Source organism: Akebia trifoliata, chromosome 6 (assembly GCF_017979445.1).
Source record: "Akebia trifoliata isolate Shusen 1 chromosome 6, ASM1797944v1, whole genome shotgun sequence".
Lineage (NCBI taxonomy): Eukaryota > Viridiplantae > Streptophyta > Magnoliopsida > Ranunculales > Lardizabalaceae > Akebia > Akebia trifoliata.
In genome coordinates, this window is record NC_141380.1 from 2,888,363 (window position 1) to 2,955,732 (window position 67,370).

Here is a 67,370-nt window from a genome sequence, read left to right on the forward strand (position 1 = left end):
ATCATAACTTGGATCACGTTTAAATAAAAAAAAAAAAAAATTACAATGAATCCTAATCAAACACATATCATCTCGAGATTTGTATTGAGTATGGGTGGAAACAAGGCTCATGCAAAGTGATCAAATAAGATTAAGATAAATTTTGTACATCGGGATGGGATATTCTATTACTCAAGATATACCCAATTCTTATTTGTTTTATATCCAAGTGCCATAGATTGGAATGGTTTGCCACTTGGATGCTTGAGATGAAAAGTGTTTGTTAGGATGGTGTTGTTTGTGGGACAAGATAATGATCCAAAAGCTTTTTTAACGATGGAAATCTCAAAAACAATCTCGAATAAAGGGGTCCTACAAATTTAAGTCTCGATGTGGCATGTGGAGGGCTCACAAATTGGCAATATAATTGATTGATACATCACAAGAAGCTGTTATCTTACGAAAAGTAGGAATGATTTGAAATTTCTACTAAAATCGAAAAGTCTAATTTGCTAAGAAATTGAGAGAGATGAGATAAAAGCTGGATTAGATTTACACTACAATTTCCTTAGATTAAGCTTGATTGCTTTTTACTGAACATTGTCGCACTTCAATACAAATGTATGATTCTTCTTTAGGAAAAGTAAGGTATCCTTCTCAAGGTACTTCATATGTAATTCAGTGTTAATTTTTGTGATTGATTTACTTCATAAATAATTTAAAAATATTAATAAATTAATATTTGTGAAACAGAAACAAACAAAGATAGAGACATGGCTAAGCTACAGAGAACATGGACTAGATTCTGGGTGAACGTGCAAGGCATAATTGGGTGTATATTTAAAAGGTCTTATTAAAATAATCAAATTAGATACGTGTCGACTATTTAGATCATCAGATTCATTTTATAAAATAGATAAGATGGAATCAAAATAGACCAACCAAACATTGGGGCACGACGGTCGCAACCTATTAGGTCACGAGGGTCAACCCAAACCCCCATGGTTTCATTTCAGTTAGTTTGTCGAAAAAGAAAATCTATCTTATATAGAGAGAGATCTGCTTCAAAAGATTCATACAGACAACTCCAAAACCGTGACCCTGATGCAAGGTTTTTAATATAATATATTTATTATACTTTTATATTTAGAACTTCAATTATTAAATGTCTTTTGTTTCCATATAACTTAAATTTTTTCAACATCATGATTATACTTGTATCTAACTAAAATGCTTGAATCATGTATATAAGAGCAAAAATCAATACTTATGCCCGTCCAATCAGTAAAAATGGAAAAATTCCAAGGGTTGTCCTCGAGATGCCATAATAGATCCTAAAGGCCACATCGTTGCACGGGAGTCATTGCAAGCACAAATTCAAATAAGTTTGAATAACAAAAATCTTAGACAAAAATCAAAATTTCCAATCATGATCTAGCTCAATTAAAAAAACAAATTAAAGGAAATATGTCAAAAAGAGAAGAGAAGAGAATCATATCATATAAATAAAGGTAAATTTAATTATTTTTGGATGGACTGATTCTAATAATTTTTTTACTGTGAATCTAACTTAAACATCAAAGATTTTTTGACTGATTTCATACGTATTTAGACAAGGTTTTTTTGCAAGTTTAAATCAAATGCATTATAAACTTAAGATGGCATTGTAAATGTTTACCACATAATAAATAATTTATATATTTGTGCTTCTACCATCCATCTAGAGGGGCAAATCACAAATCCAAAACTTGAATAAAGCCAATCGATGATGAATTAGATAAGATAGGGTCCGTCCAATTGGCAACAAAAATGGGCCAACTGTCATGGGTTACTCAGCCCAAATGAATTTGCCACGTCTCATTAATTAAATACATCATACTTTTGATACAGATGTCTGTATTAAAGGAGAGGTATTTGTTATCCATCAACCAATAGCATATCAGACATCCGACACACATCGCCGACATGTCCAAGTTATATTCGACTGCACGAAAATAAAAGCATAGAAAGAAAAAAAGAAAAGAAAGAAGAATATTAAAGTAGAGTTCTTTATGACTTTAGAGAGAGAGAGAGAGAGAGAGAGAGAGAGAGAGAGAGATGCGTGCAATCACGACGACGACAAAGAGGAGCATGTTAGCATGGGCCAGAGTTGGTTGGTAATGTGCACCAGCTGCGTCGACCATCCTCTTAAAGACTCTTAAACTTTCTTTTATAGAACAAAATTAGAAGATAAAGAGAGAGAGAGAGGTATTGAGGTCTCTCCTACTATCTTCTTTTTCATCATGAGAAAGCTTTGTCCCAACTTAGATCGTGAAGATGGTCTTGAAACAGTTCTCGAAGTCCCAATCCCAGAAGAGATGTTCTCATCTAACACCAAAAGCAATGGTAAAACATGGCAAAACATGAAGTCATGGATGAGATCACACGTGGATAAATCAGCACCATCGATGACAACTCTCTTTGGTGGTCGAAACGCAGAACTCCAGATCTTACTAGGTGTTGCTGGTGCCCCACTAGTCCCTCTACCCGTGCCTTCATGTGATCATCATCACTCCATCAACAAAGATCATCACCAACCCATTGTAAGTTAAAGAAAACACATTAATTTCTGACCTATTTTTAGTATAAATTTTGATCATAATCTCTTCCCATGTGGTTTTCAGGAGTCTTCCATGGCTAAATATATAGTGAAACAGTACGTAGCAGCGACGGGAGGAGAGAAAGCTTTGAATGATATAGATAGTATGTATGCTATGGGGAAAGTGAGGATGGTGGCTTCGGAGTTCTGTGCGGGAGATGGTTTGAATAATGGAAACAATAATAAGGAGTCCAAGGTTAAGAGCATGCGACATGGTGGCGGAGAGGTGGGAGGGTTCGTGTTGTGGCAGAAGAGACCAGAGTTGTGGTGCCTAGAGCTGGTGTTGTCTGGGTGCAAGATAAGTGCTGGGAGTGATGGTAAGGTGGCTTGGAGACAAACCCCATGGCACCATTCACATGCATCTCGAGGTCCACCTAGACCTCTTCGACGATCGTTGCAGGTAATATTTTTTTAGAAAAATTGATTTGGGATTTCATATAATCTTATTGATCAATTAAAGGATGTCATGTGTATTGAAAGCACTTCAATTTAGAAAATCTTTCAACACACACAATGTCTTATGATTGATTAATCTAAATTCTGTAAAATTTTGAATTAAATTTTGTGTGAAAAAAACCTCCTATTATACCATCTCATGATTTAAAATTTTTATGCTTTCTTCTTTTGAAATTTTGTTGAAAATTACTATTGACACCTAATTTTTACTTATTACACCACAATTAAAAATAAAAAAAATAATTGTATGATTAAGAATAAGAAAAAAATTGGAGTTTCAATAAAAAAAAATCTTTTTTTTTTAAAGTTAGATTTCTATTTATTGGGGTTTAAGATTTTATATAAACCTAATCATAATTATAAATAACTTCTAAAATTGTTTGAATAAGTGTTATAATGTCTTGTGATGTATTAAATAAAGTAATTTTCGAACGTCAGATTGTTACGTTGATTGGGCACAAAACTCGATAAAGAAAATGTAGCGTGGATGAAGAGATGTCCGGCTTGACTTTAACTGATTTCCATGGTTCAAAGGTTCTTGGTGGATCCCACGCTAGATTAGTTGTTTTTTACCTTATTGTCTGACTTTGCTTTTGAGTATCTTGTACTCTCCTATGTTAGGTTCATACCCAATTTCTCATCTCTCCTTTGCACTCTTCACCATAAATTATTTCGGACCCACTAATTTGATTTAGTTCACTATTATTAAAATTTTGAAAAAAATACTTAAAAGAATGTAGCGGAGGGACTTCTTTCTTGGTAGTCCATAAATTTTGGGCAATTTTTTATTAGTCCATTTAGTAAATTTTTCTCCTTTTAAGCAGTTCATGGACCTCATCTCCCACATTTCTCGTGATTGAATTTCTTAACGGTTCAAGTTTATCATTTTCATCTAAAAAATTAGATTTTTAGCATCTCAATTGGATTTTAGAGATTTAATTATATTGAAAAAAATTTAAGAAAGAAGAATAAGTCATTTTCAAATATTTTGAAGATGTATGTAAAAAATTAGGAGTTTTTTTTTTTTTTACTTTTTTTTCTTCTTAGTTTTTTGATGAAAATCAATCAAGAATGATTCTTTTGGGTTGAAATCATCTAAACAGGTCATTATCTCAAATTTTTAATCTAAAAAACTTACAAATTAAAAATGGGTGGGTTTTATCATTGTTGAGTCACCACTTTTTATTTAAAAAGCGTCGAATTTGACAGTAAATAAAAAGTGGTGAACTCGACAATAAATAGTGGTGAGTTTGACAATAAAAATTGTATCCTTGACACTAAATAAAAACGTGTCGAGTTCGACACTAAAAATTGTGAATTCGACAGTAACAAGTGATCATTAAGAAAGAAAAAAATTACCAAATGTCCTATCAAGCTACTGTCAAAAACTTAGGGACTATTTAGAATGAAATCCTTCCGCGAGGGTCTTTTAAGTAATTTTCCCTAAAGTTTTTGCAACGAAATTAGCTTGAATGCCAATTTGGAGAGAAGCTCCAATAATGCATATTGAAGAGAGCTACAGAAGGATTAATCAACCATAAATATCTCCTCTTTCCATCGAAATAAAATCTTTCTTTTTCGTGATTTTTCTCTGCTGCATTAATGTTCCAGCTATCCCAAAATCCATCATTTTTCGAAGTGGTAAAAGTAACCCAATTGGATCCAAAAGTTTGTTATTCATACCTCGATTACATTTCATCAAACTAAATTAGTTTCCTAATGTAAAGGTCAATTATCTAACTACATCATGTGTGATCATAAATTTCATCCAACAGGGTCTTGATCCTAGGTCAACTGCCAATTTATTCTCAAGTTCCGTCTGCATCGGGGAGAAAGTCGATCAACAATGAGGACTGCTTTGTACTAAAGCTCGAAGCTGAACCATCCACATTAAGAGATAGGAGTAGCAACAATGTAGAAATCATACGCCATACCGTATGGGGGTACTTCAGCCAAAGAACAGGTCTTCTCACACAGCTAGAAGACTCACATCTCCTTAGAATCAAAGGTCAAGGTAACGACAACATCTTTTGGGAAACTACCATGGAATCTTTGATCCATGACTATCGAACCATAGATGGCATTAACATAGCTCACGCGGGTAGGACAAATGTGTCCTTGTTCAGGTTCGGAGAGAACTCCGAAAGCCACTCAAGGACACGGATGGAAGAAGTTTGGACGATTGAAGAATTAGATTTTAACATAAAGGGATTGTCCTTGGACTGTTTCTTGCCTCCAGGTGACCTTAAGAAAGAGCAGGAAGTGTGTAATGTTGTAGCGAGGAATGTACGTCTCCCTCCATTCAAAGCTCGAGTTGGCTCTGTTAAAATTGGTTCTACCAAGGTGGTAGCAGTTAATGTCGAAGATTCAGATTCAACAAACAGCGACGAAGAAGAATTATAAACCACCCCTTACTTTTGTATTTTGTATATACACCATCACGCTATAAATGTTAAGTATAGTTACCGTAGAATTGTTTAGTTACAACAGAAGACATTACTTTAGACCCAATTCAATGAAGGAACAAGACTTCTCTCTTCTCATTCATGCATACCAGCCTAACACTGAATTACTAAGGAAGATTAGTTCCATGAACTTGAATTTATAGAATCTCAGGGATGGATGAATTGAGATCATTGGAATTTGATAATGAAATTCGATTTCTAAAATAATTTTTGGATCTCAATCTTTTTCCTTACATGTCATGGGGCCTTTTTTTGCCCCACTAAGGCATTCTTGATGAATCCTTGACAATCTTATCATCTTTAGTCATTTATATATTTTTTTTACAGAATTTTTGGTGAGTAGTTGTTTGGTTGATAGTTTGAAGCCTTGAATTCTTTCCTAGATCTGCATGTCATGCCATATACTTGACAAGCTCTTTGCACAATGCCTCGTCTGTGAGTGATCGAAACCCTGCTTACCTATCCCAAAAAAGAAAGTATCTGTGACAAGCTAGGATCAAATTCCTCGAATTTATTTGCTCTTGTTTATTATCTCTGCTAATTTCAGACGAGACAAGAATGACAAACCTCAGATTTAAAATCTATAAGGTATTTTATCCATTGTTCAATCTTACACAAGTCAAAATCGATTCAACTGCAAGAAGAAACTAAAAAATCAATTTTCAATAATGTTCTTCAAACCATTGAATCCTTTACATTTCAATTGGAGATTAACTTTCGCATTGACATTCACTACGTGAAAATCACAATTTTTTCTAAAAAAATTTGTTGGGCCTGGCCCGTCGAATTTTAAACCCGAAACTCCGCGGCCCATGAACCACGTTTTCGGTCGAATTTTAAACCTGAAATTCGCTGCTCCTCTTTCACTCTCTCACAGTCGAATCTATTGTTTCTTTCCCTCTCTCTCTCAGTTGATCGATCGACCTCTCACTCTCTGCCTCTCTCTCTATCTCACTCAATCGATCGACCTCTCCATTGCTTTTTCACTGTCGATCGATTTCTCTCCATTGCTTTCTCACTGTCGATCGATCGACCTCTCACTCTCTGCCGCTCTCTCTATCTCATTCAATCGATCGACCTCTCCATTGCTCTCTCACTGTCGATTGATTACTCTCCATTTCTTTCTCATCTCTGGATCGATGTCATCGCTCAATCGCTCTCTATTTGATCACTCGAAGTGATCTCTCGATCTCTCAAGATTGAAAACGATGGAGTGATCTGTTGTTTTTAAGGTGACTCTCTCTCTCTCAAGTTGATGGATCCATAGCGTTGTTCAGATTGATGACGATGAGATCTAGGGTTTTGGATTTCACAAAGTATATTAATTTTGATTTTTTGTTTCCCAAATGAGTTAATTTTACACAAAAAAAACCTAAAAACAAATAAAAATTTGATTAAGGATCCAAATGATTTCATAGATCTAAGTGTTTTGATATGATTAGATCTGAATTTTTTCACCATTTTTTTTCTTTCTCCTTGGATTCAAGTAGATATTCTACGGTGAGATTTTGAGAAGTTATAGTTTGTTTAATCTGATTATAAAATGGAGGGCTCTTCAAATTTTCTTTGTTTAGCGGCTTTCTTTCTTTTTTATATTGCATGTTAGAGAACAACGTGGGGAAGATCTTTGTTGCACGATCTGAAACGGTACAGATTTTGGATTTTAGCTTTTTTTGGATTTTAATGTTTTTTGTTAATTTAGAATTTAGAATTTAGAATTGATAAATTTCAACTAAAGAATTTTATGTTTTAGTTAGATTTTATGAATTTTCATTATATATATTTCATAATTTTTCATATATTCTTTTTTATTGTTTTCAACAATTTTGGAAGTTTTCCTTTGTCGATTTAAACCTATAATCCAACTTTGTGACGATTTTTGAGACATAGTTGACCTAGAATCAATGTTGGGTTGGAACCTCATTGTATCATATATTTGTCGAAATCCAAATCCTTGATCTAGACCTAAAGTTATTGGATTGGATTTTAAGTTTGATTCGATCTATTAATAATCCTATCACACTCAATGAAAGAAAAAAAAAAAAAACAGTCTAATGTGCACGCCACCCAACAGTGTGAGAATATATGTGAAGATATATGTGATAATTGAATCTTTTTACAGTGCATATTATAGCCTTCCACAGTCAATCTTCTCTCTTTTGATCTTAAATAGTGCATGTGACTTGGTACCAAAATTTTTTGTCTTTGTTTCCCTATTACAGTGCATATTATAGCCTTCCTTAATATTTCACTTCTTAAAGTTTCAAAACACATTTAACTTATCAGATAGCAACCCTTTGCATCACACTGCATGTACTAGCATTTCTAGACTAAGAACTATGTGCTTGCTAGGCCTATTTAATTGTGTAGTTGCAATGTGCCTGCTACCAGGACTGCATTCTTGAGTCGAGCCTTCAAAGAATTGAATCCAACTTGTTTAGGATAGTTTCTCCAATTCAAGCACTTCACACTGTTTTAATCTTTGATGAATGGAACTAAACAATGTTATCTTAAACGAGTTTCAAGAAAGAAGCAAGCACACCGCACCCCATGTGATAATAGATTATCACAATAGGTCCAAGATTGTCTTCACTGGCAAGGTTCAAGTCATCTATCTCACTGTTTCAGTGAATTGATGGAGTGAGACGATCAATTGAGATGAAACAATGCCATGGAGTAATACGTCTTGATAAGATTAAACCAAGTTTAGTGCTTAACCAAGTGAAAAATTGTTGTTCGTCTATAATGAGTCATAAAAGACACATTATAAAAACAAGATCCTAAACATATTAATATTTCTACCATAAGACCATCTGATATGTGATGATAAGTACCCTTATGTATAATCCGGTTACCTTATTGGAATGAGATTTCACGATGATCATTGAGTCATATTGAATTAATCTCAACTCTCTAGTTTCTTAATGAGACTGCAACTTGCCACTTAATTTAAATCTAATGGCTGAAACACAGATTTCCATTAGTTTTCATTCTCATTGAAATCCCATAAACTGCCAATACAGAGATTTCGCATGGGCAATGAGCTTTACTTTTTTCCTTTTCCTGATTAGTCATACTGCATGTAGTATTATTTGGAGATGGACTCTTCCAATTCTGGTTCTCTACTAGAAGATTTTCCTTTCGTTTAAGTTAGTATTGTAATAGATACACGCTTTTAAAATCTTTGAGAACATTTGCTGTAGTATGATAACTTAACTAGACTAATCCTCCTTTCGGATTTCTAATGTTTTCTTTATCAGATAAAAACTGGTGCAAGCATATGCATATTTTAAATCTGGGATCGCATCGATGATGAAGATATCTGAACTGAAACAAGTGACTCCTATCAGTATGCCTTGAACTGAAATGCAGACCTTGCAGGTGTTGATACTCACTATAACATCACACTTTACTGAATTTTTTTTTTCAGCATTTCTTTTTGTTAATAATATTATCTTTAGGCAAAACATCTATGTTTATTTTTCTTTTATTATACATGTAGTTTCCTCTATATACATTTTAGACTCCCTTGCAACTATTTTTGTTTTGGTGTTAATAGATTGTAGCTTTGCTCTTTGATTGTGGATGAGTTAGAGTGAGTAATTGAAAATGGGGAACTTTGTGTTGGAGTGTCTTTGTTAGCTCCAAAAAGCTTAATGCAGGGGATGCATTTATTTTTCTCAAGTTTGTTATCTACTCCACACCCTTCACTTCCTGTGGCACCAAATTCCAATTCATGTCTGATATGGTGTTGTTTGTGGTTTTTAAAGGTGAAAATGGGAAATTGTCATCTCTACCAGAACCATGTTCACCATATCTTTTCTTAAGGACGATGTTGGCAAATGAATAATTGGTGCACGTGTCCGAGACAATTTGTCAAGCATTGTTAAACTCATTTTTATTTAAAATCCTTGATTTGAGTTTCAACTTCTGTCAAAGCGATATCGTTTGCTCGACGTAACGGTCTAATTGTCCCAAAAAGTTCATTTTGGAGTAGAATTAGTCGATACTCGACTTCCTTAATGCTTAAAGGACTAAAAAGAACAGTTGGCATCGGACTTATAACGTTTATGATCTTTGGATCTGTGTCTGGATTCATGTTGTTTTCGTATAAGATTGGAATTGAGGGGAAAGACGTGGTGATTTCATTGAAAATACATTTGCAGGAGAGTAATTATGCAGAGCGAATTGGGATCGATCATTGGATGGATGAGAATAAGGTGCCGGAAATGATCAATACTTATATGATGAAATTCTATGAGACAATGTCGCAACAGATTGATGTTCTTGCTTTGCATTACAATGTGACGGAAATCGTTGAAGGAGTTCAGCATTATTTGATTAGGCCGTTATAGACTTCGTTTACCGAAAAAGTTCCAGGACAAGTGCGGCATAGACCGTTGTCCGAGAAGCTTTATTGCCTTAAATGGAGGATGAGGAATGTAGAGTGGAATGTGATTTATAGAGATTTCCATAAGGTTTTTAGGGAGTTTATGTCTGTTATTGCTTGGGAGGATTTAGTGGAGAAAATTAAGGGTTTTGTTCTTCACAGTTTGGATGTACCGAAGCGTGTGTTCGCAAGTAGTACTATGGTTTTGGTGGGGAGTACGAATTTGTTGTTCTCAGCGGTGGTTTCGATTGTGTCAGGTGCCGCTGGACTGTTGAATTTCATTTCTTAGCTAATGGTGTTCTTTTGGCTTTTGTATTATTTGATTACTTCGGATTCGGGTGGTGTCATGGATCATGTTTTGGAGATGCTTCCTGTCTCAAAGTCAACTAGGGTTCGGTGTGCCGAAGTTCTTGATCACGCGGTTAGTAGTGTGTTGTTGGCCACCGCTAAGGTTACGTTCTTCCAAGGGTGTTTAACTTATCTTTTGTTTCGATTCTACCGTATACATTTCCTCTATATGTCTACATTCCTTGCTTTGATGAGTGCCATGCTGCCCATAACCACGATGCTGCCCATATACACTCTACAAGCCTTGTTCCCGTTCTTTTTTTTCCTAGGATTTTTTGTTCTTTGGATAGAATATATCATACAAATCATGCAGTTTCGTAAACTTCATTGTTTATGATTAAGTATAGTTTTTATAGCCATTGATGAGGTTTTGCAATTTCATGGTAGATAATTTACTTCATTATTTGTACAGGGAGCGATCATGGGGCCTCTACTAATGACAGTGATGATTGCCTTAAAAAATTTATATGTGGAATTCGTACTTGCTTATGCCAAAGAAATTAGCAGGTGATATACTTCTTTAAATGATTGCTTTCTACTTGTATTGCAATTGGTTCAACTGTATTAATTGTTTTTCTCTTTTCTCTTATATGGCTTTTTGTAATGGTGCCATATATTCTTTCATGGAATGAGAGGGTAATGAGGACCTACTTCCTGCTCTGTATATATGTAGAACATGGCTATTTGCTTCGCATCCAATTTAGGAAGAGAAGTCTATCTGAAAATCCATTAACCCTTATATTGCAAAACCTGTTACAAAATTATGGGTTAGTGTTTTGAGTTTGCATAACATGGAAATATGAAAAACTAAAAGAGCTTTTATTGCACCATAAACCAGGAAGCCTCATTCTTTTTGAATATCCGATCTAAACATAATCCTTTCTCTTGCCTAGAGGAATTTCACAAAGAAACATACACAATACTGTTTCATATGAATTGAGAAAGAGGGGTGTGTCTTCAATCCATCAAATATATCAGACGTTTTTTTTTGGATCTTATGAATATACATCTCAAAGAAGAGGTGCCAAGAGCTTAGTTAGGATCCATGTGTAGAAAACGGACAGCAGTGCACCAACTGGAATTGTGACGGCCCAAGATGCCACTATCTCCTTCACAGTCTCTGTTCTCACGTTGTTAAATCCCCTTGCAAACCCCACACCCATGAAAGCCCCTACAAGAGTATGAGTTGCAGAGATGCGCAATCCCAGCTTTGACGCGAAAAGAACCACCGAAGCTACTGCAAACTCTGCTGCAAATCCTCTAGTTGGTGTCAATTCTGTTATTTTCTTCCCAATTGTTGCCATCACCCTATAACCCCAAATCATCAGCCCTGCAACTATCCCAAATCCTCCCCATGCAAGAACATCCATTGGAATGACAATCTCAGTTCCGCCGGCACCTCCATGAAGAATGGATAGTGCAGCGGCCAATGGACCTATAGCATTGGAAACATCATTACCCCCATGAGCAAATGACATGAAACAGGCCGATAGAACCTGCATGTATCCAAAGACACCATATACAATTTTCAGTTGTGTCCCCTTAGGACCTGCAATGTCAGAGAGGAATCCAATATTTTTATGATGGAGGGTAGTATCGCCCTTTGGTTCTTATTCTGCTGATTTGGACTTGAGGAGGAGGTGACCCAACTGTTTCTTGATAACTTTACTTACTAGGATTGCACTTTCTGTCCCACATGTTAAGGCCTGGGCTAGAGCCACAAGGGGGGTCTTGCTAAGAGGGAAAGCTGCAAAAGAGATGCTAGTTACACCCACAAAGACAGAGATTGGTGCTGCTGCAGCAGCGGCATGCCCTGGATTTGGAGCACTGTACACAAACTAGAGAAAATGAAAAGGAATCAGTGAGAGTTAAGAGGTGATTTAGTTCTGTCCATTTATCAAGATGCGCAGAATAGTTTAAGCCCCATATGTGATTTAGTTCTGTCCATTTATCAAGATGTGCAGAATAGTTTAAGCCCCATATAGAGTGAGAACATACAAAGCGGATGTTTATAGCTTTGGAGTCGTAGCATTAGAGATTGTCAGTGGGCAGAGCAACACAAATTAGGTTTATATTATTCGAAGTATAAAAACATTAGGATATCTCAATATGTCAAAATCATCAAATTCAGTGTCATCCTCAGTCTATGATGCTTCATTGGTAAAATAGTCACCTCATCTTCATCAAGGTCATCTCCTCTTACTATTGGTCCTTGTGATTAGCTAATGTATAACATTTTGCAATGTAACCAATATCTCTCACTTGACAGTTTGTGAATAAATTGCGATATGCTAAAGAAGGTGCCAAGGATATAATGGATAGAACATGTGCAGATCTACCATGGAAAATTCGCCTCGAAGTTGATGGAAAAGACATTGAGATCTCAAAAGTGAAGTCACACTTTCTTTATTGGGGTCTTTTACTGTAAAATTTTGTTATTATTGACATAATTAATACAATAGGCCATTGTCGATTTTTTTCTCGTCGCTCCTGATGTTCCTTCGTAATCTTTTTCGGACAGGATGTTGAGGGTGTCATCGTGCTCAACATCGGAAGTTACATGGGAGGAGTAGATCTTTGGCAAAATGATTATGATCATGATGATGATTTCAATCTTCAGTCCATGCATGATAAATTGCTTGAGGTTGTATGTATCGGTGGAGCATGGCACCTTGGTAAACTTCAGGTATGGGTTTTGTTGTTTTTTTGCATTATTTCTGAAGTTTTAAATATAGAGATTCTATTGCCGCACCAACTTTTGATAATGCCACCCCAATTTATTTTCTAAATCACCAAAGAATTAGCACACACTTGCAATGACATTAGCAAAAGTTGGTGTGGCAATAGAAGCTCTCTTTAAATAGCATGCCAATCATTGCTGAAATGAGTTGTTTTCATCGTTATAATTATTGGGGTCTTATTCTACAGGTTGGACTTTCACAGGCGAGGAGATTAGCCCAAGGAGGAGTGATAAGAATACAAATTTCAAGTCCTTTCCCCATTCAGATAGATGGAGAGCCATTTATACAACGACCTGGCTGTTTAGAAATAACACATCATGGACAGGTATAATTTGTTCGGAGTTTCATTCACACTCATATGTCCTGTCACAACATCCTCGGTTGCGTACTTCACACACACACACACACACACACAAGGTTATCCAATTCATTCGAAAGGTACCAACTGCGAACCGGTTCAAACCAACCTGTTCGTTGTGGGTTTGTGAAATGTAGCAAATCTGATGAATTCCATTCTACTTTATTGTTTTTAAATCCCCCTCCACATGATAATAGTTGTGAAAGCCTATCATGCTTCCCGTTCACGTTCTCTTTTTTTTTTTTTTTTTTCTTCTTTTAGTATGTAGTTATAGTTCTTCCCCTTTGAATGGTTTTTACTTATCGATGGATGCAATATAGGGAAAATGATTAATGAAATGCTGCATGCAGGAGAATGTGCTGGAAAGGGCGAAAAAGGACAAGGAAAAAGCGGCACGTGAAGCACAAGAGTTCATTCCCCAATCTACAACGATAACAACACCGACCTCCACCAAAGATGTTGCCGATCCAGTAATTTCAATATCATTTGGTCTTATTTAGTTTAATTATTGTCAATTATTTGTAACTTCAACAGAATTTTCGATTTTAACAAAGAGGTTTACATGTATATTAATTTTGGGTTATTTAATTTAATTTTGAGCTTGTTTTATGATTTTTCTTTTGTTTTTTCTTTTTCTGATTTTTTTTTAAATATTATTTCGTTCATTGTGATTGGTGAATTAGAGGACCGTGCTATTGTTTGTTAAACCTCCAAATTTGACGGTCATACTCTATGGATTTTTTTTTAAAATCCATTCTCCAATAATTTGATAGTCTAGGGCCGTCAAAAAAAAAATTCTACAAGAGAATATTTGACGGGCATATTTGACGGGAGGGTTCGTCAAATTTCTCAAAATTTGACGGGCTAAGACCGTCAAATATGGGCCTTTTTCACATAGTGATTGCAAGAACTAGAAAAACTGATCTTTGCTTCGATTTTTACATTTTTTTTTAATGGAAAATCTATTACCTAACCTTACTGTGCACTACGAATAAGGGACCGATCCAAACATTTACAAGGGCTAATTTCCTCTTTTATCAAGTTTCCTAATCCATCTATTATTAATGGTAGAATCTTTATTGGTGGAAAATCAATGTGCCATAGCAGAGAGTTTAGGTCCAACTTGATAATAACCCCACGGGTTTGCCTAGTGGCAAGCCGAGCCTTGATTTGGGCCTCAAGAAGGGTGGGTCAAGTGCGATGAATTCCTTGGGGGCAACCGTCCAGGTCTTTGAACCAATTGCATGTAGAACTTTCCAAGCGGTGGTGCGTGTGACTGTGGGGCTAGTCTCACCCAAAGGGCGGGGATAGCCCCACCAATCAAAACAAACGCCAAACAAGTTGCAATCACACAAAAGATTTTATGAGGTTCTTACATATGTAAAAACTTGCACTATCTCACCATTAGCCTTCCTGTGCTCCTAGGTGTGTGCCTGCAGTAACACCACTCCGACGCCTAAGTCAGGATTTTTAGTATAAGAAATAGTGTAGGGTATGTTCAGAGAAATCTCCTAAAGAACTTTTCACTGTTTCGCTCCACACTGCCACGTATCATTCTTCTCTGCCTGTTCTATACTCCTCTCTCTCCACTTATCCCTCCCTTCTTCAACCTCCACCTTCACTTCTTCTTTCTTGATCCCTAGAAGATCAGCTTTGAACACGTGCGTTGGCTAATTGGGTAGTCTCGTTTGAGAATGAAGGGCGAAGAGAAGTAGCGAGGGCAGTGGAGAAGGGAAAGTCTTGGAATGGGTCCCAAAGGTCTAGAGACAAAAGATCGAAGATGTTGGTCCTTCTGTTAGTATCGAAAAAGCCTGGAATGATCGACATTTTCTTTCTGGGGTTTAAGAGAAGAAGATTAATCTTAAACTGACGATGTGAAATGTGAATTAGAGAGAGAAATTACAGAACAAAGCTTTCTTTGTGATGGTTTGGATGGGCAATGAGACATATATTTATGAGTAGAAAACTTCTGTAATGGAGGAAAACTCCTGAGCAGTCTAGGAGAAATGGGACCTCTAGAACCTGATATCCCAGAAATAATTTTGACCCCTAAAAAATTTCAGATTTTGTAAGAACGCCGGAACTTTCCCAAATTTTCAGACCTCATGACCATTGGTATGGTAGGGATTCTCAAGAAAAATGCATCTCTACTAAAAATTTATTATTATTATTATTATATATTTTTTATAATATGTGTGCTCAGAGTCCGATTAGGGGGATCGGATGAGGCAGGGCTGGAACCAAGGCATATGATCTGCACCAGGTAAGAGAAGGAACGCCCTTGCAAGCGGCCAGCTCATACTTAATATCAAACACATAACCTAGGGACTCTCATCGCTTAGTGGATTTGAAATTGCCATTGAGCCACACCCTCAGTGTCAAAATTTAGGGTAAAGTACACTTTGACCCCCTTGTAATTTGGCACAATTCCATTTTGACCTTCAGATGTTTTGATGATTGCACTTACATAGGATGTTGAGAACATAAACTTATGATCTTCAAAAATTAAAATTAAAAAGATTATTTTTAGCTATCAAATTTTAATTTTAAATTTTGGAGTTTAGTAGCCGTTGAATTTCAATATCGTGGATATGAGTTTTTCCATGAAATCTAGAGGACTGGTGTTGGATTCCAATTTGGCAATCCATTTGAGCTCAACAACCCTTGTAATCTTACTAAGTTCATAAGTGTTTCTCTTTGGAAATTTTTGGAGTTTGGTTGCCGTCCATTTTCAACAAATTGGATAAACTCAAAAAAATTATTTTATTTTTTAAATATGAGTTTTTTCATGAAATCTGATGCCGTGACAATCCATGTGGGCCCAAGGACTGTAGGAAAGATTGAAATCTTACTTTAGTTTGGTAAGTGTTTCTCTTATGAATAATGCTGAAGTGACCTCAGGCTAGAACCACATATCGCAATTCTTGACATGAAAGTGTATGGGAACCATAGATACTTTTCATCAAGATACGAGTGAAAATGCATCTATGATTCCTATTCACTTTCATGTTAAGAAGTGTGATATGAGGTTCCAACTTGAGGTCACTCCAACACGACTTATTTAAAAGGAAAATGCTAGTTTTGAACTATGGTTGGATTTTAACAGGAATCGATCCTAAAACTTGAAAAATCAACTTGGCCAAGTTGGATCAAAAGCTAGATCAAGTCGAGTCAAAACTTGGCCAAGTCAAAGGCAACAAGTCAAAATTGCATTTCTCCAAAACTCTGTATTGAGCCATCCATGAAGAGTGGTGTGCGTGATTTTGTTGTGCCTAATAGCACCTAGACATTCCTATAAGAAGCAATCATACAAAACTGCCCCTTAAAATGAACTACCGATTTGACCTTAACCTGTTTAATTTGTTAGTTCACAGTCTTATCCCGTTTCCCTCTCCATTATTTTTGTGGTTAAAAGTGAGCATTAGTTTCGGTCTTAATATTACATTTTCTCAACCTTACTGTTCTTATTTTCTCAATCTAACGAATGACAAAGTTGGGTCACAACAATCTATTAAAATTACTGTAATAATTGAGTTTTAACTCAATTTCTAACAGACTAACTCAAAAACTCACTGATGTGTTATGTGCAAGAATCATAGATTTTTTCCTATGCACATCGTTATAAAACAAACATGTGCAGCTGTGTATCTTGAAGGAAAAAATCTACGGCTCTTGCATATGCAATGTCAGCGAGTTTTTGAGTTATTATGTCAGGTTGACTTAGAAAATCAATATTGTGGTGTAATGATTTTTTAACTCAACTCTGACAGAATAACTCAAAGACTTATTGACGTGGCATGTGTAAGAGCGGTTGAATCTTTTCAGTTATACAACTGCACATCCCAATAAACATGTGCAATTGTGTATCCAGAGAGAAAACGCATATGATTCTTGCACATGTCATGTTAGTAAGTTTTTGAGTTATTGTCAGATTGAATTAGGAAATCAGCACTCAATAAAATTATTAAGGATGAGTTCAACTTTTCTTAATAGCCATTTCACACATGCTTTGATGACATAATTAAGGGTCCCCTAACCTTATTTTTGAGTAGTGATGAATGCACGCAGTAAATTACAGTCTCCACATGCTTTGATGGCAGCCTCATTGATTCATGGTTTAACTCATAGTGATAAAGACGGGGTTTGGATATAATTCAGCAAAGAAAAATCAGCTAATGAAAATTGGGAAAAATAAAAAAAGAATTTTTTCTTTTGTTATTCATGGACAATATGATTGTGTATAAATCCCGAGGGGGTGGCTCAATGGCAATTTGGGATCGATAAGCAGTTAATGCTCGTATGTCATGAGTTTAATATCCTATATGAGCATTAATTCCTCAGGGACCACCAGCGAGGCGCACTCTCACTTACTTGCTGCATGTGATATGCGGGCATTGTAGGTTCCCCGAGACTAATCCTTGGATAAGATCAAGGTCTATGGACTGGTTAAAGCTCAGATAAGAGCCTAGTCTACACAGATACCCGTTTATCAAATATATATGAATAATGCTGAAGTGAGGATGTGCAATATGAGGTATAATCTGTTGTAGGATTCATAGTTAATATTATTTATTGAATTTTGTTAGGGGAAAGATTTGAACTTAAGACCTTATTTTCTCTTGAATGTGGTTGGTGTAGGGTTTTTTCATTTTTGGTGAAATCTTAGTTAAGAAAACGTTTTCCTTATTTGTGATAGTTAAAAAGTCAAAGATTTCTTTTTTTTTTTCTCTTGAGAATTGTAGATATATCTTTCTAAATATTTAGTCTAACATTAGGTAAATATAAAATTTATGGTCAACTTATAAAAATTTCCACTTTCCTACTTGCTTGAATGTGAGAAAGAAAGAGATTGGGTCTTGCTCACACATAGGGACCCAATGCACCATGGGACTACAGCTCATTGTGTTTGTGGCCAACCAATTGAAAACCCTTGGTTCATGTGTATGCATGTGATGCCTGTGCAAGGGAGGTGCAAATCTTTGATTTAAACTTTATATGAGTGTGCGTGAAAGGCCCAAACGACCCTCTCTTTAATTCATTGGGCCATTGGACTTCTTTATACCATTTGGCCTTTAATTATTATAAACAAGGAGTACACACGTGATGTTCACGTGTATGCATGTGATGCCTGTGCAGGGGAGGTGCAAATCTCTGATTTAAACTTCATATGAGTGCGCGTGAAAGGCCCAAACGACTCTCCCTTTAATTCATCGGGCCGTTGGACTTCTTTATACCATTTAGACTTGAATTATTATAAAAAAGGAGTATGCATGTGATGCCTGTGTAGGGGTGGTGCAAATCCCTGATTTAAACTTCATATAAGTGCGCGTGAAAGGTTCAAATGACTCTCTCTTTAATTCATTGAGCCCTTGGACTTCTTTATACCATTTGGGCTTTAACTATTATAAAAAAGGAGTATGCACTAAAGTTTTGTACGTAGAAATAGAGGCCATAAACTTTTGATCCTCTCTTTTATTCTTCTACTGTTCATACATCGATCGATTTGATCAAGTTCGTAGAAGATCTATTATTTTTGAGTATGTGATTAATAGATTTGTGAGTGTTGAATCTTGAAAACCAAACCAATTGCTTGAGACCGACTACTCTATGGATATCATCCTAAGGGGGTGAAATTGGTTTTAAGGACATTGATTTCTCTGTGTCTTAGTCACTTAAAACGGTAAGTTCATTCCAACTATTTTTATTGTCTAATTTATATAATTTTTTTCTGATTCAAATTTATACATTTGGTTTTACACAATCTTGAGGTCACTCCAACATAGCTTTCTCTCTCTCTCTCTCTCTCTCTCTCTATATATATATATATATATATATAGGGTCACGTTCCTAAGACTCATATTGAGACTCATATTGCGACACACCGTTTTGTCTTATATGGGAAAAAATGTTTGGAATGAGCTGATTTTTTGTGAGGATGATATCTGTGATGAGGGGATCATCCTGGCAAAAAATCATTACATTCCAAAACCTCTAACCCCATCAAAATTGATTTACAAAATTTGGACGGTCTATAATTTTTCAACAAAAATTGGACGGTCTACAAGTTTCATAATGAGCTGATTTTTGGCAAGGATGATCTCCTCACCATAGAGATCATCCTCACAAAAAATCAGCCCATTCCAAATATTTTTACCCATATAAGACAAAACGGTGTGTCGCAATGTGAGTCCCAATATGAGTCTTAGGAACGCTGTTCTATATATATATATATATATGGGGGCGGTTCGTGGGACGTCCTGTAAACCAGCTGAGAAACAGATGATTGAGAGTCGTTGGATATGATGAAAACAATGGTTCGGATCGCATGGGACATCAAATCATTTTTTTTATAACAAATGTAACGAATTTCAAATACCTCCTTCTATTTTATTTTAATTTTTTTAAAACCCTCTTCTCTCTCTCTCACTTCTCTCTCACTGCTGTCTCACTGTGTAACATGAAACCCTCACATTCTCTCTCTCTCTCTCTCTCTCTCTCTCTCTCTCTCACTCACTCACTCACTCACTCACTCACTGTGTAATACAAATGACAAAGCCCTCCAATTAATTTTTTTTAAATTTTTTTTTTTTAAAACCTTCTTCTCTTTCACTGTCTCACTGTGTAACACGAATGACGAAGCCCTCTCATACCTCATTCTCTTCTCTACTTATCTCTTTCAATCTTTATCCTCTATTCCCTTTATCAAACAATATTCCATTCACGGTTCCTCTCCATCCAAACAAAATACCTCACTTCATGGACGATGTTATCATGTAAAAAGTGAACACAGGGCGTATGTTACTATTTTTTTTTTATAAGTGTAAAAATATATTAAAGAGAAATTTGATGTCCCCGTTACATAAACACTTGACTTCACCACCTGAAATTATCTCTTGGTGGACCTGAACAGAAGAAATACCCAGCTTATACTCAAACACAATGGTTAGAAATCCCCAATAAAGCTGAATTTGTTGTATCCTCAGTGGGGGGCTCAAGCTTGCTTAATCAAAGAACAAAGTTGCCAACATTTCAGATTATGCAAGTGGGGACCCAATAGAGAGAGAGAGAGAGAGAGAGAGAGAGAGAGATTGAGAGAGGAATGAGAGGGCTTCATCGATTTGTGTTACACAGTGAGACAGTGAGAAAGAGAAGTGAGAGAGAGAAGAGGGTTTTAAAAAAATTAAAATAAAATAGAAGGATGTATTTGAAATTCGTTACATTTATTATAAAAGAAATGATTTGATGTCCCATGCGATCCGAACCATTGTTTTCATCATATCCAACGACTCTCAACCATCTGTTTCTCAGCTGGTTTATGGGACGTCCCACGAACCGCCCCCTATATATATATATATATATATATATATATATATATATATATATATATATAGAACAGCGTTCCTAAGACTCATATTGGGACTCACATTGCGACACACCGTTTTGTCTTATATGGGCAAAAATATTTGGAATGGGCTGATTTTTTGTGAGGATGATCTCTATGGTGAGGAGATCATCCTTGCCAAAAATCAGCTCATTATGAAACTTGTAGACCGTCCAATTTTTGTTGAAAAATTATAAACCGTCCAAATTTTGTAAATCAATTTTGATGGGGTTAGAAGTTTTGGAATTGGATGATTTTTTGCCAGGATGATCCCCTCATCACAGAGATCATCCTCACAAAAAATCAGTTCATTCTAAACATTTTTGCCCATATAAGACAAAACGGTGTGTCGCAATGTGAGTCTCAATATGAGTCTTAGGAACGTGACCCATATATATATATAGGGTCACGATCCATGTACACATATATCTACAATGTGTTTTGTCCTATGTGGGCTAACAATTTCATATTGAACTGATTTTTGGTGAGAATGATCTCTATGATGAGGAGATCATCCTCGTCAAAAATCAGCTCAATCTAAAACTTTTAACCTCGTGAAAACTGGTTTACACAATTCTTCAACTCATAAATATAGGGTTAGAAGTTTTAGAATTAGCTGATTTTTGGTGAGGATGATATCTTCATCTTAGAGATCATCCTTACAAAAAATAACTCAATCCAAAACTTTTAGTCCACATAGGACAAAACACATTGTAGATATATGAGTAGATATATATGTACACTGATCGTGACTCATAATTATGTATATAATTATGTATAATTCATAATTCAAATGTAACATTAAACAAAATTATGAATTTTTATATTATAAAATATATTGTTAAACAAGATTTCATTTCAAACATAATATAAAATGTATTTTTGAAAACATAATATAATTACTGTTTTGCTGACACGGGTAAACTGGTTTCAGAGATTCAGAAACAATAAAAAGTAAAAAACTAAAGGATGAATCCAACTTTTCTTAAGAGCCATTTCGCAGATGCTTTGATGACATAATTAAGGGCCACTAACTTTATTTGTTTTTTTTGGCCAATTTTTCAATCGATGGGTACAAAAACCATGCTTTCATGACATAATAAAGGGCCCACATACGTTCGTGCCCATGTTCCTTCAGCCTTTGTTTGTAGAGAGATTTATCCGACAAATCTAGCTGTCGCATTTTTATTACAAAAACTCTCTTGGAGGACTATTGGAAGAGAACCTTGCTTTATGAAGTTGGTTACCCACCAAACCTCATTTTATAAAGTTCGTTACCTAGCAAATCCTCGAGTAGGATCCATGTCATAAATGTATAATTTTTTTATTTTAATTTGTTACTTAACATACTTGGAGTGGATCCTAACTGCATTAATTTGTGGAGTTCAAAATCATGATCTGATGTACAAAATCATCAAGGACAAAATTCTACGAATTAAAAGAAAAATTGAAAACATAAATTAATTTTCATTGTTGACTTTTAATTTTAAATTTGGGAGTTCAATATTCATCCATTTACTAATAATATCAAAAAGATTTTTTTTCTTTTAATTTTTTTATGTCAAATCTGAGTTTTTACATGCAATCTAGAAGTATATGTTGTTAGATTGCTAATTTGATTGTCCATGTGAACCCCATGATTCTTAGTAAGATTTGAAATCTTGCTAAATAAGTCATGGTAAGATAATTCATAATATAAGATTTGCACAGTAACAAACTTGATAAGGTACGGGAGTTTTGTAATAAAATTGCAAAATATAGTTTTGCCTGATAAATCTCTCTTGTTTTTAATGTGGAGTTAACTATATATATATATATATATATATGGGAGCGATTCAGCGGCCTTAAAGTTTGTCAAACATTTTTCAAAACATGGGTTAAAAGTTTTGGAATGGGGCTGATTTTTTGTGAGGATGATCTCTTCACTGTAGAGATCAGCCTCACAAAAAATCAGCTCATTCCAAAGCTTCTAACCCATGTTTTGAAAAATGTTTGGCAAACTTTAGGGCAGCTGAACCGCTCCCTATATATATATATATATATATATATATTATTTTTTGATAATTTTATATTAAAGAGGACTGTGGAGGCTATTTTTTGGAAAAAAAGTAGCATGTTATATCGAATCGATAGGAACTAGACCCATTAAGTTATATCAGATGAGTTGGGTCAATGGTAACATTAGGGACATGAGGGGTTTGCTTCCTTTGGTTTTGTGTTCAAAATTAAGTAGCCTCTAGATTTTCCCTGTTGCAGGCTTGGGCCATGTGAAAGCACCTCGTCACTTGTTCGGGATTTTGAAGTCCCTACCTATTTCTAGGTATAAGAATCAAAATTGACTTTGAATATAAATATTTTTGACATTTTTTAAATTTATCTTTTATCGAGTTATTGTAAATATCTGTAGATAATGCTGACATGGAACAACTGATAACATGTGTCCCAGAGATGGAACACTGTCTCCAACGAAGAGATCTTCCAGAGTTTCTTTCGAGCAAAAGAACTCAGCAATCGAGGTCTACAATGGGCTAAACATCATGGTTTATGGGTATAACAATACCAAAGCCAGTATGAGTTTCTACTTTGGTAAAAAAATGGATCAATTCTCATGTCTAATTGGCTGAAATTAGCTTGATCGTGATCAAACTCAAAATATCAGTTTTATGTTCAATTGAGAACATGGTCAAGGATCCAAACAGGGAAATATTGTCACAAACAATTGAGAAAATTAACAAATTCTTGCAACTTATATCAGTTCACCACATAAATGAAAAATAAATTTGGGGTGGAATGAACCACTTCGCTCATTCTTGCAATATTACCAAAATAAATAGGTCAAAATCATAGTTTTAAAACTCATCGAGTGGATTAGAATCCATTTGAGTCAACTTGACTCAATTGGATTTCAATGTGAATCAGTCCTTAAACTTGAAAAATCAACTTGACCGAGTTGTTATTTTTGAAATCTAATCGAAGCCATGAATCCAAGATGTCTGCGTTGTTATTTTTAATAAATTTGATGTTCTACAGACTATAGAACAAGAGTAACAAAGGAAACCCACCACAGAGGATCTGCTCCTGCCAATAGGAATTTAATTTTTGGGTTTCATAATGACTTCATCAACCAACCACATTCTAAAAACGCGTTTGTTTTGAGATTCACATCAATGTTCGATGCGATTACCTTGCATCAAACTCAAACTCGCCACCAATAATTTTATGGGGCACTTTTGTAATTCCAATAGAACTTGTGGGCCCTTGTTAAGATAATTTATTATTTTTTAAAAGGGAATGCTAAAGTCCAAGATCTTATAGGGATAGTAGCATTGTCCAACACTTATTTATTATTTAAACAAGTATTTATTATGTAAAAAATCAATACATCATTATTTTTTTTACTAAAAGACAAAACAAGAAAAAGAATTATTTGGAAAAAAAAGAAGTACTGGACAATATTAACGTACCATGAAGTATTGGATGTTTGCATTCCCCTTTTATAAAAGATAGTGATTGTTTACTCATAGACCAATGTTTAGCCATATGACGCTGATGACATCAACAATCATAAGAAAAAAAACTCTCTTTTGCCCATGGTAAGAAATCGAAATTTCCTAATCAGATCATCTTGTCACATAAAAAAATATGATCCAATACAAGTGTTGTAGATGATGAAATTCTATGAATTTCAAAAACAAAAAAACAAAAAAACAAAAAAAAATGTTATTGTTCACTGTTATATTTCAATTTTAAATCTAGGTGCTCGATGACTGTCTGTTTGCATTTCCCTTTTATAAAAGATAGCGATTGTTTACTCATAAACCAACATTTAGACATGTGGCATTGATGATATCAATAATAATAAGAAAAAATTTGACTCACCCATGGGTTGCCTAAGTGGTAAGGGCGAGCATGTGAATTGTGGGTTAAGCACACATCACGGGTTCGATTCCCCTCTTGGATTTTTCTCATGATTTAACTGGGAGACTATGACGGTGGGATGCTGTGGTAGTCCTCCCCGAGATTTGTCGTGGTGCGCGCAAGCTGGCCCGAACACTCAGTTAGCAAAAAAATAATAATAATAATAAGAAAAAATTTCTCTCTTTTGTCTATGGTAAGAAATCTAAATTTTCTAATAAGATCATCTTGTCACATTCAAAAATATAATCCAATACAAAAATATTGTAGAGGATGAAATTCTATAAATTTCACACACACACACAAAATTTTAAAAATTATTTTTCACTGTTGTATTTTAATTTTAAATTTAGGTGCTCGATGACTATCTATTTTCAACACCATTAATCAAGTTTGAAATTTAATCTTTTTCTTTTTCACTAAATTTTTCATGAAATCTAGAAGGTTGTGCGATTGCCAATATGATAATCCATGTGGATCCTACAATAGTTTTTAAGATTTGAAATCTAAAAATTAAGATTTTTGAACGGTGGATATGTGAACAGGAGAGAAAATTTCTCATGTACTTACGTCATCAACGCCACATGCCAAACTGGTGTTGGTCTGTGAGAAATTGGCTCACAGCCAAATAATAACTCTATAAAAGACGTATCTGTGGCTCTTCATCGTGTCTGCTCTTCAGCAGCTTATCTCTATTCTGTTGATAACAAATAAAGAATAGATGGAGCGAAAACCATTTCCCTTTTCAGTTCCAGTTCTGCACGTGCTCATAATTCTGTTTCCTGCGCACGCTCAATTTAACGGAGCTTCTCTGCCTAGCTAGACTCCACGTCAGCTTTTTCACCACAGAACACAACCTGAACCAACTCCTCAGCTTTACGAACATCAACTCTCGCTTCTCCCACTTCCCTGGATTTCGCTTTGAAACCTACTCTGACGGTCTTCCCGTTGATCAATCACGCTCGCCTGATATCCTCATCGGTATTTTATACACAATTAAGAACTTCACCAAACCGGCTTTCTTGGATTTGCTTATTTTCGGTCATCAGAAATCTGACGGCAAGACGCCGGTGACGTGTGTCATAGCAGATGGAATCATGAGTTTTACAGTTGATGTTGGAAAAGATCTTGGGATTCCGGTCATTTCTTTTCATACAGTCAGTGCTTGTTCTTTGTGGTCGATTATGTGTGTTCCCAAACTCATTGATGCAGGCGAACTTCCCTTCAAAGGTAAATTTTTTTTAACAAAGTCTTTTTATTATTATTATTATATCTTTCTTGAATTATGCTGAACTAACTTCCTTCAAAACTATGATCAACAATGCGCTAATGAGGCAGTGCGAGGAGAACGATATAGATGTTTAAACTTGTATCTCCAAGAAAAATAAATAAATCTAGAGTCCCCAGCCTCAGGGGCAGAGCAAGGATTTTCTTGTAGTGGGGGGCAAACTATGATTAATTGTATAATTGAAGAACTTGAAGATGAATAATTTTAGGAAGAAACTCAGAGGTTTTTAATTAGAAGTTGAAGAAAAGGATATTTAAATCATTTTCAATTAGTATATGAGAAGGCCGATCAAGAGGTAATGTCATCAACAACAAAATTGAAGGGGGTGGGTTAGGTGGAAATTGGAGGGAGGTGAGGGTGTGGGGGGCAAATGGAGAGAGAGGTGAGGGAGTGGGGACAAATGGGGTATGTAATAGTTGAAAATATAAGGGTGTCTCAAAGGTTTGTGGATTGACTTTTCTAAGTGCTTCTGACTCTTGTGGGGAGTCAGAAGTACATTAAAGGTGTTTGAATAAATAACTCATGAAATAACTATTTTACTTTAGAGTCATTTTGATATTTTTTCATGGAGTATCGATTGTGCTACTTCCCTAAACTACTCTTGTGCGGAGCCACAAAATATCATCAAAATGACGGGATTGGGACAAGTATGCCCCTTCATAAATTTTGAAAATTACAAGCTTACCCTAAAAAAGGCAATTTGAATAATATTATATTACTATCCATTTATGTGGTGATAGTCTTTTGGTGTAGCATTTGGAACAAGTATGCCCCTCCTAAAATTTAAAAATTACAAGCATACCCTCAAAAATGCAATTGCAATAATACTATATTACTATCCATTGATGTGGTAGGAGTTTTTTGGTGTAGCATTTGAGACAAGTATGCCCCCATAAATTTTGAAAACTACAAGTATACCCTAAAAAATGTAATTAAATAATATTTTACTACTATTCATTGATGTGGTGGTAGCCTTTTAGTATAGTATTTGAATTTGGATTTCTAACTCTCCCAATTATTCACTCGATGATTTATCCATGATGGTTCCAACCATGATTGAAAGTTTCTTTTACAAGATTGATGTGAAAAATTACACATAAATGTACTATCCATTGATGTGGTAAAAGCTTCTTCATATTTTTAGTGGTTATATATATCTGCTCACAATATCTTCCATTTGTTTATAATTGCTGGGTGTTTATACAAGTTTTTATGGATAAAAACAATAACTTTTATTTCTTTTGGAGTATAATTTGTTGAGTTATAATGTTAAAAATAGTAACTAATACTTATAAGGGCATTCTGATCATTTTAACAGAATCTAGAATAGTTCCCAAACACAAAACTCTATCAAAAATACTTCTGATAGTACTTCTCATAACCTACATTCAAACACACAACAATTATCCACCTACTCCAGACAGAACTTTAAAAATAATTATGGAAATACTTATGTTTTAAGTATTTCTAGCTCTTGTATCCACACGGACTCTTAGTAGCTCCGCTCTGGTTATCACAACTCGAACAAAAAAACAACCTAACATGATTTTTGGTACATGCTTTCACTTTTGATCCCAAAAGTACATGTGGGCCAATGGGAGTGTGCAGTGTCGTTGGATCTCTAAACTTGCCAGTACATTATAAATTTTTGAGTTGTGAAAATTTAAGTACCTTGGGATGCACAATTCCCTCGAGATACACATTTTAAATGGGGAAGTGCAGCCACATATCCCAAGGAGTGCAAATCTAGTGTTCCCAAATTTATCACATCAAGATAATGGATTGAGTTTGCCACGTGGGATAGTCAAATTATCACGATTCTAAATTTATTTAAAAAAAAAAAATTCATATAATTTCATCCTCAACAACTCTCTGAAGCATCTGATCATGTTTTAGATGCCAAAAGGTGACCCCAACAACCCTTAGTAAGGGTGAAATCCTTACTAACTTAGTAAGGCTAGGCAAGGGCAGAGCTAAAAAGGAGTTGGTGGGGGTAGTTGCATTTTACATAAAAGTGGATAGGAACCATGATACGTTTTTCATTCGTATCTTCATGAAAAACATTTATGATTCCTATCCACTTACACATACAATGTAAATATTCATATTTAAAAAAAATTATTTTTCGAGTTTGATCTATTGTGTATAAAATGGACGACTACTGAACACCCACATTTAAAATTAAAATTTAACGAAAAAAATTAATATTTTTTTATTTTTTAATTAATATAATTTTATCCACTACAACTCCATTTTCTCGTGATTTTGAATGTCACAAACTGATAAGATTTGAAAGTTTTTTTCACTACGGGTAAGAGAGAGAAACTCTTTTTATTTTTATTTTTTATTATGTCTGTCAATTCTGTCCACCGAAAGCTTGTCATATCATCAGCGATGTAAATATTTGTAGATGATGCTGACATGGACCAGCTGATAACATATGTCCCGGGCATGGAACACTTTCTCCGACGTAGTGATCTTCCAAGTTTCTGTCAGGCTGAAGAACTCAGTGATCCGAGTCTACAATTTGTCCTGACCGAAGCCATCAACTCAATTCGAGCTTCCGCACACATACTCAACACCTTCGAAGACCTCGAAGGTTGCTCGCTCTCTCAAATCCGATCTCAGATTCCGAAACTTTACACACTTGGACCTCTCCAAGCTCTCCTAAATTCACGTCGTGAAAATTCTTTCCAAATCGCTTATTCTAATAGTCTCATGGAAGTAGACAGAAGCTGCATGATGTGGCTCGACTCGCAGCCGTTAAAATCTGTTGTGTACGTCAATTTTGAAAGTATTGCTCAATTGACACGGAACGAGTTGTTTGAGTTTTGGCACGGTTTAGTAAATAGTGGGAAACGATTCTTGTGGGTCATACGGCCGGACATCCGACCTTTGTTGGAAGGAACAAAGGAGAAAGATTTCGTGGTTGGGTGGTCCCCACAAGAAGAGGTGTTGGCACACCCGGCCGTCGGCGGGTTTCTGACCCACAGTGGATGGAATTCGACTCTGGAGAGTGTGGTGGCTGGTGTTCCTATGTTATGTAGGCCATACTTAGGGGACCAGCAGATCAACAGTAGGTTGGTGAGTGAGGTGTGGAAGATTGGTCTTGATATGAAAGACACGTGTGACAGATCAACGGTTGAAAAAATGGTGAGGGAGTTGATAGATGATAAAAGAGAGGAGTTGATGAGAAGGTCAAATGAGATGGCAGAGATGGTGAAGAAGTGCGTTAGCGAAGGTGGGTCCTCTTATTGTAACTTGGAAGAACTCGTCCAAGATATCAAACATCCTCCTTAAGGCTCTATAAGCATTTCTATTGTTTAATAAGGAAGAGACATACATTGGTATCTTCTATGCTTTGATCCTGTTGTTTAAGTTTTCAGTTATTTTACATTGCAGAACCTCTACCCGTGAATTATTTACATATTCTCCTCAATTAGAATAAAATGTGTAATTTTTTTTTATAGCTATTTTTCAGACTCTCTTTCACAAAATCATTTAGAAAAAAAACATTCCTTGCTAAGATTTCAAATCTTTTTTTTTTTTTGATAAATAACATTATATTCATGAAAAAAACATAACAGAACTAGGCCAGTCGAGATGACTAACCTAGCAGGACCTTACATCAGATGCTATCCACTAGAAATACACAATATCCCATCCCAATTATAGATAAAATCCTCGAAGAAGATCCCCCTAAATTCTTTGAAAACTTTGGACCAATAAAACAAAAGGCCCAAGATGGAAATAATCGTTTCTGTGCCATCTTTTTGCTTTCCCTAAAAAATACGGTCATTTCTCTCCCGCCACACCCCCCAACATATTGCGAATGGTGTAATACTCCATAGCAACCTCTTCACGCCACCAAACAAAGAACCACTTGACAACCAACATGTGAAGAGGTCCTTTATTGTTTTGGGCAAGCAAGTTAACAATCCAAACAACTTAAAGAAATGTACCAAAATTCCATACGTGAAATTGCAATGAAGGAGAAGGTGATCCGAAGATTCTCCATTGTCCATACATAGGACACAACAGCTTGCTCCATACCACCCACGCCGCATCAAAAAATCCGTCGTTTGGATCCTTCCTAATGAAGCTGTCCATGTGAAAAACGCGACCTTACTTGGCACCTTTGGGCCCCAAATTGATGCGTAAGGGAAGGAATTATCACCATCATAACACAAGGAATGGTAAAAAGACCGTACCGAGAACCTACCATCCTTGCTTGCCATCCACACTCTCTCATCCTCTCTTCCCCTACGGAGCTCAATGCTCGAAGCTACATCGATTACTCTTCCAATTTCTATCAAATCCAAACCATCAAGACCCCTTCTAAAACCAAAGTCCCAAGCCCACTCGCCGTCTACTAATCTTCGGAAGATGCGATAGGGAAGCCTTTTTTTCAGAAATAGAATACAAAGAAGGAAACACCTCCATAAGGGGCTGATTACTGCACCAAATATCCTCCCAAAATCTTACTTTGTTTCCTTAACCCACTATAAATTTAAGTCTGGACTTGAACAGAGAAATGGTCTTCATGATGCCTTTCCACATCCCACAGCCGTGAGGGTGTCTAGTTGGACCACTCTCCCAGCCCGTTCGCCTAGCACCGTATTTTCCTTCAATGACTTGTCTCTACAAACTGTTGCTATCAGACCCAAACTTCCATAACCACTTCCCCTTCAAAGCCAGATTCATTATCCCGAGTCTTCTAATCCCAAGGCCACCTTTTTTCTTGTTCGAGCAAACCTGTTTCCAATTAACTAAATGATGCTTCCTGCCCCCGTCCCTGTCATGCCATAAAAAGTTACGAAACAACTTATCTAACCTTAGCTCTACACTGCGGGGCAAAGATAATACAGATAAAAAATAAACTGGAATACTAGATAGGACGCTTTTGATCAAAGTCAATTTGCCTCCCTTGGAAAGGTAATTTTCTTGCCAAATTGCAAGTTTTCTTTGGATTCTCTCAACTATCGGCTCCCAAATCGACACCATCCTATATGGGGTCCCGAGCGGAATGCCCAAATAAGAGGAGGGCAAGCTACCCACTTGCCATCCCAACGAGGCCGCAAGTAAGGAAACACACCTGACCATGCCGACCGGAAGTACCTTGCTTTTTCTCATATTAACTGGGATGCCTGACACTGCTTCAAAGCAACATAACAGTCCACCTAATCTTCTTGTTTGCTCCATGGAATCCTCTAAGAAGACTAGTGTATCATCTGCAAATTGAAGATGAGAAACAGTAACATTGCCTGCTCCTACTGAAAATCCCGTAAAAAGGCCATTCGCCACCCCTCTCTCCATCATCTTCCCGAGAGCTTCTGTCACAATGATAAACAAAAAGGGGGATAGAGGATCCCCTTGCCTGAGACCTCTAGTGCTCTTAAAGAAACCACGGGGCGTCCCATTCACCAAAATCGAGAAGGATGGAGAAGACACACACATCATAATCCAAGAAATCCATCTTCTACCAAAACCCATTTTTCCCAACATGTATTCCAAAAATTGCCAGTTGACGTGGTCATAAGCTTTCTCAAGATCTACTTTACAAACCACCCCCGCTTTACCAGACTTCAATCTAGAATCAACACATTCGTTTACTATTAAGACCCCATCCAGAATCTGTCTCCCCTTAATGAATGCACTCTGATTATGACTTATCAGTCCTTGAATGACGCCTTTCAATCTTTTTGCAAGGAGACTCGTGATGATTTTGTAACTAGTGTTCACCAAACTGATGGGCCTCAGATCCTTGATATCTTCTGTCCCTACCACTTTAGGGATTAAAGCGATGAAAGTACAGTTTGAACCGGGGTCAATCACTCCGTCTCTGCAAAACTCTTCTATGACCGCAATGAAGTCTCTCTTGATGGTCTCCCAACATGTTTTGTAGAATTCTACAGGAAATCCGTCCGGCCCGGGTGCTTTATCGCTCTTCATGCTTGAGATGACCCCCCAAATCTCCTCTTCTTCAATCGGTCTTTCCAACCAATCACGTTGCACCTCAGTGACTCTATCAAACTGTAATAAATCTGGTTTTGGTCTGATATAGTTTTCGTCAGAGTATAGCTTCTAAAAGTCTACAATTCCTCTAGCAACCTCCTCCTCCCCTTCCATCCATTCTCCGTTCACCTTTATTTTTGTAATGCGATTATTTCTATTGCGAGCATTAGCCATACTATGGAAGAACTTAGTATTTCTGTCTCCTTCTTTAAGCCATCTGGATCTTGATTTCTGTTTCCAACTAATCTCTTCCATAAGAGCCAACCGTTGGAACTTCTCTCGAAGATTGATTCTTGTTGTCTTGTCGCTCATCGAAATTGAATTCGACTCTTCGATTCTATCCAACTCCTCGATTCTTAACAGGGACTCTTTCTTCTAAACATCTACCCTTCCGACTGATTCCTTGTTCCACTGTTTTAGAACCTCCTTTAGAGCGTTTAGCTTTTTCCTGAACACTTCCCCTGTTGTTCCTACAAACGCAAAGCTCCTCCACTAATCTGCTACCAATTCCTTGAAATCATGTTATTTCAACCACATAACTTCAAAGCGGAATGGAATAGGACCCCTACTAAACGGCCCTGCTTCCAACTGAATGGGGCAATGATCGGACGCTGGGTTAGGAATGGCCGTCTGAGAAATCTGACAGAATAACTGAACCCAATCATCTGAAACAAGGAATCTATCCAATCTGTTAAGGGTGGGCACATCGTGATGATTGGACCACGTGAATCTTCTACCTTGAAGGGGAATGTCCACTAAATTGTTCCGGCTCACAAATTCTCCAAATTTTCTCATCTTTGATGTTATCCTTGATCCCCTTTTTTTCTCACAAGTGAATCTAATGACGTTAAAATCTCCCCCCAAACACCATGGACGGTTCCAATAAGATCCTACATCATCCAATTCCTCCCAAAATTGCTTACGTTCCCATTCTTTACTAAGATTTCAAATCTTACTAAAGGTAGTTGGGACTGGATGGATTATCATATTACAATTCGAATGCAACAGCTTTCTAGATTTCTTGAAAAATCCAAATTCAAAAAAATATTCAAAGAAAAATATTTTTTTGAGCATGATATATCTAAGGTTTTGAAAATAGATGGCATGAAGGACATATGCGACCGATCAACGGTTGAGAAAATGGTGAGGGATTTGATGGATGATAGAAGAGAGGAGTTGCTAAGAAGGTTAAATGTGATTGCAGAGATGGTGAAGAGGTGTGTTAGTGAAGGTGGGTCGTCTTATATTCATGAAAAAACCAAGTCAGTCGAGATGGGTCGTCTTATAACTTTGAAGAACTTGTCCAAGACATCAAATCAAATAATATAGGTGCCCATAGTCCTTAAAAGTTGGATTTCAAATCTCTTGTCCCAGGACTCCCAATGATTGTTAAAGAAGGAAGACGTGTACATTAATATATCTTGTGTGAACTCACCTGTTTTTATTAATGGTTTTTCGTACCCAAACCTTTAACTCCATTATAAACCAACCCACTTTTAAGGTTCCCATGCCATCGTAATTGACTAATTGATAAATAATGCCAACCCCATTAATTCAAGTCCACGTTCATGCCCAAATTGGTTGTGGAACCATACAGTTAAGCCTAAAGTTTAGTGTACTAATAACGGCGCAAAGCTTATTTCCATACTTGTCCTTCTTTTTTTTGCCTGCAAATAGAATTTTTTTTTTTTTTTAAGTGGGGAAACATCATGGTTTATGAGTATCAACCCAACATCTAAAACTAGTATTGATTTCTACTTTGGCCCGAAAGAGGATCATTTGACTCATGTCTAATTAAGACTAGTTTGATCGTGATCAAACTCATCTTGGCCTCTAAAGACTAAAAATCGTTTTGAGGCCCAATTGAGACCACTGTCCAGGATCAAAAAATGGTAAGAGTCACAAATAACTTAGAAAAATTAGAGTTTCTTGTAACTTATATTAGGCATGCCATGTAAACCACAATTCAAGGAAATTTTTAAAAGAAAATATATTAGAGTTGTGATAATCTGACTTAGGCACGTGGCATACTCAATTGACTTATTAGACGTGATAGACTCTAAAATCGTAGATGTGCTCTCCTCGGGATACAGAACCATACCTTTTATGGGGAACCATAGCTTGATAGCCCGAGGAAAGCACAATTATGGTTCCCAAACCTGTCACGTCAAATAAGTCTATTGAGTTGCCATGTGGATAAGTCAGATTATCAGTACTCTATATACCAGGTATTAATTCCTTGGATTGAGGCTTTTGAGGTGTGGGAGGAGGGTCCAATACGGAGTTTTTCTTTTTTTTTTTAATCAAGAGACGCTTCATTGTGTGCCACGTCAAGCAAGTAAGGGTTTTGTAAATTAGGGATGCCATTCAATTCACGTAGGTAAATGTGATGGGCAGATCCCAGATTTTAGTGGACTCTATGAGCAAAAAAAAATATTCTGTCTCGATCCTCCACATTTGATTCACAAGATTCCATCTCGAAAATGCTGCATTGTTTTCTTTCACCACTGTGCTAATGTGGTAGTATGCAAAAAATCATTGATCTTTTCCTTGTATCAAGAGGAAAAAACCTATTGTTTTCTATCCATTACCACATCAGCAAATTGTTGAGCACAATATCCAAGGAAGTCAATTTAAAAAAACTTGGAAAAAAATTGAAGCAAATTCATTGACATGGTCATTTGGATTTGAGGCAAAAAGCAAATTCCCCAGTGATCAGATCCTAAAGATACCAACAGTCATGTTGATGGAGAGGCTCAACCCAAGTTGGGACTAGCCTTTTTCATTTTCAAATTGCGATCCAAAATTGTGTCTCGTTCCTATAACAACGTTAAGTATGTACGTGGCAAATTTTTATTGGAGTTCAAAACATCGTGTTGCATACATGACTATCGTAACTCTTTCATTTTCGTGGTTGCCAACCAATTAACTTCTGTCTTAAACTATCCAATTTTATTATGTAAATAGAGCCGAATAATAAGTACACACAAATGTCTCCAAAAGTCTAAAACACTTCTGGCATCTTATTTCCTCAAAGCCGTCCAAAGTATCTTTCTTGTAATGTTTTAAAATTTGATATAAACATAAATTATAAAATAAATTGAATTATTAGGAGTCTTTTTTAATTGGATTTCCATTTATTTAGGGTTATCAGTGTTAGGAGTCCTTTCACATATGCTTTGGTGACATAATTATGGGCCCACCAATTTTATTTATAGTCGTGTTGGAGTAATAATGAAATGTACATCTTGAGTGATATTTTTGACGTGAACGTGGGTTAGAACCATAGTGAGATCTTGAAGAAATTATCTATGGTTCAGACATCCATCCACGTCAGAAATACCTCTTACAATGTACATTTTAATGTTACTTCAGTATCATCCTCTTTAATTTATGAGTCATGTTGGACTAACATTGACACGTACATCATGAAGGGGTATTTCTGACGTGAATGTGAATCATGGGTGTTTTCATCAATATCTTGAGATGTACATTTCAACGCTACTTGAGCATTATCCTTTATTTATTATCTAATACAATAATGATTACGTCATGCATGACTTCATCAACCACCTACTACACACATATTGTTGGAGGGTGGTTATAAACTTTCGATGCGATTAAGTCGCACGAAACTCAATTTCACCACATATACACGTGAACAGGCACGAGTTCTCCTTTGTTGCTTAAAAGATCAACGCGCCAGATCTTTCATTATTTATTTTGTCGCTTACAAAATGGCCAATTTCCAGGTCGACAAAGAACGTAGCACGCAGACCTTGCCTTGTTATTAAAAGACGACTATTACCCTCTACGCACTATTAGTATGTCTAGCCTTCCTAACTTAGTAAGATTTGAAATCTTACTAACGTTGGTTGAGCTCATCTTGTGATATCCAAAGAAAAGATCCAATGCAACAGGGACTTAGAGGACAAAATCTATGAACTTTATAATTAAAAAAATAAAAAAAAATTGAATCAAGACCAACAAAATAAATTGAATTTTTTAATCTGAATTTTGTGATAAAATCTACATCTATGTGGTGTTAGATTTCCAATTCGATATTCCATTTGAGCCAAACAACAATTAGAAAGATTTGAAATCTTACCTAATAAAAAAAAAAGTGTTTCTCATTCACAATAGTTTAATTTGAAAAAGATTAGTTTAATAGAATTTCTCTTATTTAAATTGACGATCAGTTGCTCCTCTTCAGCTCTCAATTCATCTAGAAGAAGAAAGAAAAAAAAAAAAAACCAGATGGAGCGAAAACCAGATCCAGTTCAAATTCCAACTCCGCACGTGCTCATATTTCCGTTTCCCGCACAGGGTCACGTGACCCCAATGCTTAAGTTAGCAGAGCTTCTCTGCCTAGCTGGACTCCACGTCACCTTCCTTAACACAGAGCACAATCACCACAGCGTCCTCACCTTCACAGACATCAACTCTCGCTTCTCTCTCTTCCCTGGATTCCGTTTTGAAACCGTTCCCGACGGTCTTCCTACTGATAACCTAAGCTCGCCTAGTTTAATCATCGGCCTCGTAAACTATATTAAGAACGTTGTCAGACCGGCTTTTCAAGAATTGATTAATTCCGTTCATCTGAAATCTGACGACAGGCCGCCTGTGACATGTATCATAGCTGATGGAATCTTAAGTTTTACGATCGATGTTGCAAAAGATCTTGGGATTCCACTCATTTCGTTCCGTATTACCAGTGCTAGCTATTTATGGTCGTGCATGTGCATTCCAAAACTCATTGAAGCTGGCGAGTTTCCGTTCGAAGGTAGCTTTCAACTACTTACCTTTAAGAGAAATTTCCAAAAAAAGTGATCACCTTTTCACGAAATTCCCATTTCGATTAACTGTTAATTTTAATTCCAAAATATGATCAATTTTTGACGAAATTCTCGTTCCGGCTAACTGTTCATTTCAATTACAAAATCATAATTAGCGAGATCTCAGGTTTTTCAAATTAACGATCTTGTTGGTTTAAAGTAGAGAGATTGCTGATATATTTTTTTTTTTAAAGAGACAATCTCGTTGCTTGTAAAAGTGACGATCTCGAAGGTTCACAGCGATTTCGTTACTTTAACCAATGAGATCATCACTTAGAAAAACTAACAAATTGAATTTTCATGTTTTGGGAATGAAAATGAATAGTGAGCTGGAATCGGAATTTTGTAATATTCAACTCACGAAATGGTAATTTACCCTTTAAAATACGGGTCTTGTTAACGTGTGCCCTTAGGGCACACCTTAAAGTGTAATAAAAACACTCTTGGCAATTGAAATCTAAAGGTATTTTGATAATTAAAAAAAATTAAGGCTATTTTTGGTATGAAATATAACTTCCAAAGTGTATATATTGCACTTTAAGGTGTGCCCCCCGCCCCCATTAACAAAATCCTTAAAATATATATGTCAAGGGCGGTGATCCTAATATTATGAATTAAGTGAAAAGAATAAAATCCTTGAATTATTTCATACTTGCATTTCTTCATTTATCTTTAGAGTTGCAATGCATAACGGTGTCCCATTCCTAGAGCAACATACGGCCACATGCACAGCTTGTTTATGAGTCTGAGGAGTTTTAAAATCTAATCAAAACTTACTACGTAGACATTGTTCTTATTCTATGTGAACATGACACCGTTTTGGACATAGTAAGAAATTCGGTGTATGACAAAAAATCGTTACAGGATTAATTCGAGTATGAATCTGAATATACACTTGGTAGTTCATTTAAAAATTCAGTAAAAATTTGAAGAATAGCAAAAATGCATCAAGAGAACAATTCGGGTGTAATTCGACTTTAATACTCTAGAAAACTTTCAAAAATTCGTGTGTATACATATTAAAATTTTCATAGTACTTATATCCAAATATTTAGAAAACTCCCCTATCTTTTTAAGATTTATTATTTTTATATCTTATTTTTCAAAATCACCAATAAGTACCCTTCATCTTTGAATTCTTCCTTGCTAAATTAAGAGCATATGATACTTTTATACATATGTATATCAAAAACTCAAGCCTTATTACAAATCAATAACACTTGGATATCTTACACATATTTCATTTTAATATTTACTCTAAAATAGCATATAAAGAAGAAGAAAAATTAAAAGTAAATTTTTTTCATATGATTAAATATATTATTAACACAAATCTTCATAATGCAAAGCACATACTATAAGACTTAATTGAGTTACTAATACTCATGCTCAAAAAATCAAAGAGGTGAGAAATATAAAATAAATAAATAAAGTGAAAAATTAATTGTTGACTGATAATCATGAGATTTGATAACAAATAATGGTTAGTGATTGTCTACTAATGAAACCATTAAGTGTAAAGAACATTATCATGCAATATTGAGATTGAATTTTTTTTATATTATAAAAATATGGGTTAATTTATCTTTTTAACCCTCTTTGCAAAAAGTATATTTGATTTGTTTGATTCTGAAAAAGAATAAATCATGAATGATTCAAAAAGATTCAAAAAGTTGCAAATGTTTTTAATAAGAGTTGAATTGGACGGAAGTTTTAATTGTTTTGTGTATCATTCAAAAAATTCAAGAATTATTCGAAAAATTGTTAATTGTGGTTCTGGATCCTGATTTTACATCTATAGATGATGCTGACATGGATCGGCTTATAACATGTATACCGGGTATGGAAGGCTTTCTCCGACGTAGAGATCTTCCAAGTTTCTTTCGAGCAAACGAACTCAATGGTCCAAGTTTACAACATGTCTTGTCAGAAACGATGAACTCGACTCGCGCCTCAGCGCACATACTCAACACCTTCGAAGATCTTGAAGGTCCGTGGCTCTCTCAAATTCGCTCTGAGGTTCGAAAACTTTACACGCTCGGACCCCTCCATGCCTTCCTAAATTCGCGTAGAAGCTCTTCTTCGCCCACCTCTTCATCTAATAGTCTCAGAGAAATAGATAGAAGTTGCATGACTTGGCTAGACTTGCAGCCTCTGAAATCAGTTTTGTACGTCAGCTTTGGCAGCGTTACTCAGATTACTCGGGATGAGTTGTTTGAGTTTTGGTACGGTTTAGTGAATAGTGGGAAGCGATTCTTGTGGGCCATACGACCGGATATTATAGCCGGTAAAGAAGGTGAAAGTCAAATCCCGGTGGAACTGCGTGAGGGAACTAAAGATAAAGGGTTTGTGGTTGGGTGGTCTCCACAGGAAGAGGTGTTGGTACACCCAGCAGTGGGTGGGTTTCTGACCCACAGTGGATGGAATTCGACGCTAGAAAGTGTGGTGGTTGGTGTTCCGATGATATGTTGGCCGTATTTTGCGGACCAGCAAATTAATAGTAGATTTGTTAGTGAGGTGTGGAAGATTGGTCTTGACATGAAAGACACGTGTGATAGATCAACGGTTGAAAAAATGGTGAGGGATTTAATGGATGATAGAAGAGAAGAGTTGATGAGACGGTCCGATCGGATGGCGGAGATGGCAAAGAGATGTGTTAGCGAAGGTGGGTCTTCTTATTGCAACTTTGAGGAACTCATCCAAGATATAAGATCAAATAGTTTGCGTGCTCTTTAACCTTTTGCATTGGAGAGCAAATTTCAATATCAAATATGGTGACGAGAACCCAAAAAGAGCCACATTGGATTTCCAAGGAATCATCGAAGATTATATCTTCGTTTTCCTTTCTTAATAATTCACAATTTATCTCTCAGGTGAGTCATATGTTTAATGGAGAGTCTAAATTGTCGTTTGACACTGGTATTTGTCATAAAGTCTTTATTTTCTAATTAGAAAATCTTCACTCAATAATCAACACTTGACTCACGTGGCATGGACGTGAAATCATAGATTACTTTCCTTAAGATACACATCTCCATAAAATAAGTGCAAATGTGTACTATGAGGAAAAGCATTTATGATTTTGTGTTTATGCCACGTTAGCCAAGTATTGACTGAGTGAAAATTATCTTATTATAAAATCATTATTCTTTAACAAATAGATATGAGATAAGAGAGTTTTTCTTTCACTTTTCATAAAAATAATGATAAATTGACTCCCCCTATGATAAACTTCCCACTAAGGGTGCAACTTGGTTCGGGTTAAAGCAAAATCAGAATCGAACCGATCAAGATCGATTCCACTATATAACAACTAGAACTGAACCGAAGTCTTCTAAAACCAAACCAATCCAAACCGATATTAATTCGGTTCGGTTCGGTTCAATCTTAATTCGGTAAATTGCAGCAGCTGAGAGAGAGAGAGAGAGAAAGGGGGGGGGAGGAACCTGTCGCAGTCGGTGGTCACAGCCGCAGATCTCTCCTCAGGTCACCGATCAAGACCCAACCGCAGAGAGAGAGAGAGAGAGAGAGAGAGAGAGAGAGAGAGACGAGAGGTTGGCACTGGCGGCGGATCGCAGAGAAGAGAGAGAGAGTGCAGAGACGAGAGAGAGAGAGACAGAGCAGCCGCTGACGGTGGATCGCAGAGACGAGAGAGAGAGAAACAGCAGCAGGAGGCAGCGGCTCACAGAGACGAAAGAGAAAACGCAGAGACGAGAGAGAGAGCGCAGGGAGTGAGAGAGATGAGAGAGACGAACGAATGAGATTTTATATATAAAAAAATTAAAAAACAAATATAATATTTAATTTTAAATTAATTAATTCGGTTTTCGGTTTGGTTCGGTTTTTTAAATTACCTAAACCGAGAACCGAACCGAATTCATCAATTTTTTATTTTTTAAATCCGAAACCGAACCAAATTCTATCTAAACCGAACCAAACCAATCCAAATCTCACGGTTTGGTTCGGTTCTCGGTTTAAACCGAATTAAGTTGCACCCCTACTTCCCACCCCCATATGGTTGTGCATAAAATCATAAACTTTTTCATCGGATACATAATTACACATATTTATGGGAATGTGTAGTTGTATATCCGGGCAAAAAAATTATGATAGGTACAGCCAAATGGGGAGAATTTGGGGGGAGTTAGAAAATCATGACTCTTTTTATAATCATAGTTGAATTCAAAGTCATTCTACACTAACTTCCTTTGATAGTGCCTTCAATACTATGCTTACATGGTAGTGAGCACAAGAACGTTAATTTTTGTAGATTAAGGCTACAATGACCTCGAGATTGACATCAATTCTCACTTAGCTGATGTGAATGTGCGTACGACACCATCCAAATATGAGTGAAAAGCATTTATGGTCTTGGGAGCAACTCCACACCAGCAAAGTGTAAGACAAAGCCAATCTTGAGATCACTCTAACACGACTCTTTTGTATAATGATAAATTGATTCGAAAGATGTTACTTGAATTTCACTCACTGATGTGGATGCATGTGCGAACCATAGATCTTTTCCTTGTGCATATTGAGAAAATAGATTTATGGTTTTGTGTACGTGCCACGTTAGTGAATTTTGAATAGCTTTTTTCAAGTCAGTTTATCACGACTTTTGACTTTTTCACTTGCATCGCAAGAAAAAGTATTTATGGTTCTTTATACACTACCACATCAGCACAGTGTTGAACGTGGTGCCCAAGAAAGTCAGTTCAACATTTTTTGTGAGTTTAAGGTCAGAGATGATCCATTGAACCAACACATTATTGTGTCATTTCAGTAGCCTTTATGGGACCCACCCAACAAAAGAAAGCAAAAAAAAAAAAAAGAGATTTACTTGCCATTTTATTACAAAAAAGAGGTTTACTTGACCTTTATGGGACGTATAATGTTGCATTTTATTACAAAAACTCCCTTCGAGTTCTGAATACTCCAAGGGAACCTTAATCAAGTTTGTTGCCCAGCAAACCTTGGATTGGGGATCCGCATCATAAAATTCAAATTGATGGGGTTTATTTGTTAGTTAATATACCTTGGAGTGGATCCTAATCGCATCAATTTGTGGCATCCAAAAACATGATCAGATACCATAGAGTTATAAACTACAACATTGTAAGAGCTTTGAAAAAAATTAATTTTCAATGTTTGATTTTAATTTTAAATTTGGGAATTCAATAGTCATTCATTTTCAACACCTTCAATCAAGTTTAAAAAGATTTTTTTGATTCTTTTGAAGTGATTTTCTGCATGAAATCTAGAAGGCTATGGTATTGAATTTTGCCAATTTGATAATCAATGCGAACCCAAAAATCTGAGTTTTCTATTTTTTTTTACTAATCAATTAAGGAAATATACTGACGTAAAACTGAAGGTGCAAAATTAGTTAAAGTTAGTGAGATTCAAGGAATGTGGATCCCATATTCCACAACCTAGGTTGTAATTACATAAAATCGAGTGATTTTTTGCTCACAAATTCTCTGGTGTGTGCCACATCAACCATAGCAAGGATAATTTTGTACCTGAGAAGGGTAGTTCTGTAAGTTAGGGATGTCATTCAATACACCACCCATCATTGTGAGAAAAAAAATTGAGTCGCAATCGACTGATGCCATTGACTAATATGGTTGATGTGGTCCACGTGGATCTGAGGGCACATGTTAACAAAACCTCTGTTTTTTTTCTAAAGAAAAAGTGGGAAAACATGATGGCTAATGTGTATAACAATATCCTAAAGAGTCACAATGAATGCACACGATTTTGGTTGGTAGTTGGGTACACAATTGACGTAGCAAAGGTTCAAAATCATATATCTTTTTCACTGGGATACATAGGAAAAAAGATGTGTAGTTTTGTGCCCTTATCACATCAGCCGCATACCAAAACCACTTTTCATTCATCATTATTCTATCCTAATCTAGGAAAATACTTTTGTTCACAGAAATATGGGATCCCCCAACCACATATATCCACGTGTATTGAATAGTATTCTTAATTTACAAAAGTACCTTTGCTAGTCACAAAACAACGCTTGTATGCTTGATGTGGCAAGCACTGAGGAGCCCGTCAGCACTGTCAACAAAAATTTTGTGAGAAAAAACGACTCCCTAAACTAGTATTGTTTTCTACTTTGGACCCAAAGAGAATCAATTTGACTCATGTCTAATTGGCTAAGAGGCTAAGACTAGCATAATTGTGATCAAACTCATCTTGGCCTCTAGAGGCTTAATATCACTTTTGGGCTGAATTGAGACCATGGTCAAGGGTCCAAATAGTGCATTATAGTATAAAGTAAAATAAAAGATTTACAAAAATTAAATTCTTGTAACTTATATGACTTCACCAGACAAATTGAAAATAAATTTGGCTGGAATGGACTCCTTGTCTCCTTGCGGCATCATTGCAAAATATCAACTTGTTCAAAATATCTCTAAAGTTGCCATAGAAAGCAAGGGTGCAGTGGAACATCATGATGTAGGGTATTGCATGCACCTGCAAGATTTGGGTGTGATATGGTGCTCTCTTGTCGGACCTAAGGTTCCAGATCATACAAAGTTGAGGTTTAAGATACTATTACTCGACAGGTTTCATTTGCTAGTTCTCATACTTATCTCCTTTCACTCTCCATGATATTTTGTAGTTAAAAGTGAGCATTAGTTCCGATCCTAACCTTACATTTTCTTGAATTAATTAACATAATAGTCATAATAATTTGACTGCCCAATGTAACACACTCAATCGACTCTCTTGACGTGAAAAGTCTGGGAGTCAGATCAATACATCTCAGGATACACAATTCCCTCGGGATACACTTATTTTTTTGGGGAAGTGCAATTGTATCCCGAGACGTACAGACCTACGACTTCCAAACTTGTCATATCAAGAGAGTCGATTGAGTGTGTCACGTGGGATGGTCAAATTATCACGATTCTTAACAAAATTTTGTGCTAAAATGATAAATCAATGCGATGATGTCGCATGTATTGAAATAAAAAAAAAGAATGACCCTTAAAATTGAGAGAAAATCCTAAGAGAAAATATATTTGCAATTCAAGTACTTAGATTTTACCTTCATCTTTATGCATGTCGTTTCAATGGCATTGCGTTATCAATCTTAGTATGGATTTTTCCTAACAACAAATCTTACTTCCATTCTCCCTTCAATATTTTTATAATTTATCAAAATTAGGTGAAAGATGATAAATCTCCGTTGATTTTGAGAATATTTATTAAATGTTTTTTTATTTATTAGAAAAGGTTTTTTTTTCAATTATAGATTTGAGAAAAATAAGCAATACCCATGGATCCAATGTTTTATAAAGGCTTGTAGGTTGATTTCACAAATCATAAAAAGGAAAAAAAAAAAAACAAGAGGATGAGTTCAAGTATGGTTACTTGTATATTTGAAGAACTTGAAGACGACTGATTTTAGGAAGAAATTTAGAAACTTTTATTTAGAAGTTGAAGAAAATGATACTTAGGTCATTATCAATTAGTATGTGAGAAGATCCCGATCAAGAGGAAAATTGAATGGAGGGGGGCAGGGGAGAATTGGAGCGAGGTGAGGGGGCAGAGGCAAATGGGAAGAGAGGTGAGGGAGTGGGGACAAATGGGATTATATAATTAGTTGAAAATGTAAGGTATTTTAAAGTTTTGTGTGTGGTTGGTGGGTGGGGTGGGGTGGGGTGGGGGCAATTGACCCTACCAATTAATTATTAGCTCCGCCGTGGTCTGACAGCTGCTTAACTTATTTAATGACCGTCATAAAATCAAGTGAGTCCAAAAAACAATACATCATCCATGACCTCGGAACGACCTGTCCTTCACTCTTTCTACACATGCGTTGCATGCTGATTTTTTGGGATTCTCATATATTCTTTCACTACACGTGGGTTAGAAGCGGAGCTAGCAAAGAGTTGGTGTGCCAATAGAATTTCTCTTATTTAAATCCACCATCGATTGCTTCACTTCAGCTCTCATCTTTCATAGAAAGAAAGAAAGAAAGAAAAAACCAGATGGAGCGAAAATCAGTTCCGCACGTGCTCATATTTCCGTTTCCTATACAAGGTCACGTGAACTCCATGCTCAAATTAGCAGAGCTTCTCTGCCTAGATGGACTCCACGTCACCTTTCTTACCACAGAAAACTACCACCAAAAACTCCTCAGTTTCACAAACATCAACTCACGCTTCTCTCCCTTCCCCGGATTCCGCTTTGAAACCATCTCCGACGGTCTTGCCACCGACAACGCACGCTCGTCTACTTTCATTTCTGACTTCTTAAACTATGTTAAGAACGTTGTCAGACCGGCTTTTGAAGAATTGGTTAATTCCGTTCATCTGAAATCTGACGACAACAGGCCACCGGTGACGTGTATCATATCAGATGGAATCTTGAGTTTTACAATCGATGTTGCAAAAGATCTTGGGATTCCCATCATTTCTTTCCGTACAGTCAGTGCTTGCTGTTTCTGGTCATATTTGTGTATTCCCAAACTCATTGAAGCCGGCGAACTTCCCTTAAAAGGTATTTTTATTTATACGAATTTTACTTAGATTTTGCATATCTAATACATTCTAGACCAGATCTGATTTTTATTTGGATCGGATAGGTCAACCAAAATCCAACATCTGTATGGGGAAATTTAGTCTTACCCCCTTATAAAATTTGGAAAATTAGTGATACCCTCCCAAATGCAAGATGAGGTCTGTCCCCTTAACTGTCGTTGACTTGATCAAATCTTTAACTTAAACAGTTCTGTGTTAAGTGAGACTGTCAAATGACTTAGACACTAGTTACGCAATTACCAAGATATCTTTCACAGAGCTCTCTTTTCCAAAGAAAGAAAATTGGCGGTTTGAGAGGAAAGTTTGCTCTAGGAAACATCTTCCGTTTGTGGAGAGAAGAAGCATTGATTGTTATAGGTGGGGGAGAAAAATCATTTTTAATATGTGATTTGGAGGTCTAAATGGAAATTGATTTTGATTACTTTTGAGATTTTAAATTTTTTAAGAAATGGAAAGGATTAACATTAGAGTTGCCTTATTTGACTTAAAGGGAAATTATTATTTATAAAACTTTCCACAAAATAAAATTCTTTATTGAGAGATTTACCCGTTAGACCTAATTGGTGCATTTTTATTACAAAAACTCCTTTGGATCGAGTTCTTACAATTTCAAGGAAACTTTACTTTATAAAGTTTATTACCCACCAAACCTTATTTTATCAAGTTTGTTATCCAACAAACCTTGAAGTGGGGATCCAATCATAAAATTCAAAATGATGGCTTAATTTGTTACTCAACATACTTGGAGTGGATCTTAACCTCATCAATTTGTGACGTCCAAAAACATGATCTGATGCCTCAGATTTATAAAGTACAGAATTCTAAGAACTTTTTTTAAAAAATATTGACCGTTAGTTTAGATTTGAATTTTGGAGTTTGATAGCCATCTATTTTCAATAACTTGAATCAAGCTCAAAAAGGTTTTTTCTTCGAATTGGGCAAAAATACCCTTAGTAAGATCAAGCTAGTCATGCTAGCCTAGTCCATAAAGTAAAGGTTTGCTCGGTCACGAACTTGATAAAGTAAGAGAGTTTTTGTAATAAAATTGCAACAAATAAGTCTATCCGGTAAATATCTCTTTTTTATAATATAACAAAGGGATAATTATACTCTACTCCAATAGTTAAGAATTTGTATTTCCATGAATTTTATTATGATTGCATTACTTCTTCTCTCTCCTTTATTTTTCCCTATTCATTTCAATTTCTTCTTCAAAACTATTAATCCGCTCATCATATTAAGTATAATTTTTTGAAAATAGTATCAGTCTATTATTCCTCTAAAATAATGATTTAATAAAATATTGATAATTTTTGCAACCAGAATATTACCATAGTTTAAAGATTTAAAAATAAAAATAAAATATATATTCTAACAATATTACATAATGTAGCTTAAACATTTAAAATAGAAGACATTTAAATTATTAAAAACATATTTAATATTTAGTATTCAATAAATAATAGTAGTAATTATGATTAATTTGTTTGGTTGGTGCTAGTTGGAAGCCGAATAGAACAGCAATGAACTCTCTAAGTTCATATATAGCCATGGAGCATACTTGACCAATAAGTATTAGAGTTAGGTGGCACTTCATTTAATGTCAGGTCGAATTTTTGGGGATCCATTGAACGTATGGATATGTAGTCCACCCCTTGGTGAATCTACCTACTGAAAATCATAGTTTTGATAACTTATATCCACTAGACCTAATATTTTGAAAAAGAATTTAAATCCATAGATTAGAAATCATTTTTAAGACAATACTATTATCAATGGATGCATAAATCAAACTGATCTTTTGTGTGTTGATTCACCAAGGGATTGACAACGTACTCTTAAGTATTATTCTTTTCACGTACTTTAATTAATTGAAAAATGTTTACTTTCTTCATGATTGTCAATTTTAATCAAGAGGAGTCTTCTTTGGTTGTACATATATTTAAGAGTCATGATTTTCTTATTCCCCTCCTCTGACATACTCCTCCAATACTCTCTTGGTGTGGCATGTGTTAGAACCATAGATTTTTTCTCAAGATATACAATTGTAATTCCCATCGGACAATACAACTACAAGCTCTTTATATGTTTTATAAGATTTAAAAAAAGAAAAAAATCAATTCGGCAATAAAAGCTCTTTTTAATATTTAAAGTATAGATAAGGGAGGTGATTTTAGGAGTATGTTTTTTGAAGATTTTGTATTTAGGTGGGATAGGATTTACTGTCTTGTTTGTGACTAACTTTGCCTTGTAAGTTTTTCCAGGTTGGTCATCTCGACTGACTTGGTTTTGGTTCTTGAATACAATGCTATTTATAAATAATAAAAAAAGTAAAAGAATAAAAACCCTTGAATTCCTTATTTAATACTCGCATTTCTTCGTTTTTTTTTTTTTTTATCTTTTACCAAGTGTCTGTAAATATTTGTAGATGAAACACACATGGATCAGCTGATAACTTCTATCCCGGGGATGGAAGGCTTTCTCCGACATAGAGATCTTCCGAGTTTCTTACGAACAAAAGAGCTGGATGATCTAGGTCTACAAGTCGTCCTCTCTGAAAGCATCAACTCAACTAGAGCTTCCGCTCAAATATTGAACTCCTTTGAAGATCTTGAGGGTTCGTCACTCTCTCAAATCCGCTCTCGAGTTCCGAAACTTTACACGCTCGGACCCCTTCATGCTCTCCTAAGTTCTCGTCTTAGAAATAGAAATTCTTCTACGCCAATATCTTCGTCTAATAGTCTCAGAGAGATAGATAGAAGCTGCATGACATGGCTCGACTCGCAGCCGTTGAAATCAGTTTTGTACGTCAGCTTTGGTAGCATTACTAAGGTTACTCGCGACGAGTTGCTTGAATTTCTGCACGGTTTAGTGAACAGCGGGAAGCGTTTCTTGTGGGTTGTACGGTCAGATATCATAGCCGGTAAAGAAGGTGAGAGTCAGATCCCGGTAGAACTAGTGGAGGGAACTAAAGAGAAAGGGTGTGTGGTTGAGTGGTCCCCACAGGAAGAGGTGTTGGTACACCCGGCCGTAGGCGGATTTCTGACCCACAGTGGATGGAATTCGACGCTAGAAAGTGTGGTAGCTGGTGTTCCGATGATATGTTGGCCGTACTTTGCAGATCAACAGATCAACAGTAGGTTCGTTAGTGAGGTGTGGAAGATTGGTGTGGACATGAAGGACACGTGTGATAGATCAACGGTCGAAAAAATGGTGAGAGATTTGATGGATGATAGAAGAGAGGAGTTTATGAGAAGGTCGTATGAGATGGCGGAGAAGGCGAAGAGGTGTGTTAGCGAAGGTGGGTCCTCTTACTGCAACTTGGAGGAACTTATCGAAGATATAAAATCCAATAGCTTACGTGCTCCTTAGTCTTTTAGGTTGGACAACTTATTTCATAGTCATCGAAGATACAAAATAGTCTTGAGATCTTCTTTTTCGTAATAATTGGCAATTTATCACCCTTTCTCAGTCGCAACTTTGCTGTAGAGCCAAAAACTGTTGAAAATTTCATCACGCGGTTAGAATGTCATAACATTCTTTGAAATTGTTTCTTACGTAATAAGGGGAAGAATCCTTTTAAATTAAGATTCTTATCAAATAAGATAAAATCTTTTTCAAATAATGCCACGTGTTTGTCTCGAGATACATGTTGATAGTGTGAATGAATGATTCGGATGAGAGACAATTTTCTTCCACTGCACATAAGTTTGAATATCATCTTTGTTTTATACTAAAATTAACTGATCAGGTTAAGAAAAATGTGCAAACCTAATTATCAAATTTTGAATTATAGAAAAAAAAAAATTGAAACACATATCGTGTGTGTCACATCCTAAAAATTTCAAACTTTGATTCAATCCATAACCTAGTTCAATATCTGAATTTAAGGGTATGAGAAGAAATAAGAACCATTAAATCATATTAACTAAATATCTAAAAAACTAATTAAAATGAATAAAAATTAATGCTTATCAAAATGTATAGCATTATCCTAAAACTCAATCAAAACGTCAAATATAGTAATACTTTTTTGGTACTTATTACATTCAAATCAAATATAACAAAATAAAATAAAATAATTCTAAATTTAAATCCTAAAAAGACTAAACAACTAACAAAACAAAATAAATAAATCAAGTTCGATGATGATTCTACATTTCCATCTCCCAACTCCAATTTCAATACTAATTATCTTTATAAAAAAAATTCGACAGAGTCAATAAGTTAAAACTTGTAAGAAAGTCATCGCTACAATAACATCTATACATACATACATATAAATAAAAAGAAATATATGATTATGTTATCATTAAGTAATCAAGTCGTTCCAAAACAATCAATGCATATAATGATGACCAATTTTTTCATCAATTTGGTCATAACCATCATCACCGATTTTTTTAACAGTTCGATCAAATTCTCTATTCCAAAATGCAAAACCTTTTTCGAGGGTCTTTCGGATCTTTCACTCATGGATTTAAGTCCTAACTAGCTCAATTCATCATTAAAAAATATATCAATAATTATGCAATTTCATATTTATTTTCAAAAAGAACATTTCATACAGTTTAAACATAAAACATTATCATGACAACTAAAGATTTATCACCAAAATCTACCAGACATTTATATATCTCATTATTCATCGATCAACACATGAGAAATACATAATCATACTATATAATTAATTTTTATTTACTACGTATATATAAATAGATGTGTCAATAAAATCTACCTTAATTAATCTTAAAATTTGTAAATGAAATCTGATTCTTTCTTCTCCATTTTACGTCTTCTCGATTTTCTATACCAAATAATTATATATTTAAAAATTATATAACTACTAATGGTGTCCAAACTATTCTAATAGAATTTTTAACATCTCTATCATCCTAAGGAAATTATTTTCTTTTAAGAAAATACACAAAAATAAAATAATATAAAAGAAGGAAAAGAGAGAGTGTGTTTATGATACGAAGGGTAATTTAATAATTAAGCAAACATATGGGTGAAAGCAGTTGGATTCAAAATCAGATTCAGACAAGGTGTCCCATATTATAGAATACGAATAATATCTATGTGGCAAGGTTTTGTTGGAGTTTAAAATACATCAAGCCATTTTCTTAATAGCATGCAAATTGATGTATTTAATTTCCAATCAAAACATGCCACGTAGACACCCTATGTTTCTAAAGGAACAGAACACCATACGCGGTTATATACGTGAAACAATTTCTGAACAAACTACCGCTGTTAGGGTGGAAAATAACAAATTTAAGACCAAAAAATAAAAGCTTGATTCCCAAATTACCCCTTGACGAATCAACTCTCTAAGGAAAATGACTGTTCGGCGAATTTTTCAAATTCTTTTGTTGATAAGTGGAACCCATCACTCTCTCTCATGTTAAGGAAATCAAAAAGGCGGAGTGGCCCACATTCATTGATTTTCGTGGATTTTAATGCATTGGGCTACCTTGACTGATACGTCAGATCCCAACTATGATCAAAATTTATGATCTTTTGTTCAATTCGGCTTTTCATCTATGGCCCATTCAAGAGGTGGTTTGTGGAATGGGGACCGTTTTGATAAATAAATTATCGGCCCATAAAAGAGATGGTCGATATGGACCCATAAGACAATTGTATGGATCCGTTTATACTTTATGGGCCCAGTAAAATCTTGGATAAGTTTTGGACTGATAGATCTGAAATCTGGGTTGGGTTTAAACTCGAAATAGTATGCTCCATTAAAAATTGGGTTTGGATTGGGCTTTCCTAACACAACACAAACAACATTCTGTTTGGAAGTCAGAAAATCTGGACCAATCAAGGTTCTTCTGATCTGAACATTTTAAACCTTTGTGGAATCAAAACGATGGGTTTTCCAAACAAAAATTACAATAAAAAAATAGATTTTTAGTTTAAAACTACAATGCATAGAAATCTACAACTATTAAGCAGATGTAGAAGTTCTTTACCTTAAATTTACACTGAGAAACATCCAAAAAGCATAGAAAATTGAGTTGGGTCGAAGTTTTCATATCGGATGTGGTTGGAAATGCTATTTCTTTGATTCTCCTCGAAGCTTGCGATGAATTGAGCGATTTTCTCTTCTATGCTGAAATCTAACCGATCCTCTAATAAATGAAAACTTATGTTGAAGATGGATGGATTCTATGATTTTGTTTTAGAAGAAGAGAACGTGGGAAATAGAATATTAATTCTGAAATTTTCGTGGATTTTAATATTTATAGTGTTAAAAGGATGTAACAGTCATTATTCAATTTGTTTTATTTTAATTAAAAAGTCTATGTCCTGAATTCCAATTTTTGCGATCTTATAGTATATTTGGATCAATTTATCGATGCGAATCTAATGGTATAATCGGTTTCGAAAAATTCCAACTTCAAAAAAATTCTTCTATTTGTTGACCTACAAATTTTCTTGAGATACATTTTTTAAAATCTGGGGCATTACAATGTGAGCTCAAAATATTCCAAGCTTAGCTAATATTGGAACAATTTGAATTGCTTAATTTATTCACCAAAAAAATTTTATCCAAAAATGGGTTGTTTGTAGGATTCAAGGCCAGTATGTGAAGCACTTCAGTAATCGCACCCAATTCTTATTACATATTTGATGGAAGTTAATGATAATTAGCAATTAGGGTTGTAAGTTTTACAGAGGGTTAATTCGGTATTATTATCTCAAAAATAATGGCTAAGGTCTTGATATTGATTTGGCAAAATATAGTTGAATATATAAGGTACATCAAGGAGGGATTACGATGAGATAATTATTTTTCACAATGTCATAACAATTGTCCTAGGGCCATGGAATTTCATTATTGTATGGACTTTAAATTCTGGGTAAATTACCATTTCGTGAGCTGAATATGACGAAATTCCGATTCCAGCTCACTATTCATTTTAATTCCCGAACACATAAAAATCCAAATCACATGTTTTCAAAAGTGACAATCTCACTGGTTTAAAGAAGTGAGATTGCTGCGAACTTGCGAGATCATCACTATATAACTAGCGAGATAATCACTTTATAAAAGAAAAAAACAAAAAAACAAAAATCAGTGATCTCACTACTTTAAACCAATGAGATAGTCACTTTGAAAAACCTTCTATCTCACTCTTCATGTTTTGGGAATTAAAATGAACATTTAGCCCGAATGAGAATTTCATCTAAAGTTGATCACGTTTTAGGAAAATAATCTTAAATTTATAGTTAACTCGTTTTAGAATTTTTATGTGGGTTTTTTCAATTTTTCTGTGAGAGTCAAATTTAGAAATTGTAATCCTAATTTCCATGAAAATAGTGAAAGGGTCTCTTCATCATGGCCCGTGGACGTAGGCAATTTTGGCAAACCACAATATTGTATGTCTTACGTCGTGTTTCCCCTCTCTTCGTTTTTTTTTTTTGTGTGTGTGTGTGTGTGTGTGGTGTGTGTTTTATTTTAATTGCTATATATCCTCAGTTTCTTACACCAATTATTCGAAATATCCACTTTTATAATACATGAAGCAAGACAAACTCTAACCTCTCCATTGAATGAACATTTGACATGAGAAAAACACTCTTCGAGATTCCTTAGAAAAATGTATCCCTACAAATTAAATATTTATTGATCCCTAAAAAATATGATTGTTCTAAAGAAAATTTGTGTTACCTCTTTTATCCAACCCTATTGAGCATTAACAAGCAGTGCAACTAACATATAGCAACCATTTAGATCCTACCAAATCATATTTGATTTTCTATTTTTTACAGAGAATTTAAAGAACCATTTTGTTTTGGGTCAGTGTTGATCATGTCCATAACATCTAGGTACTAATTTAGTGTATTGGTTACGTTCTTATCAATCGATATTAATCAATTGATTATGAAAGTAATAAATAAAATACACCAATTGAAATGTTATGATGAAGTCCGTAATCTTAGATGTCTCTTACATGATTGAACATGCATTCGGATTCTCGTCGCTAAACATTGTAAACAACAATGCACTCTCCCCACAATCATCGAATTCCAATGGATTTGAAGAAAATGATATTTAGGTCATTATCAATTAGTATGTGAGAAGATCCCGATCAAGAGGAAAATTGAAGGGAGGAGGGGTAGAGGGATAGGGTGGGGGCGAGGGTGTAAGGGCAAATGAGAAGAGAGGTGAGGGACTGGAGATAAATAAGACATATAATTAATTAAAAAATATAAGGTTATCTTAAAAAAAATTGGGGGGCAATTGAACCCCACCAATTAATTACTAGCTCCGCCGAGGTCTGACAGCTGCGTTTATTCATTAAGTGACCGTCATAAAATCGAGTGAGTCCAAAAAACAATACATCATCCATGACCTCAAAACTACCTGTCCTTAACTCTTTCTACACACGTGTTGTATGCTGATTTTGGGATTCTCATATATTCTCTACAGGATTAGGCTCTTCTTCATGTTTGCGCCCACAACTCTTTACTAGCTCTTCTTCATGTTTGCGCCCACAACTCTTTACTAGCTCATCCGCTTCTAACCCACGTGTAGTGAAAGACATTGCTAGGACAATTGTGACCAATTTTTTTTTCCGTCATTGACAATCGTTTTATTTCAAAAGAATTTGGGTCTTAAATTGTAAGTAAAAGTTGGTGTGCCAATAGAATTTCTCTTATTTAAATCTACCATCAATTGCTTCACTTCAGCTCTCATCTTTCATAGAAAGAAAGAAAAAATCAGATGGAGCGAAAATCAGTTCCGCACGTGCTCATATTTCCGTTTCCTGCACAAGGTCACGTGAACTCTATGCTCAAATTAGCAGAGCTTCTCTGCCTAGATGGACTCCACGTCACCTTTCTTACCACAGAAAACTACCATCAAAAACTCCTCAGTTTCACAAACATCAACTCACGCTTCTCTCCCTTCCCCGGATTCCGCTTTGAAACCATCTCCGACGGTCTTGCCACCGACAACGCACGCTCGTCTACTTTCATCTCTGACTTCTTAAACTATGTTAAGAACGTTGTCAGACCGGCTTTTGAAGAATTGGTTAATTCCGTTCATCTGAAATCTGACGACAACAGGCCACCAGTGACGTGTATCATATCAGATGGAATCTTGAGTTTTACAATCGATGTTGCAAAAGATCTTGGGATTCCCATCATTTCTTTCCGTACAGTCAGTGCTTGCTGTTTGTGGTCATATTTGTGTATTCCCAAACTCATTGAAGCCGGCGAACTTCCCTTAAAAGGTAGTTTTATTTATACGAATTTTACTTAGATTTTGCATATCTAATACATTCTAGACCAGATCTGATTTTAATTTGGATCGGATAGGTCAACCAAAATCCAACATCTGTATGGGGAAATTTAGTCTTACCCCCTTATAAAATTTGGAAAATTAGTGATACCCTCCCAAATGCAAGATGAGGTCTGTCCCCTTAACTGTCGTTGACTTGATCAAATCTTTAACTTAAACAGTTCTGTGTTAAGTGAGACTGTCAAATGACTTAGACACTAGTTACGCAATTACCAAGATATCTTTCACAGAACTCTCTTTTCCGATGAAAGAAAATTGGCGGTTTGAGAGGAAAGTTTGCTCTAGGAAACATCTTCCGTTAGTGGAGAGAAGAAGCATTGATTGTTATACGTGGGGGAGAAAAATCATTTTTAATATGTGATTTGGAGGTCTAAATGGAAATTGATTTTGATTACTTTTGAGATTTTAAATTTTTTAAGAAATGGAAAGGATTAACATTAGAGTTGCCTTATTTGACCTAAAGGGAAATTATTATTTATAAAACTTTCCACAAAATAAAATTCTTTATTGAGAGATTTACCCGTTAGACCTAATTGGTGCATTTTTATTACAAAAACTCCTTTGGATCAAGTTCTTACAATTTCAAGGAAACTTTACTTTATAAAGTTTATTACCCACCAAACCTTATTTTATCAAGTTTGTTATCCAACAAACCTTGAAGTGGGGATCCAATCATAAAATTCAAAATGATGGCTTAATTTGTTACTCAACATACTTGGAGTGGATCTTAACCTCATCAATTTGTGACGTCCAAAAACATGATCTGATGCCTCAGATTTATAAAGTACAGAATTCTAAGAACTTTTTTTAAAAAATATTGACCGTTAGTTTAGATTTGAATTTTGGAGTTTGATAGCCATCTATTTTCAATAACTTGAATCAAGCTCAAAAAGGTTTTTTCTTCGAATTGGGCAAAAATACCCTTAGTAAGATCAAGCTAGTCATGCTAGCCTAGTCCATAAAGTAAACGTTTGCTCGGTAACCAACTTGATAAAGTAAGGGAGTTTTTGTAATAAAATTGCAACCGATAAGTCTACCTAATAAATATCTCTTTTTTATAATACAACAAAAATTGTGATAATTAAGAGGTTGAAGATGAGGGCATTTAAGACATCTAAAGATAGTCTATAAGAAAAGAATGAGATCATAAGGCATGTCATCAAATTGAAAATACGTGTGCATATCTCAAATATTTGTCAAAATGTGCAAGAGTATGTTAAAAAAAAAAAAAAACATTCTTAGTTTATCTCCCAAAAAATTTGTCGATCTTCAAACTCTACTCTAAACCCCCTTAAGAATCTATTAATCTTCAAGTTCTTAACATCAAAGAAGACCGATTACAACTCTAATTAGAAGAAACAGTCACTTTAAAAAATTTAAGAGAGTGAGAGGAAGATCCATACAAAGGTGATTGGAGAAATTAAATTTATATAGCTATGGGGCATACTTGACCACTAAGATCAAGCCAGTCATGCTAGCGTAGTCCATAAAGTAAAAGTTTGCTCGGTAACCAACTTGATAAAGTAAGGGAGTTTTTGTAATAAAATTGCAACTGATAAGTCTACCCAGTAAATATCTCTTTTTTATAATACAACAAAAATTGGGATAATTATACTATACTACGATAATTAAGAATTTGTATTTCCATGAATTTTATTATGATTGCATTACTTCTCTCTCCTTTATATTTCCCCATTCATTTCAATTTCTTCTTCAAAACTATTAATCCGCTCATCATATTAAGTATAATTTTTTGAAAATGGTATCAGTCTATTATTCCTCTAAAATAATGATTTAATAAAATATTGATAATTTTTGCAACCAGAATATTACCATAGTTTAAAGATTTAAAAATAAAAATAAAATATATATTCTAACAATATTACATAATGTAGCTTAAACATTTAAAATAGAAGACATTTAAATTATTAAAAACACATTTAATATCTAGTATTCAATAAATAATAGTAGTAATTGTGATTAATTTGTTTGGTTGGTGCTAGTTGGAAGCCGAATAGAATAGCAATGTACTCTCCAAGTTCATACATAGCTATGGGGCATACGTGACCATTAAGTATTAGAGTTAGGTGTCCCGTTTTTAACTAGGGTTAGGTGGCACCTCATTTAATGTCGAGTGGAATTTTTGGGGATCCACTGACCGCATGGATATGTAGTCCACCCTTTGGTGAATCTACCTACTAAAAATCATAGTTTTGATAACTTATATCTACTAGACCTAATCTTTTGAAAAAGAATTTAAATCCATAAATTAGAAATCATTCTTAAGACAATACTATTATCAATGGATGCATAAATCAAACTGATGTTTTGTATGTTAATTCACCAAGGGATGGACCACATACTCTTAAGTATTATTCTTTTCACGTATTTTAATTAACTGAAAAATATTTACTTTCTTTATAATTGTCAATTTTAATCAGAGAGGAGTCTTCTTTGGATGTACATATATTTAAGAGTCGTGATTTTCTTATTTACCTCCTCTGGCATACTCCCCCATACTCTCTTGATGTGGCATGTGTTAGAATCATAGATTTTTTCTCGAGATATACAACTGCAATGCCCATTAGACAATACAACTACAAGCTCTTTATATGTTTTATAAGATTTAAAAAAAGAAAAAAAATCAATTCCGCAATAAAAGCTCTTTTTAATGTTTAAAGTATAGATAAGGGAGGTGATTTTAATATTTTTAATTATATATAATGAAGTAAGAATTATGATTGGGGTAAGTAAGTAAAAGAATAAAAACCCTTGAATTCCTTATTTAATACTCGCATTTCTTCGTTTTTTTTTTTTTTTTTATCTTTTACCAAGTGTCTGTAAATATTTGTAGATGAAGCAAACATGGATCAGCCGATAACTTCTATCCCGGGGATGGAAGGCTTTCTCCGACATAGAGATCTTCCGAGTTTCTTACGAACAAAAGAGCTGGATGATCTAGGTCTACAACTCGTCTTCTCTGAAAGCATCAACTCAACTAGAGCTTCCGCTCAAATATTGAACTCCTTTGAAGATCTTGAGGGTTCGTCACTCTCTCAAATCCGCTCTCGAGTTCCGAAACTTTACACGCTCGGACCCCTTCATGCTCTCCTAAGTTCTCGTCTTAGAAATAGAAATTCTTCTACGCCAATATCTTCGTCTAATAGTCTCAGAGAGATAGATAGAAGCTGCATGACATGGCTCGACTCGCAGCCACTGAAATCAGTTTTGTACGTCAGCTTTGGTAGCATTACTAAGGTTACTCGCGACGAGTTGCTTGAATTTTGGCACGGTTTAGTGAACAGCGGGAAGCGTTTCTTGTGGGTTGTACGGTCAGATATCATAGCCGGTAAAGAAGGTGAGAGTCAGATCCCGGTAGAACTAGTGGAGGGAACTAAAGAGAAAGGGTGTGTGGTTGAGTGGTCCCCACAGGAAGAGGTGTTGGTACACCCGGCCGTAGGCGGATTTCTGACCCACAGTGGATGGAATTCGACGCTAGAAAGTGTGGTAGCTGGTGTTCCTATGATATGTTGGCCGTACTTTGCAGATCAACAGATCAACAGTAGGTTCGTTAGCGAGGTGTGGAAGATTGGTGTGGACATGAAGGACACGTGTGATAGATCAACGGTCGAAAAAATGGTGAGAGATTTGATGGATGATAGAAGAGAGGAGTTTATGAGAAGGTCGTATGAGATGGCGGAGAAGGCGAAGAGGTGTGTTAGCGAAGGTGGGTCCTCTTACTGCAACTTGGAGGAACTTATCGAAGATATAAAATCAAATAGCTTACGTGCTCCTTAGACTTTTAGGTTGGACAACTTATTTCAAAGTCATCGAAGATACAAAATAGTCTTGAGATCTTCAATGTCGTCACTTGTCTCTGTTATTCTTGTCCTAGTCTTTAGTCTTTAGGAATTGTTTCTTCAATTTTCTTTATTTTATTATTGCAAGATATGATTTATTATTATTAGTGGGTCTATAGGATTTTATTAAGAAATTTTTGTACATGTCAAGATCTATTATGGTCATTAGCATGATATTTAGTTTACCCGATCTATACGAGGATACGTGTTTACGTTTCTATTTCACATGTTGAAATAAATACCTACTTTGGTGAGTTCTAATACCTATATATAGGCCGTTTAATCGATGAATGATGTGACAAGATAATCCAGAATTTTTTTTTTCATTTTTTAATAGTTATTTTCTCCACTTACATATATATATAAAGGGTCCCGTTCGGCACCCTAAGCTTTATCACACACTTTAACAAACGTGTTTTGTCTTACATGGGTTAGAAGTTTTGGAATGGGCTGATTTTTGGTGAGAATGATCTCTATGGTGAGGAGATCATTCTCACCAAAAATCAGCTCATTCCAAAACTTCTAACCCCATCAAAAATGGTTTACAAAAAATAGACGGTCCACGATTTTTCAACGTGTAAACATGGGGCTAAACATTTCGAAATGGGCTGATTTTTGGGGAAGATGATATTCTAATCATAGAGATCATCCTCACCAAAAATCAGCCCATTCCAAAACTTCTAACCCATGTAGGACAAAAAACATTTGTTAAAGTGTGTGGTAAAACTTAGGGTGCTGAACATTTCCCATATATAAAAGTCTATTTTATCGAAAAGACGTTGTTTAACACAAGTTAGCATTAATTGTCAAACAGATATGAGAAATAATTGATAACTGGGACCATTAAGGCATGACGATCCAAGTCATGTATAAGATGGGAAGGAAAATGTTGAAATGATACAGGGTATTTACTGCGATTCTCATAAGTCTGATGCAGGATGTACATATAACTGTAGATGTGTTTCCTCATTATACAAAGTAAAATCATCTACAATTATGTATGCATCTCCACGTCAGAATTATGAGAATCCCAATAAATCCTATGTAACCCCAGCATGACTCAAATAAGAATCATGATAATCAAACTACCCCCAAGTGACACACTCAATCGATTCTCTTGTCGTGACAAGTTTGGGTGTAGTAAATTTGTAAGTCTTGGGACACAAAACTGCACTTCTCCATAAAAATGTGTTTTCTAATAAAATCATGTATCTCGAGATGTACATAGATCTACAGCTCTCGAACTTATCACAACTTATAAAATAATAACTAGAAAATCTTCACTTGGTCAATACTCGACTGAAGTGGCATGGACACAGAACCATAGATTTTTTTTCTCAGGATACACCGCTTCACATCCCCATAATAGATGTGCAATTGTCTATCCTTAGGAAAAAGATATATGGTTCTGTGTCCGTGCCACACCAGTCGAGTTTTAACCAAATGAAGATTTTCTACTTAGAAAATCATTATTCAAAATAATATTGCTAAAGAATCAATGACATGATACCTCATGCATTAAAAAAAAAAGAGTATTAATTTTCTAAATAGAAATTCTTTGCTCGGTCAATACTCGTATGGACACGAAACCATAAATCTTTTTCCTTGACATACACAATTGCACATCTTTTATGACAATGTGCATATGGGTATCCCAAGGCAAAAAGATTTATCCATGCTAAGTTAGGAGAGTATTTTGATATTGTGTGGAGGCGTCAGAAAATTATTTCTCATTGGTTAAGGGGAAAAAATGAGTCAGGCTAACCTGACTAACTTAGTAAAATTTCGAATCTCACTAAGATCACGTCGTGGCATCCAAAAACATAATCTGATGCCACAGGAATGTAAATTTTGGAAAAACAAATTTCAAAAAAGTTATTTTTTCCCATTGAATTTTAATTTTAAATTTGTAAGTTCGATATCTATCCATTTTCAACACCTTCAATGAAGTCCAAAACAGATTATTTTTTATTTAAATATTATTTTTGAACCTAAATTTTTCCATGAAATCTAGAATTTTGTGGCGCTAGATTACGAATGTGGTAATTCATGTGGGGCCAATAATCCTTGGTAAGATTTGAAATCTTACTAAATTAATAAGCAAAGTATATATATATATATAGGGAAAAGGTTGCATAGCAAAGGGACCATGTAGAGCATGAACCGAGATCCACATTTGGGTCATGTGGACTACCACATTGGTCCAAATAACATATCAGCCTCTTATTTGTCGTTTGGATTGGGCTTAAAAAAAATCCTCCCAAAAATTAATTTTTGGCGTTGGATTTTGAGTTTAAAAATGAACGGTCATTGAAATATTAGATTTAAAATTTGTATCCAACGGTGAAAATATCTCTTTAAATTCTATTTTCTTTTTAGTGTTCATAAAATTTTATGCTCTACATATATGTGGCTCCCGATGGTATATATACATATATGAGATGAGTTTGGGGCCGTACTAATTGGTATTTACTCTTTTATTTGTACATATCACATCATGTCACTAATTAATCAAAAGAAATTCCATAAACAGTAATTAAGTGTTGTATTTTTCCTCACAGTAAAATTGAACTAACTAATTCTCTAATTTAATTTTTTGCTTAAAACGTAGGGAGGTGTTAGATTGGTTTGAGCTTTCAAAGGATTGCATTTCTTTCTTTTTTTTTCTCTTCCTTTTAGTGAAATCTTATATACCAATGGTATGCAATGTAGACTTCTACAATATGAAATTAGTCAATCCCTTTTACTTCGTGATCCAACTTTTTCAACTCATATAAGATTTGAAGGCTCTCCATCAAACTAATAACTTAGTGATTAGTTCAGATTCTTTAAAATGCATAATGTGGAGGTCAAATTTGTGATTAACCTCAAGATTTGATTTGAAACAAGATCATTCACTAATAAATCGCACAAATAATGAAAAAAGAACTAAAAGAGAAAAAACACAAAAAGATTTTTTACGGGATTTGATAAACGTGTCTTGTCCACAAGCTTGAGGAGTCGTTCAACTATAAATATGATTTACATAACCTCCTCTCCTCAGTCCATCGCGTCCTTCCTACCTTCTCCCCTTTTTCCGTCTCTTTCTTTCTTCTTTCTACAATGGCTTCAAAGTCTTTAAATCGAAAAATCCTAAAAAGATTCATAATCTTACTTAAATTACAATCAATCTAATTATCCTTATCCGAAGTAGTAATTATATAAAAGGGAAAGAATCCTCTTAAATTGATATTCTTGTCTAATAAGATAAAATATTTTTCAAATGATGTCATGTGTTTGTCTCGTGATACATGTTGATAGTGTGAATAAATGATCTGGATGAGAGACAATTTTTTTATTCCACCGTACATAAGTTTGAATACCATCTTTGTTTAATACTAAATTAAACTGATCAAGTTAAGAAAAATGTGGAAACCTAAATATCAAATTTTGAATTATAGAAAAAAAAAATTGGAACAAATATCATTTGTGTCGCATCCTAAAAATTTCAAACTTTGATTTGATCCATAATCTAGTTCAATATCTGAATTTAAAAGTATGAGAAGAAATAAAAACCATTGAATCATATATATATATATATATATATATATATATATATATATATAAAGAATTAAAATAAATAGAAATCAATGCTTATCAAAATGGATAGTATTATCCTACAACTCAATCAAAACGTCAAATGTAGTCATACTTTTTTTGGTACTTATTACACTCAAACCAAATATAACAAAATAAAATAAAATTATTCTAAATTTAAATCCTAAAAAAACTAAACAACTAACAAAATAAAATAAATAAATCATGTTCGCTAATGATTTTATATTTTCATCGCCCAACTCTAATTTTAATGCTCATTGTCTATATATAAAAATTCGACAGAGTCAATAAACTAAAACTTGTAGGAAAGTCATCGCTACACTAACAGCTATACATACATACATATAAATAAAAATAAATATATAATCATGTTATCATTAAGTAATCAAGTCATTCAAAATAATCAATGCATACAATGTTGACCAATTTTTCAATCAATTTAATCATAACCATCATCACCAATTTTTTAACAGTTCGATCAAATTCTCTGTTTCAAAATGCAAAACATTCTTCGAGGATCTTTCGAATCTTTTACCCAAGGATTTAAGTCCTAACTAGCTCAATTCATCATTCTAAAACGTGTACATGATTATACAATTTCACATTTATTTTCAAAAAGAACATTGCATACAATTTAAACATAAAATATTATCATGACAACTAAAAATTTATCACCAAAATCTACTAGATATTTACATCTCTCATTATTCATCGATCAATACATGAGAAATACATAATCATACTATACAATTAATTTTTATTTACTATGTACATATAAATAGATGTGTCATTAGAATCTACCTCAATCAATTTTAAAATTTGCAAATAAAATCTAATTCCTTCTTTTCCATTTTACGCCTTCTAGATTTTCTATACCAAATAATTAAATAGTTAAAAATTACATAACTACTAATACATCCAAACTATCTTAATAGAATTTTTAGCATCTGTCTTATCCCAAGGATGTTATTTTCTTTTAAGAAAATACACAAAAATAAAATAATATAAAAGAAGGAAAAGAGAGTGTTGATGTTATGAAGGGTAATTTAGTAATTAAGCAAATATATCAGCGAAAGCAGTTGGATTCAAGATCAGATTCAAACAAGGTGTCCCGTATTATAGAATAGGAATAATATCTATGTGGCAAGTTTTTGTTGGAGTTTAAAATACATCAAGCGGTTATCTTAATAGCACGCAAATTGATGTATTTAATTTCCAATCAAAACATGTCACATAGACACCGTATGTTTCTAAAGAAATGAGACACCATTCTAGATCGCGACTTAAGCGGTTATGTACGTGAAACAATTTCTGAACAAACTACCGCTGTTAGGGTGGAAAATAACAAATTTAAGACCAAAAAATAAAAGTTTAATTCTCAAATTACCCCTTGACGAATCAACTCTCTAAGGAAAATGAACGTTCGGCGAATTTTTCAAATTCTTTTGTTTATAACTGGCACCCATCGCTCTCTCTCATGTTAAGGAAATCAAAAGGGCAGAGTGGCCCACAATCATTGATTTTCGTGGATTTTAATGCATTGGGCTACCTTGACTGATGCGTCAGATCCCAAATATGGTCAAAATTTATGATAATTCGGCCTTTCATCTATGGCCCATTCAAGAGGTGGTTTGTTGGAATGGGGACCGTTTTGATAAATAAATTGTTGGCCCATTCAAGAGGTGGTTTGTGGGGACCGTTTAGATAAATAAATTGTTGGCCCATTCAAGAGGTGGTTTGTGGGGACCGTTTTGATAAATAAATTGTTGGCCCATTCAAGAGGTGGTTTGTGGGGACCGTTTAGATAAATAAATTGTTGGCCCATTCAAGAGGTGGTTTGTGGGGACCGTTTTGATAAATAAATTGTTGGCCCATTAAAGAGATGGTCTCTATGGACCCATAAGCCAATTGTATGGATCCGTTTATACCTTATGGGCCCAGTAAAATCTTGGATAAGTTTTGGACTGACAGATTTGAAAACTGGTTTGTGGCTAAACTCGAAATAGTGTGCTCGATTAAAAATTGGGTTTGGACTGGGCTTTCCTAACACAAATACAAACGACTGTTTAGGAGTCAGAAAATCTGGACCAATCAAGGTTCCTCCGATCTGAACATTTTAAACCTTTTGAGACCAAAACGATGGGTTTTTCAAAAAAAAAAATTTACAATAAAAAGATAGATTTTTAGTTTAAAATTACAATGCATAGAAATCTACAACTATTAGGAAGACCTAAAAGTTCTTTACCTTAAATTTAGACTGAGAAACATCCGAAGAGCATATGTAGTCGGAAACACTATTTCTTTTATTCTCGTCGAATCTTGCGATGAATTGAACGATTTTCTCTTCTACGTTAAAACCTAACCAATCCTCTAAGTAAATGAAAACCTATGTTGAAGATGAATGGAGGCTATGATTTTATTTTAGAAGAAGAGAACGTGGGAAATAGATGATTAATTCTGAAATTTTTGTGGGTTTTAATATTTATAGTGTTAAAAGGATGTAATGGTCATTATCAAATTTGTTTTATGTTAATTAAAAATTCTATGTCCCGAATTCTGATTTTTGCGATCTTATAGTGTATTTTGATTAATTTATCAATGCAGATCTAATGGTATAATCAGTTCGAAAAATTCCACCTTCAAAAAAATCCTTATATTTGTTGATCTACATTTTTCTCGAGATGCGTGTTTAAAAATATGAGGCATTAGAATGTGAGCTCAAAATATTCCAAGCTTAGCTAATGTTGGAACAATTTGAATTGCTTGATTTATTCACCAAAACAATCAAAATGGGTTGTTTGTAGGATTCAAGGCGTATGTGGAGCACTTCAGTAAGTAATCGCAGCGAATTTTTATTACATATTTGATGGAAGTTGATGATAATTAGGAATTAGGGTTGTAAGTTTTACAGATGGTTAATTCGGTATTATTATCCCAAAAATAATGGCTAAGGTCTTGATATTGATTTGGCAAAATATAGCTGAATATATAAGGGACTGCACATCAAGGAGCGATTACGATGAGATAATTTATTTTCACAATGTCATAACAATTTTCCTAGGACCATGGAATTTCATTATGGTATGGACTTTAAATTCTTGGTAAATTACCATTTCATGAGCTGAATATGACGAAATTCCGATTCCAGCTCACCATTCATTTTAATTCCCAAACGCATAAAAATCCAAATCACATGTTTTCAAAAGTGACAATCTCGCTGGTTTAAAAAAGTGAGATCGCTACGAATTTGCAAGATCATCACTTTTCTAACCAGCGAGATAGTCACTTTGTAAATAAATAAAAATCAGCAATCTCGCTTTGAAAAACCTATTTTCTCACGCTTCATGTTTTGAGAATTAAAATGAACATTTAGCCCGAATAAGAATTTCTTCAAAAGTTGATCACGTTTTAGGAAATTTCTCTTAAATTTATAGTTAACTCGTTTTAAAAATTTTATGTGGGTTTATGAAAATGGTGAAAGGATCTCATCATCATGGAACGTGGGAGCCCGTGGACATAGACAATTTGTGTTACCTCTTTTATCCCTATTATTGAACATTAACAAGCAGTGCAACTAACATAGCAACCATTTAGATCCTACCAAAACACCAAATCATATTTGATTTTCTATTTTTTACAGAGAATTTAAAGAGCCATTTTGTTTTGGGTCAGTGTTGATCAAGTCCATAACATCTAGATACTAATTTGGTGTATTGGTTACGTTCTTATCAATCTATACTAATCAATTGATTATTGAAAATAATAAATAAAATACACCAATTGATATGTTATGATGAAGTCATATGTTACATCCACAAATCAAAACCCTAATTTTAGATGTCTCTTACATGATTGAACATGCATTCGGATTCTCGTCGCTAAACATTGTAAACAACACTGCACTCTCTCCCCAATCATCGAATTCCAATGGATTCGGATTTGGACCCAAACCTTTTTTACTACTGTCTTCCAACCCTGCATTGGATTTCGAAGCATCGCTAGGTACCACAATCTCTACTCTCTTCCCAGTCTTCTTCTTAATTTTTTTCAATATTTTTTGAGGATTGATTCGACCCTTTACAATTACCCGATGTTTCTTCATGTCCGTCGAAAAAGTTTCCACCTCTACCCCCAAAAAAAAAAAAACAAAATTGAATTAAATTCTAACATGAACAGATATTATCTTTGAACAATGAGAGATTGAAGTGATTCTAAATGAATAAAACCTTTGAATTTGGAGATCACTTTGGCTACACTTCTTTCACAGGCTTTACAATGCATTGAGACTTTAAATTCCACCAAAATTGTCTGTGTTAAAGAGATATTTGAATATTAAAAAATTAAAAAATTATAAAGAAAAAGAAGAAAATAATAATAAATTTTAATATAACTTACTTTGTCTGGGATCTTTTTCTTATCCGCCATTGAAACTGAAATGAAGGGTGGCGTAATATAAAAGAAGGATGAGAGAGAGAGTGTTTATGCCATGAAGGGTAGTTTAGTAATTAAGCAGTGAAAGCGGTTGGATTCAGATCAGGTTCAAATAAGGTGCCCCGTATTATAGAATAGGAATAATATCCATGTGGCAAGTTTTTGTTGGAGTTTAAAACACATCGGGCTCCTAAGCAAGCCGTTTTCTTAATAGCACGCAGATTGATGTATTTAATTTCCAACCAAAACATGCCACGTAGACACCGTATCTTTCTAAAGGAACGAGACACCGTTCTAGATCGTGAATTAAGTGGTTATATACGTGAAACAATTTCTAAACTAACTACCATTGTTAGGGTGGAAAATAACAAATTTAAGACCAAAACAAAAAAAAACAAAAAGTTTGATTCCCAAATTACCCCTTGAAGAATCAACTCTCTAAGGAAAATGACCGTTTGGCGGACTTTTCAAATTCTTTTGTTTATAACCGTCACCCATCACCCTCTCTGATGTTAGGGAAATCAAAAGGGCGGAGTGGCCCACAATCATTTATTTTCGTGGATTTTAATGCATTGGGCTACCTTGATTGATGCATCAGATCCCAAATATGATCAAAATTTATGATCTTTGGTTCAATTTGCTTTTTCATTTATGGCCCATTCAAGAGGTGGTTTGTGGAATGGGGACCGTTTTGATAAATAAATTCTTGGCCCATTAAAGAGATGTTCTATATGGACCCATAAGCCAATTGTATGGATCCGTTTATACCTTTTGAGCCCAGTAAAAT

General features: G+C 34.9%; 5 protein-coding genes and 1 pseudogene across 10 annotated transcripts; all 6 read left to right on the plus strand.

The window, feature by feature from the left end:
- The first annotated feature begins 2,040 nt into the window (after positions 1-2,040).
- Positions 2,041-6,770, plus strand: LOC147399605 (replication factor C subunit, putative (DUF620)). Its single transcript, XM_086445034.1, is given in 4 exon segments — positions 2,041-2,561; positions 2,643-3,017; positions 4,849-4,905; positions 4,907-6,770. Coding segments are annotated over 4 exon segments (1,302 nt in total). The 5' UTR covers positions 2,041-2,261; the 3' UTR covers positions 5,477-6,770.
- A 371-nt stretch (positions 6,771-7,141) lies between these two features.
- LOC147399606 (diacylglycerol kinase 2-like) lies at positions 7,142-13,977 on the plus strand. Of its 5 annotated transcripts, none has more exons than XM_086445036.1 (9): positions 7,142-7,185; positions 8,799-8,919; positions 9,098-9,222; positions 9,309-10,349; positions 10,689-10,783; positions 12,610-12,665; positions 12,798-12,962; positions 13,220-13,342; positions 13,726-13,977. In XM_086445036.1, the coding sequence occupies exons 5-9, from the start codon at positions 10,744-10,746 to the stop codon at positions 13,873-13,875; spliced, it is 534 nt and encodes a 177-aa protein (XP_086301162.1). In that variant the 5' UTR covers positions 7,142-7,185; positions 8,799-8,919; positions 9,098-9,222; positions 9,309-10,349; positions 10,689-10,743; the 3' UTR covers positions 13,876-13,977. The 5 variants fall into 5 exon arrangements, with proteins under 5 accessions (XP_086301162.1, XP_086301165.1, XP_086301163.1 ...); XM_086445039.1 differs by having other exon boundaries at positions 12,798-12,951; positions 13,205-13,342; XM_086445037.1 differs by having other exon boundaries at positions 10,689-12,665; positions 13,205-13,342; positions 13,726-13,975.
- An 11,482-nt stretch (positions 13,978-25,459) lies between these two features.
- LOC147399607 (7-deoxyloganetic acid glucosyltransferase pseudogene) lies at positions 25,460-29,426 on the plus strand (annotated as a pseudogene). Its single transcript, XR_015179516.1, has 2 exons — positions 25,460-25,901; positions 28,370-29,426. The product of XR_015179516.1 is annotated as a 7-deoxyloganetic acid glucosyltransferase pseudogene (transcript).
- Positions 29,427-36,174: 6,748 nt separating this feature from the next.
- On the plus strand, positions 36,175-39,613 carry LOC147399608 (7-deoxyloganetic acid glucosyltransferase-like). The gene is made up of 2 exons (XM_086446605.1): positions 36,175-36,760; positions 38,611-39,613. Exons 1-2 carry the CDS (start codon positions 36,232-36,234, stop codon positions 39,543-39,545), a joined length of 1,464 nt encoding a protein of 487 aa, XP_086302731.1. The 5' UTR covers positions 36,175-36,231; the 3' UTR covers positions 39,546-39,613.
- A 5,118-nt stretch (positions 39,614-44,731) lies between these two features.
- LOC147399609 (7-deoxyloganetic acid glucosyltransferase-like) lies at positions 44,732-48,923 on the plus strand. Its single transcript, XM_086445041.1, has 2 exons — positions 44,732-45,335; positions 47,805-48,923. Exons 1-2 carry the CDS (start codon positions 44,825-44,827, stop codon positions 48,746-48,748), a joined length of 1,455 nt encoding a protein of 484 aa, XP_086301167.1. The 5' UTR covers positions 44,732-44,824; the 3' UTR covers positions 48,749-48,923.
- A 4,960-nt stretch (positions 48,924-53,883) lies between these two features.
- LOC147399610 (7-deoxyloganetic acid glucosyltransferase-like) lies at positions 53,884-58,761 on the plus strand. Its single transcript, XM_086445042.1, has 2 exons — positions 53,884-54,627; positions 57,550-58,761. Exons 1-2 carry the CDS (start codon positions 54,117-54,119, stop codon positions 58,491-58,493), a joined length of 1,455 nt encoding a protein of 484 aa, XP_086301168.1. The 5' UTR covers positions 53,884-54,116; the 3' UTR covers positions 58,494-58,761.
- Positions 58,762-67,370: the final 8,609 nt, after the last annotated feature.

Bases quoted from the DNA above. Each gene is read 5' to 3' on its own strand.
- LOC147399606 (XM_086445035.1), top strand. From the start codon at position 10,744: ATGTGGAATTCGTACTTGCTTATGCCAAAGAAATTAGCAG. The intron at 10,784-12,609 runs GTGATATACTTC...GAACATGTGCAG, and splicing joins TATGCCAAAGAAATTAGCAG to ATCTACCATGGAAAATTCGC. The intron at 12,666-12,797 runs GTGAAGTCACAC...TTTTTCGGACAG, and splicing joins AAGACATTGAGATCTCAAAA to GATGTTGAGGGTGTCATCGT.
- LOC147399609 (XM_086445041.1), top strand. From the start codon at position 44,825: ATGGAGCGAAAATCAGTTCCGCACGTGCTCATATTTCCGTTTCCTATA. The intron at 45,336-47,804 runs GTATTTTTATTT...AAATATTTGTAG, and splicing joins CGGCGAACTTCCCTTAAAAG to ATGAAACACACATGGATCAG.
- LOC147399610 (XM_086445042.1), top strand. From the start codon at position 54,117: ATGGAGCGAAAATCAGTTCCGCACGTGCTCATATTTCCGTTTCCTGCA. The intron at 54,628-57,549 runs GTAGTTTTATTT...AAATATTTGTAG, and splicing joins CGGCGAACTTCCCTTAAAAG to ATGAAGCAAACATGGATCAG.
- LOC147399608 (XM_086446605.1), top strand. From the start codon at position 36,232: ATGGAGCGAAAACCAGATCCAGTTCAAATTCCAACTCCGCACGTGCTC. The intron at 36,761-38,610 runs GCTTTCAACTAC...TTACATCTATAG, and splicing joins CGAGTTTCCGTTCGAAGGTA to ATGATGCTGACATGGATCGG.